This window comes from Cinclus cinclus, chromosome 6 (assembly GCF_963662255.1).
Source record: "Cinclus cinclus chromosome 6, bCinCin1.1, whole genome shotgun sequence".
NCBI lineage: Eukaryota > Metazoa > Chordata > Aves > Passeriformes > Cinclidae > Cinclus > Cinclus cinclus.
In genome coordinates, this window is record NC_085051.1 from 58586013 (window position 1) to 58656982 (window position 70970).

General features: G+C 42.2%; 2 protein-coding genes across 8 annotated transcripts; one reads left to right on the forward strand and one right to left on the reverse strand.

Moving 5' to 3' along the window:
• Window positions 1–1043: 1043 nt before the first annotated feature.
• On the reverse strand, window positions 1044–10552 carry AP5M1 (adaptor related protein complex 5 subunit mu 1). Of its 6 annotated transcripts, none has more exons than XM_062495779.1 (8): window positions 10395–10552; window positions 5758–6403; window positions 4179–4406; window positions 3605–3744; window positions 2801–2886; window positions 2590–2699; window positions 2243–2339; window positions 1044–1214 (listed from the first exon to the last, which is right to left on the reverse strand). In XM_062495779.1, exons 1-8 carry the CDS (start codon window positions 10460–10462, stop codon window positions 1132–1134), a joined length of 1458 nt encoding a protein of 485 aa, XP_062351763.1. In that variant the 5' UTR covers window positions 10463–10552; the 3' UTR covers window positions 1044–1131. The 6 variants fall into 6 exon arrangements, with proteins under 6 accessions (XP_062351763.1, XP_062351762.1, XP_062351764.1 ...); XM_062495778.1 differs by having other exon boundaries at window positions 2584–2699; XM_062495780.1 differs by having other exon boundaries at window positions 2584–2699; window positions 5758–6494; window positions 10395–10509.
• Window positions 10553–10730: 178 nt separating this feature from the next.
• Window positions 10731–36566, forward strand: EXOC5 (exocyst complex component 5). Of its 2 annotated transcripts, XM_062495785.1 has the most exons (18): window positions 10731–10791; window positions 15161–15252; window positions 17527–17674; window positions 18050–18244; window positions 22452–22516; window positions 22965–22993; window positions 23141–23250; window positions 23744–23788; window positions 23898–24038; window positions 25122–25204; window positions 25652–25861; window positions 27014–27161; window positions 29213–29321; window positions 30008–30128; window positions 30540–30626; window positions 32893–33001; window positions 33953–34168; window positions 34306–36566. In XM_062495785.1, exons 1-18 carry the CDS (start codon window positions 10765–10767, stop codon window positions 34492–34494), a joined length of 2124 nt encoding a protein of 707 aa, XP_062351769.1. In that variant the 5' UTR covers window positions 10731–10764; the 3' UTR covers window positions 34495–36566. The 2 variants fall into 2 exon arrangements, with proteins under 2 accessions (XP_062351769.1, XP_062351768.1); XM_062495784.1 differs by lacking the exon at window positions 10731–10791 and having other exon boundaries at window positions 14259–15252.
• The last annotated feature ends 34404 nt before the right edge of the window (window positions 36567–70970 follow it).

Genomic DNA, 70970 nt, shown 5'->3' on the forward strand with positions numbered 1-70970 from the left:
TGTGTGAAACAGGGCACGGAGCACAGCTCTGTTTTCTAAGTTTGCACAGCAGTTTCAGCTCAACGGTGTTTCACAAGAATGACTCCACCCTCCAAAACATTTAACCAACCCATCAGATTACTCTATCAATCTAAGTATTTTTCAGATTACAGTTTAAAATTTCCCTCCTTGCACAATCCCTGATCTGATTTACCCCACAGAACACAGTGAAACATGAGGCAGGGCAGGAGCAGCTGTGTTAGGACACAGCATCTTCTGCTTTTGTGTTGCTCTCCAGGTCCTGGCACCTCCTCACCAGCCCTTCAGAATCTGCACATTTCCTGCTAACTCTCCTGAAGTCCAGTTCCTGTGCTCCTGCAGATCTCAAAATCAGGTTGGAATCTGTAAACTGAGACTTCTCCCACCTTCTTTTCCAGGAAAAACAGCTCAGTGATGGTTTCTGGAACCTGCAGCAGACTTAGCTGATTTTGCCTCCTCAGAACCAGTCTTGTGAGCTGAAAACCCCAGTTCACACCTCTGCTCTCAGAGCAGTTCACAGGCATGTGTGCAAGGGAACTCACCACTTCTGCAGGCAGAGGCAATAAAGATTCCATAACTAAAATTGCCTCCACTTTCACAAGTGCTGCTCATGCCATATTCCTCCTCTTGACAATCCTTGTAAATTATTCACTGGTGTGTATTCTGTACACATCTTGTAAAAATAACAGAACTTCTGCTTTGAACTATCCTCTGAATCTGGAGCTTGAGGAGATTACTGTGACTTCAGGACAGGAATAGGATGCTGAAACCTTTCCCATCCTGCCATGGGAAACCAGTGAAGTAACTGGGAATAACTGGGAATCTCAATGCTACACCTGGGACATATTTTGTACCAGTTAAAGTTAGAAGGGAAAGTAAAACCAGCCACAGCAAGTACATTTCAAATTGCCCTCTCTAGGCTGTCAGCCATGACTCAACACTTCAAAACCAACTCATGTTTTCAAGAGAAGTGACCTCTTGTTTTCCACCAACAGAAATTTTTAGGAACACATAAAAAGCAAAAGTGCTGAAGAATATTTATTTTGCTGTATCATGACATAAATCTCATTAACACTGTGCTTTGTTTAGATATAAAAATTATTCTCAAGTACATTAGTCAGGCAAGGGCTTGTACATCATAGGTGCTGGTGCTTTGGAATTCCAGATGTAGTAATCGGAAGAAATCAGTTCCCGGGCTAAAGGGAAAAAACAGGCAAGAAAAATAAGCATTACAGGGTGCCTTAAAATCAGACATTCCTTCATCCAAGTTAAGTGACTACTAATCCATCCTTACCAGTTTACAGAAAAGGTATAATGGCCTCTTTAAACTGTAAGACTCTTACTATTATTTGAAAATCGTTTCTGATAATGAGACATTTAAAGTCTCAGCTTCAATTACCTTTACTAATGTATCAGTCATGAGCTTAAAATTCAAACAGAGGTTAAGTCAAAAGCAGGTGGATGGCTTGGATTTTGTTCAATGAATATAAATTGCATGCTCGATATAAAACATGAAAATGCTGCTTTTTTGTGTTACAATTCAGGGCTGAGTGTGACCTGTCACAAAATTAACAGTGGAGACCATGCTATTCAAAAGGCATTCACAGAGTTCTGTACTATGAATGGCAGAAGTTCCAACAGAGAGACAGCTACAAATAAAAACTCTTCCATAAGGCAGAGCTGCTCAGATTTAATGAGTGCTTTCTGTGGGCCATTTAGGGTACTTTTGGTGTAGGCTTGGCAGTGCTCACGTGCTAGCAAATAGCAAATTTGGGTTCTGCTTCATGCATTCAGTGCAGAGCCACATCCACCCAGGGGTACTGGTGTGGTGACACTGACAGCAGCAGTGTCACCTTCCATGCAGGAGCTGAGGTCTGTACCTGGGTACTGCCATCCACCCAAAATGACTCTGACAAAGGTGCCCTGAACAAAGGTGTCCTAAACAAGAGGGCCAACCTATGGAGGATCATCCCCTGTGCCCCCATAAAGTTCTGCCATTGTGGAGAGTACAGGAACCAAGGCAGAGGGGAGAGAGCCCCAGAGAGAGGCTGACTTTATAAGAGCTCTCATCTCAAAGGCAGAGACCAGTCCCTACTCCAGGCATGCTTTAAATACCACAAAAAACCCCTCAATTCAAAAGCAGAGAACAAAAGCCCAACTTCAGTTACAAAATTTTAGTCATTGATACACAGTTCATAATTTCAATTCGATTTTAACAACTCACATGCAGTAATTTTGGGCTTCCCTGGAACAAAGATCTGAACAGAATGCTGGTCCACGTAACATCCAGTAAGTGTAAAGTCTGGGATCCTAAAATACAGCTATAAAAAGAGAGGGAAAACGCCATCAGATGCACATTGTCACCTGTGCTGTGCAAATCCTGGCAATCTGTGTCACATGCTCTGGGTGTGCAAGGGTACTCCAAAGTGACAGGATGTCCAATCCTCTAGGCAGGAGAACAAAAGTCCACGCTGAGAATATGAGATTTTAAATCAATGTATCTTCAACTGAAGATTTTTTAAAAAGTGACTAGTAAGGCCTCTTTTCCCAGAGCCTGTGACTTACTCTTACATATGCAGTGTTCCCAGTGCACACATAATCAGTCGGGTGCTCTTTGCCTGCAGTGCCGAAGGACAGAGTTCCAGTCAGGGAAACTTCCAAAGATTTGGGGAACTTCTGTCCTAAGGGCAGAGACAGCATCTATTAGATGTCACACAGCTGTGCCCAGGCTGCAGAGAAGGGGCTAGGGGAGGAAGGGCAGTCCCAGGGGTGAGGTCCTTACCAATGACCCAAACCAGGAGGCTCTTTTCCCGGGACAAATCCAGTTGGCCATAACTAACTTTGTACTCTAACTGAGCAATAGGGCCCCTACATGTGAGAGAAGAGAAATAAAACCACTGGAATTACTGTCATTCAGCATTTTTTAATGCCTGTTTTTTACAGAAAGCCAGGAAATGCTGACAGACATTATTTATGTGCACACAGACAAATCACACCTATCTGAGCACACTGCTAATTTATGAGAAGAAATTACAGAGCAGGAGGAAATCACTGCGCTCTCAGCCCAGTAATCACAAAGGAGCTGTTGATGTTTTAGTTCACTGATAGTGTTTTACTAACACTATGATCACCCTCAGCAACTCTGTATCATTCCATCTTTGAATTTTCATAATAATTACCTGGCAGCATGGTCATGACAGCAGTTCAGAGAGGCTTAGATGAAAACTATTGTTTTAATTTGAAATAACTATATTTTTGATAAGCTGATCTGTAGCTAGGATTAGCAGTCTTAAGGAACAGGTAACCCTGGGTTGGAAGTGATCTCCAGCTTAATCCACCTGGGGGATTGTGGCAGTGTTTCACTTGAGAAAATACCACAGGAAACAGGATGAGCAACAGAAGTGTTTGGAATGTTACCAAATATTCTGGTATAATTCTGTATTCTGGAAATTAAAGGAATGTCAAGGTTGGTGTTCATTAGTAGCACCCTGATGGAGCATAATCTGTTATATTGACTCCTGAAAGTTCATTTTGGGAAGATAACAGAGAAATGGAAGAAATTTATTTAGGCTTTCTTTATTCTTACCTGTTGAAGAAAGGTATATGAGCTTCACAGTACTCAAAAGAATTCTTTATGCTTTCATGGAGCTTTAAATTAACTGTTATTTTTATCTGTGATCCCTCTTCAACGAGTTGGTAACATCCCAAAATTGGTGGGACAGGAACCTGGAAAAAACTATATTCATTCTCAAGATATATTAACACTATCATCACAAGATCAGTTATATACTATTTTCATTGCTAAAGTACTTTTAAAAGACTCCAAAAATACATCAATTACTGACTGTGCTGCATTATTCAGGCTGCTTGTGATAACAGACTTGGGGGGCACCTACTTGACATCTCAGCCTGGGTACAATTTGCCTAATTCAAGCATTTAAGTGGCTCATTTAAAGTAAGAGCAGCGTTGCCAAGCAAAGGCACCAGTAACTCCTGAACATGACTCAGACAACTCAAGTCCTTAAGTGCCTTCCAAGCAGTTTATTACATAAAACCCATTTCATATAATGTTTTATTATGTATATTGGACTCAGCTCACACAGGTGTTTTTATTTCCATTTGAACTCTGGAAAACAGCACGGGCTGGCAGGTGTTGTTACCTGGGAAGTGTAGTAACACAGGTTGAAGGAATCTGAAGGAGGAATGAAAGGGAATTTGTAAGGTCCATTGTAGACAGAATCATGCAGAGGCTCAGCACTGGTGGACATCAGCATGGCAGGGTCCACAGAAGTCACACAGTGATGGACCACGATGTCCTGGAGCGGGGGCGCGTTGGTGGGGAGGGTCAGGCTGAGGGTGACGTTTGGTGCAGACCCCTCTATGTCACACTGGGGAAAAGGAAGTCAAGACATTGTTCTAAAATACCTGGATAGAGTCACAATGAGATGTTCAAAAATAAAGCACATTTTTAGTAATAAAAATAAATCAAGAAAATCCCTACCAATTTTCAGTTGGCATCGATCACTAGTACTAACCACCAGTACCAAGACTTCAGTCTCACAAGCTTGCTGACAGTTGAATTAATTAGGCTGCTTTTACAACATCCACTTAATGGATTTCCAGCATGCTCTGGATGGCCTCTGTGGTCCCATGCCAGCTCTGTCACAGCGAGTGTCCCTTGTCCCATCCCTCCCTGTGCCAGTTCAGCAGGCCATGATCACACCTGGGCTTTCTTCCAGTGTAAGGCCATCCCACCCTGGAAAATGACCTGGGAATTGTCCCTCTGAGAGCAGGAATCTGCTCACTCACACAATCCCTACCAGCATGGCAGCTGGGAAATGACCCAGGCTTTGGAAGGGCAGCATTTAGGTCAGCCTCCTTTAGAGATGAGTATCCCACTTCATGCAAATAATTAAATTACCACTTCATTAGCAGGTCTCCCTCCTTGTAAAACACTGGCAGTTACAAATACAGTGTGCCAAAATAATATTGTGTGCTTCCTAAGCATAATTCAGAGCAAAGAATGAATTATACTACAAATTACTCTCACAAATTTTAATATATTTCATAACTATTATGGATGTATTTAGCAAATAGTCCCCCGTTTGCAATATTAAACAAAGAGGTATTTTAATATTAAATAATGCCCAGGGAAGCCCATCCCTGGAACTGTTCAAGGCCTGGCTGGACAGGGCTTGGAGCAACCTGGTCTAGTGGAAGGTGTCCCTGCCCATGGCAGGGGGTTGGAATGGGATGGTCTCTAAGGCCACCTCCAACCCAAAACATTCTGGGATTCTACAATGAAAACCACTGTCACATACAAACCATCCAAAGTAATTACACAACCAGTTTCTTTCATCAGGTTCTTTATCAACTTATCAGGTTCTTATGTCGTGAAACACCAGCATTTGTGGGATCAAAGCATTGCTGTGGTAGAACAAGGAAGGACAAAAGATTAAACTTCCATTTGGCAGGAAAAAGAATTAAAAATGCTCATGTAAAGACACTTGTAGAAGACATTTAGACATCTCAGCCTGGATATATTTTGTCTAATTCAGTGAACCATTTCAGTGGTTCATTTAGAGTAAAGGCAGTGTGGCCAAGCAGCCAAAGGTACCAATAACTCCTCAGTGTGACTCAGGCAACAAAATCAGGAAAATCTCCACCTCAATATATTATTTTACATCAAATGAACCTTTATTTTGCACAAGAAGTACTTTGCACATCAGACGCTCTCACCTTGCAGTTCACAGCTCCATAAACTTGCCACGTGTCCACCACATCCCTCTGGTCATACTGCATACACTTGACCTTCTCAGCAATGCAGACATTCACCTGAGGTTTGCCCTTGTAGGTGCTGGATCTCCAGGCTGGCTGATCCTTATCCGCAGGCATCTCCTGGATGTCCTCGAAGGAGCTGTTCAGGCTGCGGATGTTGGTGTTCAGGGGGGTGCCCAGGGGACAGGCCTGGATCAGCAGATTTCGGAGCTGCCCGATCTTTGCGTTCAGCTCAGCCTCGTTTTTCCTGCTGGGAGAGACGTAGTCCATGATGCCCAAGAGCAGAGCCAGTCCCTGTGAGAGCCCGCAGATGGTCAGCAGGGGTGGCCGTGGCTCCAGGGGCCCCTCCACCAGCGGGACACAGGCGTAGATGAGGCCGCTCTTGGGGAAGGCCAGCACTGGCCAGAGCTCCCCGGCGGCGGTGGACACGGAATGCACGGAGGAGTGGCTGATCCGGGTGCAGGTGTCCCTCTGCTCCACGAACACGTGTTCGTCCACCAGCCTCAGCTCGAAGAGCAGGGCCCTGAGGAAGGAGCTGTCCGAGGGGATCGGGACGTGCGTGGAGCCGTTGAAGGTCTCGGCGCGCAGCTCAACCGTGGGGTAGCGCCTAGGGGAGGGAATCGGAGAGCTCAGTGCCACCCAAAATGTCATCCCAAAACACAGCTTCCAGGGCCAGAGCCACCCAGGCCCTCTTCTGGCTGCAAAAGTGCAATGGAAAGATTTGGATTATTGATATTGGGTTTCTCTTCATTAATCAAACAACTCCCTCACACCCACCGGGCCTAAAAATAACCTTGTGTACACAGAAGCCTGCAGCAACTTGACAGAAGCAGTGGTGGGGTCAGAACATAAATCATTGTCAATAAAACCATTCCATGAATAGTTAGGATTCTTTCTAGCAAGTCTAAACTTTGAGTGAATACATTCTCATGAGTAAATACCTACATTTTAAAATAAAACATGAATCTGCCCATCTCCGCTGGCTGCCGCACAAAGGTACAGGATGTTTATATGACACTAAGGAATGACTCCCACCAGTGCAGAACTCTGAAATATTTCTAAGAGGTGAGACTGCACTGAAGACAAGTTCTCAGATGTTTAAGAAAATGGATGTTCTATGTAATAAAATGCAACTACGACAGCTTTTTCCCTAGACAGAGTATACTGGTGCTACAGCTTTGCTGCTATAACAACAACAATAACAATTCCACACTGCACATGCAATATATGTGACTTAAAGCTTTTATGACTTTTTTCATAATTTAATTTTATCAAGTATTTAAGATGTAATGATTAAGTCATGGGCAGAAATTCTGCACAATTTAGAATTGCTAGGTAGTACCAATACATATATTTAATTTCAAATTTTCTAGAGGCAATACTTGAGGAATATCATATTAACTGTTTAAAACTATATCTGGGATTTTTTTGTCCTGCAGCAGTATTGTTTTTTAAAGGGGAATGGGGTGAATTTCTTTTCAAGGTAATCTAAATCCATCAAGAGGAACTGAGGAGTTGTCTTTTAATAAATACCTGAGAAAAGAAAAAAAAATATTATTTCCATTAATGCGGTGGTTTTGCCCTGGTTTGGAGCTGCAGACTCTCCTGAATGCCTCTTACATGAAGTTTGCTGACAGCCTGGCTTTCCTACATTCTGTTTTGTGTATTCCCTCAGTAGTTATCCACAGACCCTCACCGTGTCTATCACAGGTCACACAGACAAAGTTAAATCACTTTACGGATCATCTTGAAGCATCTTAGTGTTCTTAGATGTTTGTTTGCACTCAGAGCTATGCTTGCATGCCAATGTAGAAGAAAAAAAAACCTGCACAGATACATAAATACCATCATTTGGTGTCCTTTTTATACCTTTTCTAAGGACACATTGACAGTCTGCTTCTTAAATTGCCATGGAACTTGCAACGTGGGACTTAGTTATATCTATGACTTCCATCTGTAGCACTTCCATGGATCTTATCCTGCTGCCTCCAAGTCCCACCTACATCATCGTTTCTGAACTGAGTAGCTGGAGGCAGCTATACTTCCTCAGGCTTATTTTCAGTGACTGTGCTTTTTTTCTTTGGTTCTTAATAAGGCATCAAGGGCGGTTTTTTTTGGTTTTTTTTTTTTTTGTAAGGGAAAAGCAAACACAGAGCTACAAAATTCGTAAACAGGATGCAGATAGCAGCAAAACACCTCCCTGTGGTCTCACATTTTATTCTGAAGAACAAAGAAACAAAGTGGGTTTACAGGTCTAAAATTTATGAGGCTTTGCAGAGCCAGGGTGCTGATAAGAGGCTACGTGTAACCTTGGGGAGCAGCTCTTATTTTTGGCCAACATTTCCAAAACAAGGGAAGAGGAGATATTTCAGTCTGGTTTTGTCTTAGACAAGTCCCAGTCTCTCTGCTCCATTTGCTGAAGCTGTCCCTACACCAGAGCAGCCTCCTCCTCTTCCCCCCACTGAATTTTACCAGCTGAGTCATTAGATCATTAGTTAGCCCTTCAGATGCCAGTTTTTCAGTATTCTCTTCTAGAAAGTGATGCAAACTTAAAAAAAAAAAAAATTAAAGTTTCCAAGGATGAATGAACTTCGGTGACTCAAGAGAGACCCCATCCTTGTTGCCTGAATTAAGTTATGATCAGCTAAAAAAAAAGGGGGGGGGGGGGGGGGGAATGCTTTGATGTTCCCAATGTCTTTTCTGAGGTTAAAGATCAGGGCTCACGTATCTCCAGCTGAGTGCCTAAGTCCTGAAACCAACAGTTTCCATGTGATCCAGGCATTCTTTATATTGTCTGCATGCTTTGTTGAATTTAAGGTCAGTTAGGAGGATAAACTTGGGGCTTCCACAGCCCTATTATTTCCTCTGGGAACTTGAAAGATCTAAGTCTGGAAATCACTTGAAGCATCGAGGATAGTTTGCCCTTTTCAAAGGAGTGCTACTCCTTGTCTGTGCCGCTCACTGTGTGACAAGTCACTTCAGGCATCCCTGTCACCAGCCCCCCCTGCTCCAGGGTGATTACACTCTCCGAGGTTTTGGGGACAAGGCTTTCTCTTTATCTGTGTTTGTAGAGGGGAGGCCTCATCTCTAGTCCTGTAGGTAATACAAGGACCATAATACTAATCCCAAAACAATCAGAGGAGTGTCCAATGGAGAGATCTGTCTGCACCTGAAGATAGAAGATAGTCTACTTACTGCTTTTGCTGGGGTTTTTTTTGGTTTTTTTTTAACTCCGAAGTTGTTTCTTTTTGATTTTAGTGAATTCAGACTAGGACTGTAGATCACTTTATCCAGGATTTTTTTTTTCTTTTTCCCCACAAACTTTCCCTAGCCCCAGTTATTTTTCTTCTAATTGTCTGGATTTCTCTGAAGTCACAGAATAATAATAAAAAAAAGGGTAACAACAAAAGTAACCTGCCTAGCCCAAAGTCTTACTTTATACCTGCAAGAATTCTGAATAAAACCTCTTCCACTGGAGCACTCTTTAGTTTGGAATAATTTAGAAGTTCTCCAGTAACTTTTTTAAAAAAATGCATTTATGTGCAAAAATTAGCATCAAATGGAAAGCTAAATTTCTGCTTGAAAGTACTCTTTTGTATAGCTACAGAGCAACATGGAGAGAATATAAGTAAAATACAAGCAATAATATATACCTTCTACTTTGTCCATTTTGTTAATCTGCCAGTATTTCACAATCACCACCTTATCCTCTTCCATGTTAGGATGGAGAAGAGCTGGGCAAAATGTTTACAGTACCGAAGAAGAAAGAGGAACAGAGCAAGGAAACTCATGTGCAAAATGCAGCAGCTGTGAAAAAGCTCTCATATTTAGTTAAAAGCACACTACTGTGAACCTAATTCTGAAGTTTTGGAAATCAGGGTCAGAAACGCACAGCATCCAGCAGTGCTGGGACGAGACCAGGGAATTATTCAGTATCAGATGGTTTTGGTGTTTTTGCATCTGTTTTGGGGGCCGAACCCCAGCCTCATAGGGCAGCAATGTCCCCCACAACACCCAGACCCCCAAAGCACCCGATTCCCCCAGGGCACCAGAATTTCCTCCAGGGCATCCAGATCCCCAGAGCACCAGAATTTCCTTCAGGCCACCTAGAAACCCCCAGGGCACCAAGATTTCCTCCAGGCCATCCAGACCCCAAGAGCACCCGATTCCCCCAGGGCACCAGGATTTCCTTCAGGCTATCCAGACTCCCAGAACACCAGGATTTCCTTCAGGCTATCCAGACTCCCAGAACACCAGGATTTCCTTCAGGCTATCCAGACTCCCAGAACACCAGGATTTCCTTCAAGCTATCCAGACTCCCAGAACACCAGGATTTCCTTCAGGCTATCCAGACTCCCAGAACACCCGGGGCCCCTCAGGACCATCCGCCCCCACTGAGGGCAGCCGCCCTCCCCAGGGCTCCTGGTTCCCACCCAAGCTCCCGGACCCAAAAAAAGCATCCGCTCCCCCCAGGGCACTCGGATCCCTCAGAGCACCTAGATCCCTTCTAGATCAGCCGAAACCCCAGGGCACCCAGCCCGACCCTCGGACCTGCCCAGTCCGCCGCGCCCTCGCCCCCTCTCCGGTACCGTCGCTACCTGGAGAAGAGCACGGCACCGCCGGCCGCGGGGTCGTGCCTGAGGAGCCACAGCGCCCGGAGGGCCATGGTGATGGCGCCGATGGTGTCGGCGGTGTCGGTGGTGTCGGTAGTGCCGGTGGTGTCGGCGGTGTCGGTAGTGCCGGCGGTGCCGCCGGTGCCGATGGCGGCCGGGGAGGAGCCGCGGCCGCGCCGTGAGCGCCCGGCGCTGCCCCATTTCCGGCGGGCGGAGGCGGCGCCGCGGCCGCCGTCTGCTGCTGCCGGGGCGGGGGACACAATGGGCGGCAGCGGCGGGGCGGCGGCGGCGAAGGGGCGCTGAGGGACCGCCGCCCTCCTTCCTTCCCTCCCTCCCTCCCTCCCTGCCTGCGGCCATGTCCACCACGGCCGAGCTCTTCGAGGTGGGTGCGGGCCCCGCGGGCCGGGAGGCGCTGGCCGGGCCGGCTCGCTGAGGGGATGCGGCGGCCTCTCCCCGGGGAAGGGCGGGCGGGCTGTGGGGCTGGGGAAGCGGGGGAGCCGCGGTGCCGCCCCGCGGGGTGCGGTGCCCACCGTGCCCCGCTGCAGGGCCTCCCTCCCGGCCGGCTCCCGGGGGCTGGCAGCGGGCGGGGGACGGGTCCAGGCCCGGGCCGGATCCCGGCTCCTTCTGCCAAGGCATCCCCTTGCCTGAGCCCGGCGCCGGCGTGTCAGTGGGGCTGGAACCGAATAAGGAAATGACTTTGCCCTCCCTTTACCCGCGGTGGATGCGAGGCACAGAAGGAGAATAGCTCAGCCAAGGCCCCGCAGGAGCAGGGCAGGAATGGCAGGAGTCGGTCGGATTCTTCCCGTGGAATTACAGCGTGCCCTAAGTTGGAAGAGACGCACCAGGATCATCTCCCTCCTGAAGGGAGCCTGCAAAAAAGATGGGTGGGGGCCTTTTTACAGGAGTATATAATGACAGGACAGGGGGAATGGCTTCAAGATGAAGGAGAGTAGGTTTAGGTGAGATATTAGGAATATTAATATCACCCTCTCGACCACCGTGAGGGTGGGGAGGCCCTGGCACAGGTTGCCCAGAGAAGCTGTGGCTGCTCCTGGATCCCTGGAAGTGTCCAAGGTCAGGTTGGATGGAACTTGGAGCGACCTGGGATAGTGGAAGGTGTCCCTGCCATGGCAGGGGGTTGTAAAGAGGTGATCTTTGAGGTCTCTTCCAACCCAAACCGTTCTGTGATTTTGGGGCTCCAGCTTCTGGCCTGGACCATGAGCTCTCATGATGTGACCTGTGATAAAAAAAAAAGGTGTGGTGTCTCCACTTCCTTTTCACAGGGACGTGGTTTCATCCCCAGGTATCCTGTATTTGCTCTCCAAGTCACTCAAGAGCTGGTTGTTCTTCTGGTGGGTTATCGCTAGGACACACTTTGCCCAGCCTTCAGGAAAGAGTCTTCCTGCTTCTCTGGAAGTTCCTGTATCTGGGTTTTATGTAAATGCATTGTGTGCATTTGAATTTATGAATCACTGTGATGGCACACGAGTGTTATGACTCACATCTTTTTTGTTTGCATAGCTTTAGAAAATAACAGGACTAAAATACTGTGTTCCTGTAGCTGGATGCCAGGTTCTGTACCCTCCCTACACCACTCTAGGAGCCCCTTGATTTCTCAACATGATGACTGTTCTGTTCTTTGTGGGGTGTTGACTGAGAGGTAACTTGAATGTGGAAAGAAAACTGTGTGTTTTGGCTGCTTTGGGTCGTGCAACAACTTTTTCCATTCTGCAATAGCAATAAAGATGAAATTGCAAATTAGGTGAGACTTTTGCTTGTAGAGTGGGGCTAGAAATTATGTTTTCCAGCATGGAATCCAGTATTTCTGCCTTTCCTGCTTTCACTTCTCTTTCACTCCAAAGGCAAGAGAGTTTTTGTTGATGTCCACTAATTTAATGTTGCCTACTAGGTTAGTTTGAAATAGCTGCCTTATATAAGAACATAAAAATGTACTTGTTATGGGAATAGCCCTTAGCTGTCTGCTGAGGGTGGAATTTGATTACCATATTTTCATGAGTGTGTGTTATGAAGTAAATTTCAGTAGAGATATGGGCAATTGTACAGCACGATCTGTGCTGCAAATGGATACAACAAGGATTGAATTATCCCTCACATTACTTAAAGCATAATTTAACAGTGGATACTTCTAAGCTGGTTTTTAATTTGGCTGGGTCCAGTGTTGTTTCATTTGTAAACACCAGATCAAACCAGGTTATCCCCCACTTCAGGCATATCTCTTATTAAATCAGGACTATTGGCTGAATGGATGGGATCACTTAATTCATCTGGAGCCGGAGGGAAGTTCAAAGCTGAAGAAATTGACTGTTGGGGCTCATCTGATAACAGGCAAAGGACTTGCAAATGACATTTTTAACAGCTGATTTTCAGCAATTTCTGCAGAACAGGATAGGAGATTTAAAATAAGAATTAGGCTGTCAGCTATGAGTAGCCCTGTTATCAACATAGCATTTAAAAAAGCAAATGTCTATGGAAAGTATAAACTAAAGTACAAACTTTTGGATCTGCAGTGGAACCTGGAAAATCATGTCTTAGAAAAATGCTGTTGAACTTTACTTATTCCTTATAAATCAAGTAGATTATTTTTAGCACACCCGCTGTGGAAAATTGGAAGAAAAATCTCATTTTATTTCTCTGTTGATCAATATCTTGCACATAATATCCACTGCCATTAATAATTCTTAAATAATACAGAACAGGATTTATATGGTTAAAAAACTGAAGGGCAGGTTGAAGTGTTGAAGTGTTCTTGGAAAACTGTTGAAGTGTTCTTGGAAAAACAGGTATTTTCCAGGAAGAGAGCTGCAGGTGGTCTGTGTGGACTTGCACTCAAGGGATATTTAGAGGTGTGTAAAGGCATGATGGATGGAGAAAGATTGTCATTATAATATTTTTTGGGGTTCTGAGGCATGTACATCAGATTTCCCTAGGAGAAGAGGCTTGCAGAGAAACTTTTAAATGTTGTTTTACAAAAACAAAAAAAAAAAAAAAAAAAATCAAAGCCATTATATGTGAGTCCTGCAAAGAGCCCTAAGGTAATTGTGAAGCTGGAGGCCTCCCCCGAAGGGAATGTTACTGCACTTAATAACTCATTTCACCTATAATTAAATTGCAAAAGTATTCCCAAACTTTTAGATATCAAGATGGCATAGGGAAGGAATTTATACTTGGCATGAAAACGTGGCACTGGTTTTTGATGGAAAGGATTCTTGTAGAGGAAATTTCACCTTGTGTATCTGGAAGGACTTGGTTAAAGAGATGAGTGACTTGTAGGGAAATTGTTTTTATGTGGTATCAACCAGTTATTTTTGAAGTTTAGCCAAGGAGGCTGAGCACAACACAGTTACTTGAGTCAGTCTGTGGATGAGGAGTTACCGAGGGATGAAACTTCTGCCCTGTCTATCAGGATTCAGCGTGTAACAAAGGATATTTAAAAACCTTTTATCTTCCTGGTTAGTAGCTGGGCCTGACTGGATAGGGTCTAATTTGTGAGGAAGCAGACATTGAACTGGCAATATTTGCTTTTCAACCCTTGGTTTTACTTATGAAATTAACTCCATAATGCTGCTTTTTCCCCTCCTTATTCCTCCTGACAAAGTTTCAGACATATTGATACAGTGACCAGTGTAATACCTGTTGAGATCTGTTTCTCTTTTACTATTTTCATTTCTTTTCAACCAATTCTTATCAAAAGCAGTGGTGGCATATTTGTCAGATACCCCTATTAGTCAGAGCCACTCCCAGCTCTATTTTGGGTTGTTTCAGCTTAAAATTCCTGTGGGAATACTTTTCTTCCTGGTCTTAGAAGTGTTGATCCTAGTACCTAATCACTGCTGTTGAAGTGATAAATACTATTTTTATTAATGGTAGAACTTGCACTGTATTTAGAGTAATTTAGTATTAATTATGTGATGAAGTCTTTGAGCTGGTGTAAGTATTAGGACATAAATGAGGCCTCTGCCTTCAGAAAACGTTGTTGGGTAGAGAAATAATCTGAACTCTCTACCCTTGAGTGGTGTTTTTACGAAGCACGGAAAGAACTTGTGTGACCTTGAGTTTCAGTATCACTCAGGTCCTTTTTTTTCTGCTTATGGAATTCAAATTTATCGTCTGTTTTTATGCCTTTTTTCCTCATTTTTATCTGCTCTGTTTCTGCAGTAGCAGTTTGATGTTGGGTTGCATCCAATGGCATCTCATGGTGGGATTTTTTGTGCTGTTTTTTTGGGGTTTTTTTTTTTGTTTTTTTTTTTTTTTTTTTTTTTGGTCAGTTCTGTGCGTGATGCCATGGTGTGACAGAGAGTTGAACGACTGTAAAACCCCCTTATTTTGCCACGTAATTTTTGTAGGCAGATGAATTCTCTGACGTGTTTTGCTGTGCAGCTGATGGCTGGCTGGGGTGGTGTAACCTCTCAAATCAGCTGCAGGGTTCAGACACTTTGGAATGACAAACCACAAGCTCAGCTGCAAATAATGTCATTTAGAGCCAGCTTTTCACAGACCTGCAGCACATTCTTTGCAAGCAGTCTGATAACATCTAAACTTGCTGTTCCAACTCACCATATTAAAAGCAGTGTTCTCAATAATAAAATATGTAAGCCCAAGAGGTGATAGAGTAATTGTCAACACTGTACTTGAGAGTAAAGCTTCTAAACACTTTCAAAATGAGGTATGAGCACCTGCTGAAAGAACAACCTGCTGTGGCACATTGTAAAGGGTTTTTCTTTTGTGGCCAGGAGCCTTTTGTGGCAGATGAATACATTGAACGCCTGGCATGGAGAACACCTGGGGGAGGTTCCAGAGGTGGAGAAGCTTTCGATCCGAAAAGGTAAAAATCAAATTGCACAATGGTCAAAATGGCTTTATCTCTAACTGTACTGTTTTATCCCGCATAAAATAACAAGCCTGTGTGTGGTGGTCCTGTGTGTCCAAGGAGATTTTCACATGGGAGAATTGCTAATGTTTGTGACCATGAGCCAATTATTCAGAACTAATCATTCAGTAACAGGAGTAGGGAAAGTCACTTTCTGATTGAGACCTCTTGAATGAAGGAGAATTGATATTGTTTGTGCTTGTCAGACAGTTGCTGGATTCAAGCATAATATGAGGCTTCACTGCTATGATATTTAAGCCAATTTAATTAATTTCTTACTTTAGTTTCCTGAGCTGCCTTGTTTTAAGACACAATAGTTTGCAAATAAAAGGCACAAAAAGGTAGAACAGCAAGAGAGGCAGCTCTGGGGATGAGATCTCATGACAAACTAATCTGACTTACTAAAATACCAGAAAATTAACCTGACACAGTCAAAGGACATTTCTTCTGGAGCACTCTGGCTCCTTGGAGGCATCTGAGAAGAGAAAGGATATTGTTGAATTTCTAGCAAGATGCTGAACTCTTGACATTAAGTCTGAGGCCAGTATCCTATGCAGAGCTTTACATGTGATTTAAGCAGGAAGAAGCATGGAAATACACATCATTGTTCTCTGGAGCCTTTTCTCCACACTTGTGCCCAGTGTATACTTCAATGTAGTTCATTTTGCACAAATACTGACTCAGTTTAACAGTTCTGCATTTCTGCTGGTTTGCTTGTGTGCACTTCTGGGAGGCACTTCCATATTTTTCAGGATAAGCAGGCAAAACCTGCAACAGTAAATATTTTTCTTGTGGCATCTTCTAGTATTGAGCACGGTGCCTAAATCAGTATAAAAAAAGAAACAGATCTTTTGGTGTCTATTTTTTCTTTTCTGTTTTTAGAAGATACTGGCTTTTGTTTGCTAGAAAGAGTATTGGAGTCTTTATTTCTCATCTGAAAACCTAACTAGCAGCTGCCTCTTCTGCTTTTTTCCTTTCTCAATATATTGAGCAGTGTTGTTGTTGAATAAGTGCTCAGTTGACACAAGGCCTGTTTAAAAGATAAACCCCAGCCTGAATCAATTTGTTAAAATTAATAGACACTGCCTGCATTTCTCTAGGCTTTTGTTTGAAAGAATGCTTTGTGTCACTGTTGTTTAAATTTGATTTTCAATGTACTGTAAACTTAGATGTGTTCCTTGTGGTTTTCTGTGGAATCTGCTGCAGTGTGATTGCTCTTGGGCTTCTGGCAAGCAGGGAGTCAAGGAGAGGAGTCACCAACATCTGCCTCAGTCCAGTTTTCTTTAAGAAGTTGTGCCTTCAAGTAACTGACTGGGCTAAAAGACTCTTCTGACTTGAAACCTGGACAGCAAAGTTCTGAAATGTTTCAGATGTTTTCAGTTCTTAGCATGAGTTTTATGGCTATGGAGAATCTGGGACTAATCCATTCCTTGACCAGTGACTGGGATATTTAGAAAAAACAAAAGCTGAAAATAAGACTGAAATGAGACAGAATGGACAAAAACAGGAACGAGAAAGAGAGAGATGTTGAGAATAGAATGAAAAGAGCAGAGGGAATTCAAGAATTGCATTCAGCTATCCTGGGATTGGGAGGAGTAAAATGTGAGTCTGAAAGAAAAGTTAATGATGGGAAAGGGTAGAAAAAGCCCTCTAAAATGGTTATAGGAAGAAGTGAAGTCAGCCAGAAGAACATTATGAAATGATGGCTGTATCAGTTACTTATTAACAATTACTTACTGTAATGCTGATTTCCAACTTTACAGTAACATGTACTGTAGAGAATATTTTTCTGTTGTATCCCTTACACTGAAGGGATGTACTGGCCTAAGCTTTCTTTTCCCATGAGATTTATTTAGGGTAGATGGGGATGTAGGGATTTCTGTATCTGTGGCAGAGCATGTTCTTGAGTGATTGATATTTTGGTGTTCCTCTCTCCTTTGGCCCACCATACACAGAGTTTTTATGTTGATACACAACCAGGGTGATGTAGTTTAAAACAAAATTTTAGAAACAGATTTCTTCTAAAATATTTTATGTTATATATAATGTTATTTCCTAAAATATTTAAATGTATTTATTTATTTAAAGCTGTCATCTAGAAACATTTCTGAGTCGGACATGGTTAGGTCAGCCTTGTATGCAAGTTGCTTTTTTTTTTTTTTGGTGTTTTAAACTCTTCAGAAGTCTTTCAAACTAATGTCTGTTTTCATGTATTTTATTCTAAATCAGATTATTGGAAGAATTTGTAAATCATATCCAAGAATTACAGGTAATGGATGAAAGGATTCAGAGGAAGGTGGAGAAACTAGAACAACAGTGCCAGAAGGAAGCAAAGGAATTTGCCAAGAAAGTACAAGAGCTGCAGAAAAGCAACCAGGTAAATCCGAAGGGTAGAGTCAGTGGGAAGCTGTGCAAGTTTTCAAAGCACCCTGTGCTCCTTTGACAGGGCATTGCTGTTTGAGATAAGAATAAAGAGGGTGTGATGACAATTTCTCCTGTGGAAGGAGGCTTGAAGATAACTTCACGTTCCATTAATGAGCGTTAGCAGTGCTGAAAGTGGGGACTCTTCACAATAATTTAAAGGAAGACACTAAACTTTATGTGGGTTGTGTGTAATTAATTAATTAGCAGTTCTGAGTAGCTCTTTGATTCTGAGATGCAGCATCTGCATTCACTGGGCTTCACAAGGAAACCTTGTGTTTCCTGAAGTGCGTGAAATGGAAATCTTGAGTTTAGTGTCTGTGTTCTCCAGGTTGCCTTCCAACATTTCCAAGAACTGGATGAGCACATCAGCTATGTAGCAACTAAGGTCTGTCACCTTGGCGACCAGCTGGAGGGGGTAAACACGCCACGGCAACGGGCTGTGGAGGCTCAGAAGCTGATGAAATACTTTAATGAGTTTCTGGATGGAGAGCTGAAGTCTGATGTTTTTACAAACTCTGAAAAGGTAAGAGCTGTCAGCGGGATGAAAGCAGTTCAAAGCAATGAGCTGGACTGCCCTAATTACAAGCTGCTACCATGACTTACCGTGGTCAGACTTCAAACCACTGAGTGACTGACTTGTTAAAGTTTCATTGTTCTGAAATGTAAATTAACGACGCTGGGCTGCAGATTGCTGATAAAGCATTTGTATTCAGTGATGCTTAATGTGGCAATGTTGGCATTTTTTCATTTTATGAAATTATCGGAGATTTGGGAAACGCTGGGAGGGCAACTTTGGAGTGCAATACAATATCTGCCTCTTTCCTTTGAACCCCTTGCCTCAGATCCATCCTGTAAAGCAGAACGTTTCTGAATGCAACTTCTTTGTGCAACTTTGCTCTGTTAGGTCAGTCCACTGGCCTTGGATACCTTTTTGTCACAGCATGCCTTTGGACTTTGTGTAGTCCTGTGGTTATGTCTCCACCCTTGGAATTTAGAGGAACCAGGCAGGAAGACTTCAAAGAAATGTTCAAGCATTTTGTTTTTCTTGTGCTTCAAGAGTATGTTCATGAAGCAAATATAATCTGAGTGGTGTGACAAACAGAAATAAACTGAAAGGAAATAATACAGCTCAAAGCAAAAGGACACATTGGATTTCCCAAGGCAGTTTAAGTAAAGGTGTTGGTTTGGGTTTGTTGGGGCATTTTTTTTTTGTGTGGTGCATTCTGAAGAATCTTCCTTCCCTCTTTAAATTCGGTGCAGTGGTATGGTTGTAGTCAGGAAAAAAAAAATTATAATATGTGGAAACAGCAAAAACTTGATTTGCACATTCAGCAAAAAAATATGTGCTTGAGCTGCAGCTCATGGAAGACCTGAGAACAGGTTAATAGTCACCCCCTCCCCTCTGAGCTGGAGGTATCTCTCAGGGAAATGAAAAGCTAATCATTTTATATAATTGTATTCCCAAGGAGTCACTTGCACGGTGACTTTTGATTCATGGTCTGTGGATATATGGTAATTACCAGTTGATAGCTTGCCTAATTCAAGAGGGAGCAGAGAGAAACTTCCCTGATTTCCAAGGGAAACAGAAAGGTTTCAGCACACAGGAAGTTCTTCTGTGGATAGCCTTTCCCAGAGCTGCAAAATTTTTCTTTTCCTTTTTTTCTAAGGGGTAATAAAACATGCATATTTTTTTTTCAAGTATTTAATGGCAGCATGGTGAATAACAAAACGTAAGTTAGAGGATGATATGCTGTCTGCTCAAGAGGCTCAAAGAATTAAACTTTCACTATATTTGTAAATGAAAATTTCATGATACATCCTGATGGAGGACCAGAAAATTTTGGTAGATAAATAGATTAAACCTGGAAATTTGTAAAGAAATTAAATCTCTTTACACCTCAAAGAATAGTAAGATACTCATCAAATCTGGAGGAATACAAATGTAAAGGCCTAAGTTTTGTGCCAGTCCTGCAGGGGTAGGGTGTAGGAGCACAAACAAGAATTTCTGGATACAAGTTATCTTACTGAGGCTAACTTCAGCCAGGTGGATTCTTGAACTTTTTGCCTCCTCGTTTAAACAATAACTTGAAGCAGTGTTTGTACAAGAGCCTACCCAGATGGGAGCTGTTACATCTTAATGGATCTTTGTACTAAAAATACTTCTGAAGTATGAGATGGTAACAAATGTTCTTAAATGTGACACCTTAGTGCTTTGTCAGTGTCTTCTGATCTTCAAACTGAGGAGGGTTTTAGATAATGTCATGGAGGATGCTAGGATTTTTTTTGTGCTCTGCCAGCCCTCACAAGTGTGGACTTTTCTTTGAGATATTGAGAGGATGCTGGGAAAGGAGAGGCACAAAAAGAATGTAATACAGTTGTGTTCTAATTGACAGTTTCCTCAACAGTGTCTGTTCTTAAAATCTGTTGGATTCTTTTCTTTTCCTACACTCCATTTGTTGCTTCCCACTTTCTCCCAGCCATGCTGAGCAATTTCTGACTTACCTCTGTGAAGGTTTTCCTTGCTGGCTTGTCCTTTTCTGTGCATTGTGTCTTCATCCTCTGTATCCTTGTAATTTCCCTTGTGCTGCTAGCTAACCAATCTTCCTTCTGTACTGAAGATTCTTGAAGTGAGCAAATCACACCATTCAAGACAATTAAACTATCAAAATCATCAGCAGCTCACTTGTTTATCATGCAATAACATTGTTCTGCTTAATATGTTTGCTATTATTCTTATGTCCTTTTCTGTGTTTATGTTCTATACTTAATATTATTTCATTAGACCTTTTCACTTGTGCATGTTTTTTGTTAAAATTCTATCTTGCCAGTATTTCTCCATGATTTTTCAGCTGTTTTTTCCCAAATACATTATAACCTTTAAGATGTATTTTACAAGATAAATATTTATTTTGGTTTTAATCATTTACAGAAGCCTGATTCAATTAAAAATTAAAGGTGTCCAGATTTAAGCAGAAATTGTGGAGAATTGATTTGTCATGGCTTCTCTTGTGCTTAGAAAAAGTCCTGAATTCAATGAAATCTAAGTTAGTTAACAGCTGCTGTGGGAAGAGGAAACAAAGAAAATGTTGTGTTTGTGGGATTTCTTAGTTGTTTTTTTTTTCTGTTTGTTTTGATTTTGTGGCTTTGGTGAATAACTGCTAATATACAGACAATTCTGTAGATCCCAGTTGTTAGGTATTAATGCTGCTGCAAGCTAATAGAAATAACTGCTCTTTCATTGGATTTATTTGAGAAGTGTAGCAGCTTCTGCCTTAAGAGGCTATTGTAAGCTGACAGTTCAAAACATAAGCTGCTCTTAATAGTCAGAATGGATACACTTTGAGTGTCCCTATTTTTGCTGAACAACCAGCCTGGTGTGATGCCTGTGCTCTCTATTCTTACCTGTGTGTCTGCTTCTATTCTTGAAAAGTTTTAATCCAGCCTGCTCTAAGTGGTGGCAGAATAGGATTTCATTGCTTCCTTCCCTCTCACTTCAGTTCCCTGGATCATCACTAATTGGAAGAGCAAGATAAACTGCATATTCTCCATGTTCTCCATTGTGTCAGATTATAAAGCTTTTAGTCATCAAATAATTCAGGTTGCAAAAACTCTCTGAGACCTTCAAGGCCCACCATTCCCCCAGCACTGCCAAGGCCACCACTGACCCATGTCCCAAAGTGCCACATCCACATGGCTTTGAAATCCCTCCAGGGATGGGGATCCACCCCTGCCTTGGGCAGCTGTGCCAGTGACAACCCTTTCCATGAAGATTCTTTTCCTAACATGAATCTGACCCTCCCCTGGCACAACTTGAGGCTGTTCCCTCTCCTCCTGTCCCTGTTCCCCAGGAGCAGATCCCAAATCCCCCCCAGGCTGTCCCCTCCTGTCAGGGAGTTGTGCAGAGCCACAAGGTCCCCCCTGAGCCTCCTTTTCTCCAGGCTGAGCCCCTTTCCAGCTCCCTCAGCTGCTCCTCAGCAGATGTGCTCCAGCTGTGTCAGGTTTGGCCCAGCCAGCACTGCTTTAAATCCACTCAAGTTCAGTTGTGACTAGCTGCCTTCCCCACACTTTGAAATTTGGGTTTTCCATCATTTTATTCAGCCTAATGAAGCAGTCACTAAGCACAGCTTAGATGCACTTCCTGTGCTGACTGATGGTGGAAGAATAATTGATAAAAGGTCCTGCTACCCAGAACAGAGCACAGATTTGCATGCTGTGTTACCTATTTATTAACTTCTGTATTCATGCAGCTACTCTTAATTTGCCACTGTGTAATTACCTGACTTCCATTCTTGATTCTTGCTTTGGACCTCAGAGTTAATAATTTCTAGTACATCTTGTATTTCTCCTTCTTTGGGAGAATGCTCTGCTTTGATCCTCTTTTCCCCCTTTCTCCCTTCTCTATGCCAGGCACGGTCATGGCTTTTTTTTTGGTATGAGGTCTTTGTCCAGACAGCTCACACACCTCCACAGACATCCCCAATGGGAACATAGAATGTGACTTTCCATTCTATTTTGACCTAAATTACTTTATGTTAAGGAAAAATACCTTAAGCATCTTAGAAGTTACATATGAGAACTTGAAGGGGTTGATCTCTTCCACGGGTATGTCAACTCAACCAGCTTTAGAGATAGGAACTTTGTGTATGAAAATTGGACAGTGCAGGGGGAGGAAAGGAACAGCCCCAAATCAGACTTTCTTTAATGACTCTGTCATGTTTTCCTCTCACCAGATTAAAGAGGCAGCTGATATTATTCAGAAACTGCATTTGATTGCACAGGAATTGCCTTTTGACAGGTAAAAATCTATCTGAACATCTTTTTAAGAAATTAAATCTTCACACAGCTATGATTTTTCTGATGCTTCCCTTGTCTCCCCTTTCGGTGCTGTGCTTAGTGATTCATGGAGCTTTTGAGCTGGATTGTGTGCTTATTTCTCTCTCCTCTATTCTCAAATTTGTGTTCACGCACTCATGTTGTAGGATCATCTTTACATACACATCCTAAACTGCTTAACAGACTTTTAATGGGATAATTTTGCTTTGCTGACTTAATGCTAGATTTGAATTAGATGCTTGTAGGTTTTTAGGGATATAAAGCAGGGAACTTTTCTGTCGTCTTTGTGCTGCATGTTTTCATTTTTAAGCAGAATGCCTGCTGTTCATGATCCAGGATGCCTGTGATTTCTCATGTGATGTGGATTTGAATTTAATCACGCTGTATTTTTTTTTTGTTGTTGTTAACAGGTTTTCTGAAGTAAAATCAAAGATAGCAAGTAAGTTATCTATCCAGTTCAATCCATATTGCTGTATTTGAATTGTTAAAAGATGATTAAAGAAGTAAGCAATACTGTCAGTATTACAGTTTTTGCCTGAATTACGTAGCCTGATGGGTTTTTGTTGTTATCCCCTTTCCTCTCCAGGTAAATACCATGATTTAGAGTGCCAGTTAATTCAAGAGTTTACCAATGCTCAGCGCAGAGGAGAAATCTCCAGAATGAGAGAAGTAGCAGCAGTTTTGCTTCACTTTAAGGTAAAAACTGAGGGGTTTAATTTAAATACATGAATAAAACCGATTCATGGTACAATAAGTGCCTGTTTTGAGTGAATGTATTTGCGTGGGCACAACCCTCATGTCAGATCATGTGTAACTTCAGGACTGAGGTGTTCAATCTGAAGTCAAGTGCAGGGGGATAAAGGAGGCAGATGAGGGGGATTGGGGGCAGCATCAGTGGAGAACTTTCTAAGATAATCTCTTCTTGCATGGGTGTGACCTGAATTTCATGCTTGAGAAAGAGTTTTGAAGCTTGAGATATAGATCCACACAGAGTGGTAGTAAGTGGAGTTATGTTAGATATGTAACAAAAATGGGTTTGGAAAGGTCTGTGCTTTGAATGAATTCTGGTTTTGTTGGTTGTTTTTTTTTAAAGTAACTTTTTCACAGGCATTGTATTTGGTTGATTTTGTTTTGTACTGAAAGTATCAACAACCTTTTCTAACATGGAGTTGTTTTGCTCCTTCCACAGGGCTATTCCCACTGTGTTGATGTGTACATAAAACAGTGTCAAGAGGTAATGGACTTTTTTTAACGTAATTTATTTATTTATATCACATTATTGATTTATTTAATCCTATAGGTTGTTGTAAATACATTCTAAAAATGTGCTTCTCAATCCCTAGGGTGCGTTCCTGAGGAATGATGTCTTTGAAGATGCAGCCATTCTTTGCCAGAGAGTGAATAAGCAAGTTGGAGAAATCTTTAGTAATCCAGAGACCGTGCTAGCCAAACTCATTCAAAATATCTTTGAAGTTAAACTTCAGGTATTTCAAATTTTAACATGTTGAATTTCATTGAGGAACCTCTTAATAAAAAAAATATTTTATCTAGTAATAGCAATTAATGAGCATTTACAGTATTTGTAATCTTCGTATAAGGGTGTAGAATCAACTTATTGCTCTGTAACAATTCTGACAGATAATCAAGCCCATATGAAAAAAATCTGCTTGTGCACTGAATACAGGGTGACTACAAGTACTCAAACTCAATATGTAAAATTAATAGGGAATTTCTGTGTTCACTGGGTAATTCATGCAATGTCATACACGAGTTGATTTCTTCTCTATGCCCCCTACCAAGAATATGTCAGGAAAAGAACTTCCACATTTAATATCTTTTAATTTTCCCATTCTTGGATTTGGGTATCATGTGTGAGGTTAGCATTGAGTAAGTGGAAATAATTGATGTTGTGAATACTGTCTTGCAGCTAATACAATATTTATGAAAATCTAGAATAGTTGAAAATACTAAGTTTTTATTCTGCAAGTACATTCACTTAAGTTCTTAAAGTCAGCAGCATGACTTTCCTTGCAAAAATCAATTTCCCTGTAGATGTTGTTCTTATAGTAGATATTGAGCTTGTGCTTCAACCCCAATTTTGTGTGTCAGTTTTGAATGAGTATTTTATGGTAAATAATACTTTTGTCCAAATATTCAGTGATAAGAAGGCTCTAAGCTTGTATCTGCTTTGTGTGTGTATTATGATAAGCAAATATGTAACCATCTCCTTTGCCTACTGTCATCTGCAGAAATGCTCTGAGGCCTCTGGTGCTTTTGGTTGTTAAAGTGAGAGGGTTTTCTGTTAGTTGGTCAGACATATTTTCAAAGCCATCTGTCTTCTGTGTTTGCTTCACACATTACTGGTTTGTATTATTAAATCACTTCTGCAAGTGTGTTTAACCTTCTCTGTGGATAATGCAGGAAATGTAAATTAGAGATTTAAAAACAAAGGAGAGATGAATTTCCTTCAAGTAAGAGCTACACTTTGCAGGAAATTCCATATAATCTAGGAAGTAGTGAGTATAACTTGACAGTTGATCTTCTAACAGATGTACCAAATTTTGCAGAGTTATGTGAAGGACCAGCTGGAAGAACACAGGAAATCAGATGCAGAACAGTATCTTAAGAATCTCTATGATCTATATACAAGGTATTTATATACCAATGATGAAATTATTGGATTGCAGCTATTGGAAAATAAACAGATTTATTGTCAAGGAAAAGAAGCCCAAAAATGTAAACTTCTCATAAAAGCTGAAAATTTTTATGACTATTAACCTTTACAGAGATGGGTTTCCTAAGGAAAATTTTAAATGGCCATTATTATTTTCAATGGGTATTATTGTGATCTTCAAGAGTAATTTTAAAGCTGTGCAAAAGCCAGTCCTCCCCATCTCACTGGCAACTTGATTGCAGTGGTGCTGTGTGTAATTAAACATGAATTATGTGAAATTCTTTATTTAAATGAGAAACTGCTCCAGGTCTTAATCACCATCAGGGTTCTGTTGTGCTGTGTACTTTACAAATGTGTAATGCTGTAATTCATCCACATTCAACCTTTTCCTCCCCTTCCTTTCTTTGTTTCTTTTGCATAAAGAACCACTAATCTGTCAAGCAAATTGATGGAATTTAACTTGGGTACTGATAAGCAGACTTTCTTGTCTAAGCTTATCAAGGCCATTTTCATTTCCTACTTGGAGAATTACATTGAGGTGGAAATTGGCTATTTGAAAAGTAGGAGTGCTATGATTCTGCAGCGCTATTATGATTCCAAAAACCACCAGAAGAGGTCCATTGGCACTGGAGGGTAAGTTCCTTTTGGGAAGTTTTGTAATTTTGAAGTGGAAGGGAGGTGGTGAGGGGAGGAAGGCTGTATTTGCCATGTCAGATGCACAGTGATGAACTGCTGAAGACCTACAGCTTTTTATCATTTGCTTTCACTTTATGTTCTGCTCAAAAGTGTGTTGCTCTCAGTACATGTGAAATGTACTCAGTGCATGGTATTTGTACGTACTGGAAATGAAAAATACCAGTTAAACCTATGTTTCAACTTAGGATCCAGATCCACAAAAGGACTGAAGCAAAACTAAGGTACCTAAAGCATGTATATATGTGTGTATCTAAAAGCATACATTTTTTTTCACCTGCCCAGGTCTTGTGGTCCCCTCCCAAGACCTAGGAAGGGGAAAAGACCATAGCAATGTCAGTGAGAAAGCTCTTAGTGAGCCCAGAAGATGCAATGGACTTAGAGAAAGGTAAAACAAGACTTCATTATCCTCAGGGTAGAAAAACTAATGAAGGAGTAGTGAGAAATGGCATCGGAAGTACTCAAACTTGGGTGAAGCAGAGGTGCTAAGGCTACTGCACCTCTCAAAGAGCTGCTGTGTTCAGTGTGTCAGGAATTATATGGAAAAAGCAGCAGTGAAGTAATTTAAAAAAAAAAGATGAAAATTTAATTTTCTTGGGGAAAATTAAATTTATTGTAGTGTGTAACTGTATGGGTTGTTTTATGCATGGAAATGTGTCGAAGCATGCTTGACTAAATAAAGAACTGCTGACATAGTGGATGAGGATGAGAGGATTTGTGGGTGTGGATGAGATAGGAAGTGTTTGGAAAGTGCTTGTGTCAGAGTGGATGGAGGCTAAATTTGTCCACAGAGCAGAAATGCTGTAGGATTCCAGTGAAATCACTCATCCCACAAGGGGAGTAGCTGCTCCCATGTGAGAATGTGCCATTCCAGAGCACAGTTGACCATGGAATCAGAGGTGGTAGTTTTGCATTTACTGGCAATTTTTGTTTTGAAAGCTCGTAAGACTTGTCTTAATGCTTGCACTTCCTAAACTGTGACTTGGGTCCTGTTTTTTTGAGTTAACAACTAAAAGATCCTAAATTATGGTTGAGTTTGAGTACCAGAATTTCCACCCTGTGAAATCTTCTTGGGGTCCATCTTTGTTCCAGTATTCAAGACCTCAAAGAGAGACTAAGGCAACGAACAAACTTACCCCTGGGGCCAAGCATTGACACACATGGGGAAACTTTCCTGTCACAAGAAGTGGTGGTTAACCTTTTGCAAGAAACCAAACAAGCTTTTGAAAGATGTCACAGGGTAAGTTTGCTTCTTGTGATCTCCCTTAGTGGTGTAATTTTGTGAGATTAAGTTTAAGGTGTGATAGGAAGAGGAAAGGACATTGTCAGATTGTGTCGTGTGTTTTTCATGGAAATGGAGCCACAGTAGAGGCTGAGGGTTTGTTTTTCCATGTGGATTTAGTTGAAATTTGTGAGTATTAGTGCTGGCTGTTTTTGTAAGAAGTGGGGATGGTTAAACCTACTGGCTGCATTGCTTTTCTTACTAAATTATACCCAAAACCTGAGAAACCTTTAGTGTGGTTTTCTTTTCCTGCTTTAAAAATACACTGAATAGTTCAGCAGTCGTTTTCCTGCCTTCAGGTGTAATTTCTTCTTATGTTAGTGAGTGATCACCAATAAAATGCTGAGAGGAATAGTCTTAAACATTATTTACCTTGGTAACCCTCTACAGCTCTTTAAATGCTTAAGTCTAACATGAAAAAGGTATTTTCCTTCTGATTAAATTGCTGGTTTTACTGCCTGTCAGTCATATTTGTCTGGTACTTGGTGTAAATGAAAACCCTTGAAATTTAATTGCAGACTTAAATGTGATTTTTTAACATAGCTAAACACACTGATTTCTAGGAAATTTTAATTCCTTCAACATTGTCAATGAGCTTAGGGCAGAAGAACTTCAGATATTTAGGCATTTTAATATTTTAAACTTAGTGGTGCCAAAGACAGAGCAGGGTGCAGGCATAGGACTGTTATGTGCACACCCTTGGGGTCACCACCTTCCTCAGGGTGAGAATCAGTGACTTTAAGGCAAACAGGTAGATCATTATTTTTCTCAATATCATAGTTGCTAGAAGCAGTTGTTAAATTCATGATACACACTGGTTTTTCCACATGTGCACAACCTTTTGTTTCTGCCTTTCTATTGGGATCAGATTTAATATAAATTATTTTAAAATAATTGTATTTGAGTGGAAACCCCAGTGGATCTTGGCATGTAAGGAGATTTCCAGAATTAGGGTTTTAGAATTTAGGGGTTTGTGGTCAAAACAACTCACCGTGCAAAAGATAAGTTAGTCCCTGGCCAACTAATTGTGGTATTTATGTCACAGAGCAGATGTGTGCAGGTTTCTACCAGCTGTGACTGCTTTAGGAAAAATAAATTGGTAATTTTCTTGTAGCCATATATTGAAACATTTCACTGTTTGGGAGTCTCTGTTGTTGTTTTTTTGAGTTTTTTGGGGGGAAATACAGCAGAAATATTTGTGAGTGTTGTATAAATTACCTGGAGTTGCAGTAGTAATCTTTCTTCCTCGAAGCTTTATGAAAGTCTTCACCTAATTCCCTAAGAACCAAAGCTGTTTTTCCTAGGTACAAAAGCCCTGTCACATTTTTCTTTAGAAAAGGGATTTGCTGACAGGTTGCTGTCCAAAATCCCATGTTGCTTACAGCTCATCAAAGTCCAGATGCTGAGTGTAAATGTGGGCATTGCTGCACTTAATAAAAGTGTTCATGCTCCATTGACTCCAGCTGAACTGTGCTAAATGTAGCCCAGGTTCAGCTGCATTATTTTTGCTCCAGTGATAAAAGAACACAAACTGGAGGTCCAGCTAACCCAGTGTCCTGCTTCTCACTGTGGCCAGTGCCAGGAGAGTATTAAAAGAACAAAAATACAGGATATGCATAGAGTAATCTCTTCTGCATGCATTTTCCCAGCATCTAGTGGCAGGCAGGTTAGGTGGTTCTTGAGACTGCATCTGGAAAACTCTTGTCAGGACTATTAATTAATATCTTCTTTTATTATTACTCTTACTATTATTATTAGAAACTGTTAATGCTTTTGCTTATTGTAGCATCCTGTGGCAGCTTCAGTTTACTTGTAAATGCTGAAGGGTTTGTTGATATTAAAGGCTGTTCCTGAATAAATCTGTGCATGGATACTTTTCATTTGGAGTAAAATTCCAATTATTCTGGAATACTTGTTACATTTTAAGCTTATCCCCTATGCAATATCCAATAAACTTTCAAATCTATGTAGAACTGACCTTTAGGATATTTTTTTCTTTTTCTTTAAAGCTCTCTGATCCCTCTGACTTACCCAAGAATGCTTTCAGAATTTTTTCTATGCTTGTAGAGTTCTTATGTACTGAACACATCGATTATGCATTAGAAACAGGCCTTGCTGGTGAGTACAGTATTTCCTGAGCATTTCATCTCCTTGGCCTTTCTGTGCACATGATCTTTGCTGTGCCTTATTGATTTGCCTTGTTCAGGATGTGTTGGTTAAATTAAATCTGTTTTGTATGTTTGGGGGTTGACATTTAATGGCTTCTAAAGTGGAACTTTCTTTTGGGGAATTAATGCAGAGATGCAAACGTGCTCCTGTCTTTAGAAATATTTTTATCACAGAAATTGGGACTTAAGCATTCCCTGCCTCTGTATTCCGTGTCATAACAGGAGAATATTTTTATATTAAATCTTAACATTTACAGGAATTCCATGCTTGTTTATATATTTGTGTGCTTAGAGTGACAGTAAATAAGAAAACTGCTTGTTTAAAAAAATTTAAATCTTGACAGTGAGAACCTGTCTGTCTTGTAAGACAGCATCAAACTCACATTCTGAAGGAGTTTTAAAATTGGCTGCTCTGTTTTGCTTTCAGAAATGTTACCAGTGAGGTATTTTTATGCTTATGCTTGTTACCAATATAGCTATGAGAAGAATTCTATATATGGCACCGTGGTAAATTTTTCAAACTTTAAGCCTGTGATTTAAGCATTCATGGAAAAAATCTGCATATTTAAAAAGTCATCATGCTAATTATAAGAACTGCGTATCATTACACTTCTAATGAAACCTTCTTTGCTTTAGGCATTCCCTCTTCTGATTCAAAGAATGCAAATCTTTATTTCTTGGATGTTGTCCACCAAGCCAATACTATTTTCCATTTATTTGACAAGCAGTTCAATGATCATCTGATGCCATTGATCAGGTACCTTTGTTTTGATGAACATTTCCTCTGGTCTTTTTTTTTTTGGTGAAGAAAGCAATATTTTCTCATCTCTATTAAGAGGAGTTCATGCTTGGACTAGTTCAACCTGATATTGTGGAAGATAGATAAAGTATTATTGTGGGAGGAGGAAGAAGGGAAGTTTAAACAAATTGGTTCCTTTTCAAACAAATGGGAGAGGGTGAGCTCCAGGAATATTGACAGGAAGGAAAGACATGTTGCTCCTTGGAGATTTTGCTGCTGCATTCAGGTGGGCCTCAGAGGGGTTTGTGGCTGTGCCCTTTTCCTGCTGGGGTGGGAAATCTTCACTAGGTCCTGTTGGAAGCAGCAAACCCAGCAGACAAATTTGTTTTGATATTTTAACACTGTCATGTATCTTCTATACTGGTGCAGCTCTTCTCCTAAATTATCTGAATGCCTTCAGAAGAAAAAGGATATCATAGAACAAATGGAAGTGAAGCTGGATATGGGCATTGATAGGTAAGTAGAGATTAAAACTTTCCCTTAATCTTTTATACCATACCTTTGTGATAGATATTGACTGGCCTTCCAAGCATGAATTATTCCTGTACTCAAAATTGGTATTTTAATTTCTTTTTTTAAACAGATAAACATACATTGTTGTGCATAGGAAATTTAGATTTTCTGTGGTTAGAGGATCATGTTTTCCATGGCAGATTTCTGACCCGTAAATGGTTCTGGAAAGATGTTAAAGGATTTTGCTTTTGTTGAAAGAGTGCAAAAATTCACTGTTACCTTATTGTCTCAAACTGGTGCTTTTCTACTTTGAAAGAGGGAGAAATGATGATTGAAATAGGTTAAACACTTGCAGGATTTCCATTAGGAGCAAGGTTTGACAAAAATAGGTTAAATGATTTGCTGGGATCTGTGCAGTGCTATGGATTAGACCGAGTTGTGGAAGTCTGGAGACCTGGAATAATTTTGATTCTGACATTGACTTGCTTTGAGGTTGTGACTCATTTAATCTTTTTTCTGTTTCTCAGAATAAGAATGAGGGGATAGCTGTAAAAATTGCAAATTAAAATCACAGCTGTTTTTGCAGCAGAGGAAAATAATAAACTAATGAGCTTAATATTAGGAAATGGAGCTGTTGTGTGATGCCCTACTTTTGGTTTGGTGTATTATTTTCTGCAAGTGCAAAGAGAAAGTTGGAAATAGGGGATGTAAGGTGGCAATTGAGATTTTAGCTGCTCCTGCTGCAGGTGACCTTAATGGTTTAAACACAAAGTTGGAAATACTTGAAGCACTGATACCATAAGCTTAGAACTAGACAGATACAGGTGAATCATCAGTATTACAGTGCTTTGTATCTGTTTGTGTTAAATAATTAATCTCTTAAAGACTTAGGAGAAGAAGTTCTTGCCAGAAGACAGTACATTCAGAGCTTTATGGATGAGGAATTCAAAAAGACAAGTTTCAGCACATAAAAAAAGAGATTAGTTTTGAGATGAACATTGCATGTAAAATGTGTTTGTGGGGCTGTTTCATGCTGCTTTGTGGTGCCACTGATGCTGTTGAGAATTGATTGTCTTGCTTAAAGGCATGAGTGTAAAAAATAAAGCAAATTTTCAAAACATTGATGGTTTCAGCTTTATCCAGTCTGGAAAAGTCCAAGTGCAGCTTCTTGAAAACCATTCACATCTACATCAGTAAAATTGATTCATTAGCCAAACAGAATTAGTTAAAATGGTTTTCTCTCAGTATGTATTTTGTATAAACAGCATTCTGGGAATATTTATTCCAAATGGAAATTGAGGAGAATGCAGGATATTATTTCTTTACATTTCTGTTGGTATGTGGACTTGGAATGAAGTAAATCTGAAATACAAGTCTGAGTTCTATGCATAGGAAAAAAAAAAGAGGTTTTTCCCTCTCTGAATTACATGTGTTCTTCTCCACCCCACCCCAGCTTGAATCCTTCAAAGCCTGGAGTGTCCTTGATAGTTTTCTTTGGGAAGGCTTTGGGGATGAGGGGGGTGAAGGAAAGGGAGGGGGAGGAGAAGAGAGCCAGAGGGATGTTCCTGGCCAAGGTGGGTACTGGGAGAGGTTTGCAGCCTCTGTCACCTGCCTTGCTGTTTGATCTTTGCTTTGGACTCAAAGGAAAGCAGGGCCTTGACCTTAGAAAATGTTCTGAGCAGATAAATCCTATAAAGGAGAAATAATTGATGCTGTAAAACTCCATTAGTTTTCTGGGAACAAGAGAAATACCAGGCTCTGGCAAAGGAAGAGGTTTTTTTCTTTCCCCTCACCCTTCCTTTATTTTCCAAGTGTTTTCTAATACTTGCTTCTGACTAATATGCAATGTGATCTAATTCTGCTAAACTCCTTGGAATGCTTCCTTTGGATTCTCTCTGCATTGACGGATGCTGTCCAATTTCTCTGAAGGGCTGCATTTGAATGGATTACCTCACAACTAATGTGTCCCTTTAAAAGCAGCAAGCCAGCAGGCTGCATGCTCTGCTCCAAGACACTGAACTTGGAGGAAAGAGTTTTTTAGGTTTTTTTTTTTTTCTTTTTTTTTTTTTTTTGGCTGATGCTCCTTTTCCTAACTGCTTACATAAAATCAAGCAGATCTCTATAGAAAAATGCTAGCTACTGGTTGGTTTTTTTTCTCTTGTTGCTTTATGCTGCTTAGTTTTGTCCAGAATCATGTCAGTATATATAAATATAAGTCAAGGAAATGAAAAAGTTCCCTTCAAAACCCAATCTTTATTTGTAACTTAAGGACACTGAATTGTATGATTGGACAAATGAAGCACATCTTGGCTGCAGAGCAAAAGAAGACAGATTTCAAACCAGAAGATGAAAACAATGTTCTGATTCAATATACAAATGTAAGTAACCAAAGTCCCAGCTCCTGAGTGTTATCAGGTACAAGATGCTCCTTACCAAACTCACATTAGACAACATGGGTATTTGCTTCATTTCCTTCCATTTTGCATCAAGCACCTCCAAACTCTGTTGTGGCCTATTTTCTCAAGCTGAAAAGGAACACGAGAAGTTTTTATCTAATGTCAGGCACAAGCCAGTGGGTGCTGGAGGAACTGGAACATTCTTTCCCCTCCCAAGAGGCCCAAATTTGGAACAAGGCTTTTAGCTGGTAATTAGCTTTAAGCTATCAGTTTCAGAAGGTCAATTATCAGGTACTCTCTAGTTGCTGGGTGCTTTTTCCTCTCAGAATGGCAGGAACATGGCAAAGCATCACAGGTACAGCATGCACACCTTGCTGCACAGTGCTGTCTCTCCAGGGAGTATGTGTGAATCCCAGCCTAGGGGCTGCTGGGGTGGCTCACACTAGGGAAAAGGGCAGGGAGGAGTAGGGGACAAACTCGATGGGAAGAAGTGAGAGCATTCCCCAAATGCCTGCAGCCAGGTGGGAATGGCAGAAGTGCAGCAGTAGGATGTAGAGTGTGGTATTCTGTGGGAAGGGTGAAAATCCCTGCGTGGCTGTTAATTTGGATTTGTAATTGTGACTCACAGGAGGTTTTTAATCATGTACCCCTTTAGTGGATCACTAAATTAAAAATCCAAATTATAATGTTCTATTCTGAACTGATATGAACTATAACTTAATTGAATATTTTCTTGCATCCATCCTTCTGCTTGCATTTTTGCATCTTTGTGTGGCAAATAAAAAGAAATGTGGAAAATTATTAATTGGAGAATAAACTTTTGCAGCACATCATTGAGATTAATCAAAGTTAGTAACTGAAGTTCTACATATGATGTGGAATAAAGTAGATTACCTAATTCTTATTTACTTCTTTTTATTTTTATTAATCCAGGCTTGTGTTAAAGTGTGTGGCTATGTTAGAAAACAGGTGGAAAAGATCAGGAATTCCATGGATGGTAAGAATGTGGACACAGTTTTGATGGAGTTTGGGGTTCGTTTCCATCGCCTCATCTATGAACACCTACAGCAATATTCCTACAGCTGCATGGGAGGAATGCTGGCCATTTGTGATGTGGCTGAGTACAGGAAGTGTGCCAAAGACTTCAAGGTGAGCCTGTCCATGAAGAGGGAAGTGATGGTTGTAAATCCTCTCTGGGGAGGAAGGGTTTTGAAGATGTAGATGGATATTCTGTTAAAAGACTTCAAGCAACTCTAATTATTTCTTTTGTTTCCCCTTGCCCACAGATTGCGCTGGTGTTACAGCTCTTTGATACCCTGCATGCACTTTGCAACCTTCTGGTTGTAGCCCCAGATAATTTGAAGCAGGTTTGCTCAGGAGAACAACTTGCTAACCTGGACAAGAACATCCTTCACTCCTTTGTCCAGCTGCGTGTCGACTACAGGTCTGCTCGTCTGGCTCGCCACTTCAGCTGAGAGCGTGGCAGGAAATCTTGCACCTTTGGGCAGCCTCAGTTGTTAGAAAGCACAGGGAATTATTTCTTACCAGCCATGGGTGTAACTTCTGTGGGACAGTGACTGTTCAGGCTAAAGTAGCAGCCATATTTAAACCTGATCTTGTAGAAGGCGAGCAGGTAAAAATCTGGATGATGTTTCATGTTAGCTCAAGTTCTCCCAGTGAAGAATTTCACAAATCTACTTGCTACTGATTTTTTTTTTTTTAATTGGAAAAATGTTGGTGTAGGAGAGCAAATGGTGCATTAAAAGTATTTTAGTCTTCAATATTGAATTATCAGATACCATTTGTTGGACTTGAACTACAGAGCATAGCGTAGGTAATGGATTACATAGAATAGACCAGTGTAAAAACATTCTTCATCAATTTTAATGACTTAGACTTCAGCACAGCTAATCATAATCAAATTATCTTTGATTGGTGTTTCTAAGTCATTTCTTTCATTTAAAACCTTATCCTGCTCAATGTAATTTCTTGCTCTAATTAATTAGCTTGGAATTTCTTTGAGATGTAGGAGTAAAACACTATCCCAAAAAGATGTAATTTATTCATTGTGTGGAATTCTAAACAGAACTAAAGTGGTGAAAAGTTTTGGTGGTTTTTTTTTATTTTTGGTTCTTTGGCATTGATTTTGGTTTTTTTTAATGTAATAGTCAAGGGCCCACTGGAATGTACTGGCATTGTATGATCTGACATTATTGTTTCTGTTTGTTACCAGCACACTGAATTTTATATGTGCTCCTAAATAAAATGCAGCTGCCTTGACTAAGGCGTCCTTATTGCAAATGAAGGTGCCCATTGTTGGGTTACTATAAAAGAAGTTTTTTCCTCTCTTACTTTGTATATAAATAAATTCAAATTGTAATGAAGTGAAAGGATAAAATGTAGCCCACTTTTTCCTATGTGGCAGGAATGGCTCCAGCAAAAACCTAGAGTAGTAAATTCTTGTGCTGAAGAGAATTGATCCTCAGTGCCTGAGCAATATAAAATGTTCAAGTGTGTGAAAGCTTCTCTTCCACTGATCTTCCACTTCGATATTGGACAGAGACTGTCTGTGTCTGTTGTGCTCCAGGGTTTATTTGGGAGCTCCTGGCATGGACCCACAGTGTGCATACAGTGAACTGAAGCAACAGCAGTGTTTGAGACATCTGGGGTAGCTTTTCCACAAGCAGCTGGAAATTGTTGTAAACAGACCTTTTTTTTCCAGAGTGGGCTCTTGTGGAAGCCAGGTTGGAACTGCAGTGGAGCAAATCCTTTCTAACACGTTCCTTCTACTGTGGGCTCAGCACCTTACAGAAACTTCTTTTTCTCTCTTCTGCAGAGCAGCATTTCTATCCATTCACTTTATGAGTTTGTCAAAGAATTTTGGTTTTCTCTTCTGTTAATGAATTCCCAGGTGAGGTCAGTATTGACAAGACTTGTTGGAATTTCTCTTGCTTGGCTGGGGTTCTCCTGCTTCATTTTGGATTTAGGGGAGCATTCTGTTGGTAAACAAGGGAATGGATGCCAGCCTGGCTCACAGCATCCAGGGTATCTGGCTGCTCTGCTGGGCTGCTCTGCTCTGTTCCTTGGCCATGCCAAAGCCACAAAGGGGTTTGGACACTGGAGGAGGCACCTGCTTGTACTGCTGCCATTTTTGTTCCAAAAGCTCTGATGTGAATTCAGATGATACCTCTCTGTTACCTCTGTAACTGAAAGCCAACAATTTTAAGGCTGTGGTTTTATGAACCAATACAAAATCTTTCTACAAAAAAGAAAAAAAAAAATAAAAGTGTCAATTTGCTAACACTTCAGAACAGTGAACATCATCTTGAGATTGCAGATCACAGAAGTGCTTCAGAATTTGTTGTATGACTGAATTTTTTTAAGGTTGTATGAAATGTATTTACCATATTATTTGCTTTATTAGCTGTGTTCTCCATGCATATGCTCAGTGCAATATTTCCATTATGCCTGTTAACAGGAAGCAGCAAAAAGTAGGTGAACACTTAGGTATGTAAACTCTTCCTCAATAAAAAGAATTCCTTACAGATACTTTTTTCATTTCATTCCCATGTTCCTCAAAGATATTTATACTCAATTGTATAAGCCCTTCTATTTAAAAGAAAAAAAAAAAAGAATAAAAGTAATTTTACTGACCAAATTTATCACTGGTGTGAGCTTTCTCCTTCCTTTTAAAAACCTCCCCATGCACACACTGGAAGTTTCTATTTCTGGAGAAGGCTGTATTGTCAGTAAGTTTATTTTATAAGGCAAGTTGGATTGGGATGGGGTGGAGGAACTGTAATTTTCACACATTTTTAAGTTTAGACCTCTTATAACGTATAATTTAGAAAAATATTTCCAGTGGCTTATGAATGCAATAAAATAGTATCTAAAATACAAATATGCCTTTTAATGTTCATATAATGAGTTAAAGTATTGCCTGTCTAATGTTCCCTCCTACAACATAGGCATTTATTTATCAGGCTGGCAGCCAAACCTGGGAGGGGGAGAGTGTGTGTGTGTAATTATGTTGTCTACAATTGGTGAAAATGGCTTTGCAGTAGACTGTTGTAGGCTGGAAAAGAAGCTGTGTATTTTCCAAGTCCTGTAATTTATTAAGGTCATTTGGTATTTTTTTTCTGTTTGCGTGTGTACAGAGGGCAGGAAGGAATTCTGTAATAATCCTTCACAAATAATGCAAAAAATGGAGAAACAACAGTGCTGGGAAATATAGAGGGTAGGAAGTGAGGAAGACTTGAACAAACAAAGGATGTGGAGAAGGAGCAGTTTTAAATGAAGAAGCACATGGAGGAGGAGGTTCAAATAGGAGTGATGGAAACCTGACACACACATCAACGTGGGACAAAAAGCAGGATTGGCATTGAAGCTTCACAGCTACGTCCCATCCTGAAATGAAATCAGCCTCCAGAGGAGGGAGACTGGCTAAAATACTTGGCTGTGGAGCTGTTCATTCATCTGGAGCCTTGCCTTCAACAGGAGGAGAATCCAAACCCAGTGTGTGCCTGCTGGGAAGGACAGGTAGTGATGTGTGAGTCTGCAAGGACTGGAAATGCATCAGCAAGGCACAACCTTGGTAGAGGAAAGCAGATTTGCCAGAGCTGAGCTTATTTGTGATTCTCTTTGAAGACCACAGTGAGCTGGAGGAAGGTGAGTGACTGCTGGATTTGAGGGTGGTGTGATGGCAGAGGGAGAGTCAGGCTATCCTGGCTGTGGTAAGAGGACTTGGGTTGGATTTGGGGTTTGGTTTTATTTTCTTCCTCACAAAGTCATTTTAATTCATTGGTGGTGTGATGGAGCGTTCCCTGGATTGACTGCTCTGTTTCTGTAGGAGGTTCTATGTCTTGCAAAGTGCCTTGGTGTGAGGGTGAGGCCCTTGAGTCCCTTCCTGGGCTGGGTACACCTTGTCCTGTCCTTCAAAACGAAGGTTCCAGGTTTCTCAATCCAGCATGTGCACGGTAGGAAACATTCTCAGTTCTGGATGTCATGACAAACTCCAGAGTAGGAGGTGGCTCTTTGGATTAAGTCTTCATGGCAATAACTGTTTTAATTCAGATTAGCACTTGAGTTGAACCATTCATGAGCTGGGAAACCAGTTTGAGGCTATGATTTTTTTTTCTGTACATAAGAAGCAGATATCTAAATGATTGCTTGTCTAATTTTAAATGCAGGTAGCAGCCCTTACCCCTTGCCCTTCTTGTCCCAGGAGCAGCAGGGAGGACAAGCCAGCCACCAGCTCTCTTCTAGAGGATAACAGAAAGGTAGGAGCACCTTTTTTGTCCTCAGGTTCTGCTGGATTTTCGTTTCTGGGCATTGTTTCCTCCCCACCATGTCCTCTGAGGTAGCTGTAAATGTTTTCCTTCTGCATCAAGGCTGGCATGTTTTAGACTTTTTTTTTTTTGTTTGTTTCTTTCCTGGAGTTTCTACACCTGTTTTAAGGAGGGGAGAGAGGCAGATGATCTGCCCAGCTACATTCACTTGCTTTGCTTGTCTTTTTTTCCCCTCCATTCTAATTTATTTTGGTGATAGGAGATTTCTCTACCACATCTTCTGCTTATCTTGGAGTGGGGAAGCAGCTGTGTTTGTGTGTTGTCTTTTCTCTTGTGTGGGGCACAGCCCTGTGTCAATACAGCCCTCTGTGTGTGTGGAAACCTTGGTTTCTGCTTTTATTCTGTAAACTTTATGTCCCTGTGCCCTGTTTTCCTTTCAGATCTCAGGACTGCACTATCCCTTCCCCTCTGTTACCACTTTGCTAGAGAGGGAAAAATCTTTAACTTTGCAGTGTGGCTTCTTGGAGACCCTTTACATATGATCTGGGGCTTCTTCATCCATGTGGAGCCTGGTGGGAGAAGTGTAGCTCCCTTCCTCTTTACCCCTCTACCTTTCCCAAATTCTCTCATCTCTGCAGGTCTTTGTTTCCATCTCCTCTCTCCTGACCTGTAGATTATACTGAAACTTCATGTAAGGAGGCAACCATGGTGGGGAAAAAGTGTCAGACAGCTCAGCTTTAACCTTTAGTTAACATGCCAGGAAAGTAACATGAAATACAAAATTGAGCCACTTCTGAGGAGTATCTTTGAGATCAGCTTAAATCAAAATTACTTGATAGAAGTTTTCTTAGTAATTTATTTATTTGTAACTTCAGTTCATCCTGATATGGGGTGAAACTAAATCTGAGGCAGCAGTCCTAAATCCTGCTCATCTGCAGTGCTGCTTTTCCTCTGTGGAGTGAGAAGACCTTGGAGCTGAGGCTGGAACACAGCTGAGCCAGAGCTGTGGCAATTCCCACCTTTGCCATGCCTTGCCTGTCCTGGTCCCAGCTGAGCAGCTCATTCCTCCTGTGAGGGGCCAGCCCCTATATTCTCTGCCTGTCCTGACCAGCCATTCCTTCAGTGAAAAACCTTTTCCTAACATGCAGTCTCCTTGTGGGGTCAGAGTTGTTCCACCCCACTAATGTGATTTTAGAGCATGGGTGACCATCTCAAGAGAGCCACAGCTGTCACTGCTGCCTTGTTCTGCTCCTGCTGCTGAACATTCTTTGAAAGTCGGCATTTTAAAACTTTTCTTCTGGAAGGGTTAAACCTCCTCTCTCTCACTGAAACCCAGAATGATCTGGAAGGCTGCTGAATCCAGAGCATGAAGGAAGAAGTGCTGGTTCAGGATCCCAGCACTGCAGCAGCAGTCTTTTGTTATTCTCAGACCCAGATTTAGGAAGGATAGAGGAGGGAACAGACCAAGAGGTGCTGGCCCTTTTCATTTGTCCCCTGTGTGTGCACAGTGAGGCTCTCTAAGTTTTGGGGGCTGTTTGCACCACGCTCTTCCCTTGAAATGGACTCACCTTAACCCCATCTGATCTGTTCTCAGGACTGCCCTTGCCCCTCCCAGCCCCATCCCAAGAGTTGATCCTGGCACAAAGGAGCCCTGGCAGTGTCTTGGATGTACAGCTGCTTTTCCATCAGTCTGTTGGGAACAGGAGCTGTGGTGCTGTCAGGGGTTCAGCCTCATCATTTTTGCCTCAAAAGAAAGAGACTGTGGAGAGAAGATGTGTCCAGAACCAATTCCAAGCTCCAGGTGTCAGGATAAACTGTTCAGGTTCATGTTCACCTGGGTTGCAGATGGTCATTGTCAACCCTCCACTGATCTTTAACTGATGTTTGAGCATTGTGGAGAAGCCAGTGATCATGGGCTTGCATTTGAAACATTTTTATAACATCCATTTTACTGTAAACAATTCATTAAAATGACTTGCTAAGTCTTAGGCAAGTGGATTTTTGGAGGTTGCTCATTTTACTTATCCACCCAAAGTCAATTTGAGTATGAATATATAACATTTTACTCATAATAGCAAACAACTTCAGAGAAGAGACATTTATTCTGGAGGCAGAGATTCAAACTAGACAGCAATGATGCATTACAAATATATAATTATTTGCACTAATATTTGAGCAGGTGGAATGGATTAGTACATGGTCAACATTGCACTGCTGATAACATGTATTTTTCTATATTAATATGTACTGTGCAACATGTATTAAAATTGTCAATAATTCATTTTAACAGAGATAGCAATATTTATATTGCTGTGTTCTACAGACAGCAGAGTGAATTGTTAAAATGTGTAAAGCTGGGCTAGATTTAACTTGTTTCCAGCATGTGTGGTTTTAATTTCTCATTAAGAAAATAAAAAAATAACACCTTTCAACCTAGAAAGATTCTTGCTCTTCCATGGAATTTCTTATCCAAATCCTTTAGTTCTCCTTCCAGCCTGTTAGGGAAAAGCTTGAAATAAGATCTCCAAGACCCAGCCCAGCCCCTTGTAATAGGTGGATTCCTTCTGTGGATTTACCTGAATTATATGGAGCTTAGGTGTTTTGTTTGTTTTCTTTTTTTTGTCTTCTATTTTTAAGGCTTATTTTGTCTTCTGCTGTGTTGCTTGTTGTTTTCCCTTCTAAATGCATTTTTTGAAACCTCTGAGGGTGAAGTTAGTCTGTTTAACCAGTGAATGAATCTCCTTCTATAAAGAAGGATCAAGAGGAGACATTCTGGGATAGGCAGGAAATGCTCCATGGGGATGAACCACTAAGTTTTGGTGGAATATCTTAAACTGTCAGAGGGCAGGGCTAGGTTCAGTACTAGGAAGAAATTCACTCCTGTGAGGGTGGTGAGGTCCTGGCAGAGGCTGCTCAGAGAAGCTGTGGCTGCCCCTGCATCCCTGGAAGTGTCCAAGGCCAGGTTGGATGGGGCTTGGAGCAGCCTGGGATAGTGGAAGGTGTCCCTGCCCATGGCAGGGGATGGAATGGGATGATCTTTAATGTCCCATCCAACTGAAATAATTCTGCAGTCTTGAATCATGTTATCTGCCAGTGTTTCTCGACAATTGTTTTGTTCTGACCAGAAGATCTGGGGCTGTATTGGTGGGGGGGGGGAAATGGGTTTTGCTGCTTTTTTTCTCCTGGGGAAATCTGTCTGCAGGGGGGCAACTAAATTGCAAGCAGCAGTTGTTGAAAGCAGCCTGAATCCCTGCATCCATCTGAAGACTTTAAAAGAATGTTCCTGATCAGCCAGATAGAATTTCAGCTAGCCTAGTGAATCTCTCCATTTGTGTACCCCCTTTTTTTTTTTTTTTTTTGGTATATGTGGGGTTTTTTTTTTTTTGTACATATGGTGATATATATTAATCTCAGAAGTGGCTGTGGGGATGGATTGCTCCTTCTTCTTGTCTAGGCAACTCCTTTATTCTGAAATAGTTTCTCTACCTTTGAAAAGCTTCTTTAAATATGGAAACACATCTTTCTTCAGTGTCAGAGCATCTGCCATGAATGTCTGCATGAACTAAGCCCCCAGTCGAGACTAAAGAGCAGAAAAGTCTTGCTTAGCTGTTGAGAGTCAACTTGCTGCTTTTTAGTTTACTTTTTTTTTTTTCCTGCAACAGTGAGGGCCTTAAATAGTAATTTTGAGGCAGAGCTTGAAGTCCAGGTCTTCTGAAGGAGACCAGAAATAGCTGGCTTATGTTTGCTCAACATATAGGGCACGGTGCCAAATTCACTGCTGGCGTGAGCAGCTGTAACTTTGCCAGCTTCAATGGAAATATGGAATTTTTAAAAGTCCATAAGCACGTTAGACACATACCTTTGTCTTCCCACAATTAGTTTTGTTGCCTGCATAGCATGAGGCTTTCTGTAGTACATAATCCAATGCCTAAATATAGTAATTCCAATGCACTTGAGATCAATTAGATTTGTACTTTTAAACTCAGTTTTGTCTATAAAGATAATGTTATGTTGCTGAAGGGATTTGGTATTTAAAGAGTCTGAACAAGTCTAAGTGGCTCTTGGGCATTATAATTTTTATTTAGCTGCTTTTAGCCCAATCACTAATCAAATTAAAACCTACCATGACTGGTGTATAACTCAGAGCAGACAGTGGAGCGTCTTTTAGCTGATAGCACTTAATTTTTTGATGAGAGGGGTGCTAAGGTGGTGCTTTTGTTAGCAAGAAAAGACTCCTCTTTTCTGCAAATTGAAAAATAGGTTAAAGTGTCTTTGGGGCAAAAAAACCCCCACATAGGTTCAATGTTGTAGTAGTCCCTGCAATGATGGGCGAAGATCTCTCTGAAGCCTTTACACCACAAAGGCACTTTGCTTTAAAGGAAATGACTTTATTTGGTCTTTACAAACAACAATCCTGTAAGAATAACGCTGCTGGTTGTGTGAAGGGAGGAGGGGGGGGGGTAAGAAAGAGCTGTCAGCTTCCTTCTAGGACATTATTCCAGAAGAGACCCTCAGATCAGGCCACTGGAGGGACAATTCCTTGTGCTGCAGTGGTATGATCCAAAACGTGCTTTGTTTCTGTCGAGAAAGCTGGAGCCATTCTTTGTACAGTGTGTAATTCTCCCCATGTTGGTGTTCTCCATTCAGACCCACCATGTGAGGTAAGGAACAGGAAGGTGGGCAGGTTTTCTGCTTTGTTTCATGGAAAAATGGTTAATTTAGCAATGTGAGGGGCCGAGCTGAAAAAGAGAAGGCAGGGAATAATGATTCAGCGGTAGCACCGAGTGCTTGACTGTTCAGTCATGTGGCAGGGCAGAAATCAACAGCCATGTCAACTAAAGAAGAGTGTTCATCCTGGGGCTTTATTTCCAGGACTCAGTAAGGTCCTAATCAGGCTCAGGAAATGTCTGCTCTTAGAAATTCCTGAGTGTCTGTCAGCTTGATTTAAAAAAAAAAATGGCACGAGTGTCAATTGTGCTGTCACACACACTCTTACACTTGTATCCAGCTTTGAGTTGGAGTGTACTTGCTTTTAATTGTCAGTGCCAGAAAATTGCTTCATGCCAAAAAAGACCAAGAATAGCTCTCCTTCTTGATCATTCCCAAAACAGACCCGGAAAGAACTAGATGTGCTGAGGAAGCCATGGGAGAGTGACATAACATTTTTAAAGTTTTTATTTTAATTCAGTGGGTAGTTATTTTTTGGATGTTGAACCATGTGGATTCCAAGGGGAAATGGAATGGAGCCAGTTCTGTGGTGGAACAAGACTGCAGAAGACAACACAGCTACTCTGCACTGCCACACAAGACTGAACTAGAGCCAAAAGAAGCAAAAATGGAGCAGTTCCCCAGGCATGGTAACATCATGGGAGACTGATCACCAAATTCCCATTCTGGGAGTATAAATGGCACTGTGCTAGTTGTGCAGGCCCTCTATCATGGACTAAGAGAGAAGGGATCTGTTTCAAAGTCTGATTCATCCTGGCGTGGAACTAAAGTAGGGCAGTTGTTTCCTAGAAGAGTCTCTGTTGCTTCATCACTTCTGAAGATATGCAAGCCACTTATTTAAAACCAGCAAAAATGAGATGCCTGATGAGGACGATAACCTCACATACTTCTAGAGGCCAAGAAAGCCATGGCCACTTGTTAATTTGTAGAGGCCAAGAAAGCCACAGCCACTTGTTAGACCCCTGAAAACCATCTCTAATGAATTCATCCTGTGTGGCTCATTGGGTTTCATCTTCCCTGTTAACAGGAAGAACCTTGAGGTGACTTTGCTTCCCTGCTAAGTCTGGTGAGTCTCTGGAGAGCAGAGAACTTGATAGCAGGCAGATGCTTCCCTTCTGTGTGCAGGAATTGTCTTTAAGAAAACTGCACAGCCCCTCGGGCTGCAGTGGCACTGCTCAGGGGTTTATCTCCCGCGGCAGCGCTGTGTGAAGGAGCGTGTTAGGGTGATGCAGGCATGAAAACTGCTTCCTGAATTGCTTTGATCTTGGTCTCTTTGGTGACAACAAAGCCAAGGGATGAGCCTCTTCTGGAGGAGCCATTCTGTTGTGAGTGATGAAGAGAACAAGCAAATGGAGGAGCAAGAGAAAAGAGGTTAAACTGGACGAAAGGCTTGGACCGAAATCTGAAAAACGCTTCCTTTATTTCTCCTCGCTTTACTCTAAACAAGTCTTTGATTTCTTTAATCTGACACCGGCTAACTTCAAACAAAATGAGTTTTCTTCTAGCTTGGTTCCCTTCTGCTTGGCATCTCTCTCCTTGCACACCTGCTGGTCCTTGGCAGGGCAGAGCAGGCTCCCTGTCCCCGTGCTGCCCCTGGTCCCAGCTCTGCCTGCCTGAGTGGCAGCTGCTGTCTGCTCTGCTCGGGGCTGGGCGCTCGCCTGACGCCCAGCGAGCTGTGCTGCAACTTAGACAATCTACAGATGCCATCCATCTGTTCAGCGCTGCCTTCTGCGAGGAATGGCCTTGCTTCTCTTCTCCTTGCATGTCTCTATCCTCATTCTTTTGTCTACGAACTTCCCTTCGTAGGTGGAGTTTTCAATGCCAGCTCTGTCCTGAGCAGCCTCTCAGGGTTTTTTTGGTATTTCAGAGCTGCTCAGGCAGTGTATTGGGGTGCAGTTCATGTCTGCCTGCTTTGCTGCAGGGCTCAGGGTTTGACCTGCCCTCACTGCTTTCACCCTTTTGTTTTCCAGGATCCATTTCTAGCTAAGGCTTATCAGGCCATAGCAGAAATAATCTTTTGCCCTTCCCAGTGCAGCTGAGGAATTAAGAGATTTTTTTTTTCCCCCTGTGCAGCATGGAAGGTTATTTCCAGCCATCCTATTTGCCCTTGTCTGTGTTGTGAACTGTGAGCCACAAAACATCTTTTTGCTCCATCAAAGGATCACTTGAGCTTCCCATGGTGTTTATTTTTTTTTTTTTAAACCAGTTCCCTGAGTTGGGAGAGTCTCTAAAGCTGAAGGCCAGCACCAACATCAAGGAGAAATTATTTATCTCCTTCTGAAGAAAATCCTGTGTTTGGCTGGACATCCTCCTGGATGCCCATCTCTCCTAGGGTGCTTCCATCTGACCTACCATCCTCTTTCAACTCTGCCTTGGGTCTACCTTACCTGGAGGCAGTTCTGATCTCTCTTCATCCCTCCTCCCAAGCTCCACACACTCCTCAGCCAAGACATTTTTGGCAGGATAGGCAGGAACTATTCCAAGAATAGGATCTTCACCAGTCAAACAGTTGCTTGTCATCTCGTCCCCTCCTGATTCGCAGGTGGCTTTGAGTTTCCCTGTCTGGCAACACAGGAGGCAACAGCCAGCAGAGCCTTGATGATTGAACTCAATGTAACAGCAGAATTTGGGATGACAGCATGAGACATCACCTTTTTGCACTGTGGTACCCTGAAGGCAGGCTTCTTATCCTGAAAAATCCTGGAAATTGTAGTTGACATCAGCCTTGATGGAATGAAATAGGTATCACAACCAGCCCAGGGCTGCCCTGTTGTGTTTAGTGTTTGATTAGTTGGGTTTTGGCATCACTGTCTGCTCCTGTACCTGTTGAGGGTGGGATGTAGATTCGCTGTGTCAGTTTAGAATCTGTGAGTTTAATTTTTGCTCACTTGGATTTTTCTTTAGTGTTGCAGGTGGAAAATTCACCTATGGCTGTACTTTTAGCTGCTTGTGTTCCCAAATGAAGGACAGACACAGGATAATTCAGATTGAAAGGCACCTCAGAAAGTCACCTGGTCCTCCCACCCCCACTTTTAAAACAGGATCAGCAGTGAATTCAGGTCATAAAGAACACTGCTTTCAACAGCCCCAAAAGAGGTGCAGAATCTGATTTACTGTCTGTGTGCATCTAAACCCTGCTTTGTCAGGGAGGGCGTTGATGACTTTTGTTGTGTTGAGCACTGGAGTAAACCAAGCCTGGTTTCCTGGGAGATGATGCCCAACAGGTTCCTCCCTCTGCTCAGTGGTCTCAGAGGTCTTTGCCACCCCAAATGATTCTGTGCTGTCCCAGAGGTGGATGAGTGGCTGTGTGTGCTGTGGATCCTTGTGGGACACATGGCATCTGGCACATCTCCTGTGTGTTAACATATGTTCTAACTGGACACCAGTTCACACATTTCAACTGGTCAACAGATGGGATAAACAAACTGCTCCTGAGCCCACTCTGCAGCCTGCCTTTAGTGATGCACTGATTTGTATTTCTGATCTTTGCATTGAACTTTTTGCATAAAATTTATAGGAGAATTTTTAAATTTTAATTTTTTTTTAATCTATACCTTGGCTACTTTTGGTTAAAAGGGAACTAATGTGCCAACCTGAGAAATTGATAGTACCCTAGGATGGTTTGGGTTGGAAGGGATCTTCAAGACCATCTCATTCCACCCCCCTGCCATGGGCAGGGACACCTTCCATGAACCGAGGTTGCTCCAAGCTGCATAAAACCTGGCTAGGAACTCTTCCAGGGATGGGCAGCCACAATTTCCCTGAGCAACCTGTGCCCGTGTCTCACCACCCTCCCAGTAAATTCAGAGAGAAGAATCAGTTTGGGTGTATGCATAGCAAGATCCTCAGCTTACCTGCTGGGTTCAGTTTAGAAAAAAGCCATAGGTTTAGTCCCTAATTTTGGGAATTGTGAAGTCACCTTCTATTTGCCATCACTGTCATCCCACCTGTTTTAAAGCTCAGCTGAACAATTCTGCTTCTAAGAGAGGTTCAGTCAGACACTATCTGAGATACTTGGGATTTGCTTGGCCTGATGAAACAGACACTGAGCTCCCCATGGAAAGTAATCCAGGGTTATTTCTGTGCAGAAGTCCAAAGGAATGAATCTGAAGTCCCTGGTCCCAAAGCTTGAGGGATTAATCTTTATTACAGTGTCCTGTAGCAGCACAGAGCTCAGGGTGGGTCTGCTATTCAGATTTTTGCCTGAAATTCTTCATGGGAGCCCTCTGCTCTCTGGGTATTCTACCAAATGTTATTTATGTTCCTCTTGTACCAACACAAAATACAAAGAATACTCCCTAAAAGTCCACGGATACTGTGAGGGAGGGGTTCATTTGCTTCATTTCATACCCGTGAAAGACGGTTTTGGAGACCACATCCTGCAGAAAGGGAGGTGTTGTGGAGCTGCAGTGGGGCTTAGCCCTCTGGGAAGGTTCCTGTGGAAGCAGGGCGCTGCTGGGAATGTCTCTTTTCTCCTTTTCCATCCCCAAGTGGAATTCAGTGCTGTGCTTCTCTCCTGCTTTCTGTCCACACGGCGAGTGAGGCTTTTTTGGTCTGTGTTTCTTACATTCAGTTTGTATGGGAATAGAAAAAACAGATTTAAATCATATTTAAAGTAATAAATTCTCATTCCGTGATGGAGACAAGTAATTTTTGAAGCTCCTAAGCAAGGATGGAAAACGTGAAATACTTCCTACTTACATTCTTGAGTCTCCAAGGAAAGCTTTTTCCCCCCATACCTCTGCGAAATTTGTTGGTAATTTTTTTCTCCTGCAATGTGGCTGTCATTTGAGGTCAATACTCAAGGGAGGGAAGGTACCTCACTCACACCCCAAGCAGAGAAACAGTTAAGCATCTTAAGCTGTGTAAGCAAAAAAAAGGAGAAAAAAGTTGCCAGCGTATTTTTGACAAAAGACAGGGAAATGACAGGCTGTTTAGGGTATGCAAAAATTTTTTCCTTTCATATGTATTGACAGCCAGAGGGGGGGTATTATTGAGAATATGGGTAAAGTTAGTGCCAGTTTCTGCTGGTACTCATGTTTAAAAAGAAACTATGGAAACCAGGAGTAGGAATATTAATTAAGTTCAAATTTGGAATGCCTTTGCCAGGAGTGGCTGCATGAATTCAATGAAGCAGCCTGTTGGGTTGCAATTCACTACGTTGTTTGCAATTTAATAGAATGCTGAACTTTTCATAAATTAACATGTTTTTTCGATAATCTGATTAAAAGGTTATATGTTGATAAGATTAGCCTTAGCTGAGTTTTTTCCCCTTCTTGCTTAAAGAACCAGTGTATATTTTCTTTAACCAGTTTGCAGCCATAAACTGTACCTTAGGGGCGAGATCTTTGACTCCTTTAGATTTGGAAGTGAAGTTGGAGTCAGTGAATTTACATTAGTGAGGGTATGACCCTTGTCCCCAGGTTGTGGTGACCATCTCAGTTATAAAGATGTTCCAAATTACTGATTTTGAAAAAAGGCTTTGATTTGAGCTGTTCAAGATGACTTCATCCTATTTTTATGGAACATGATGGGATGTGTATTGTCTCTGGTAGCAGCCAAAGGAATGGAAACACAGAATGCTGGCTGGAAATGCCTTCAAACAGAGCTAAGAGGTCCTTGTTTGTCCATTCCTTGTGTGCTTTCTCTTCTGCTTGGGTCCAGTCCCACAGCTGTTCATCCATGTCCAGCTCTCCAACAGAACCTGCACGTCCAGGTACATCAGCTGGCACCATACCTGGGCAGAAACGACCAAAAGCCCAAAAATTACCTGAATTTTACATCAGATAAGGAAAACCAGAAACCTGGAAAATCAGGTGATCAATTATGAATTGGGGCCCAAACAGCAGCCACTTCTCTTAGCTATTCCCATAAATGATTCGTGGTTTATGTCCCAGTCCTGAGCTCAGCTCACTGAGCTGACATACACATTCAGTGATGTTTGTTGACCAAGTCTGCCTGTCCCATGGTCTATTCTGACAGCCAAGGAGAGACTTTCCAACTCTCCCTTTGCACAGCTCATAGCTCAACCAGGAGAAGGTGGGAAAAGTGGTGGAGGGAGAGGTGGGGGACAGATCTGGAAGGTTGAGTGCTGACTGTCTGGTGGGTTATCCAAGGGGTGCTGATCTGCTTTTAGGAGCACGATGAAATGCATTCCAGGTAATTCCCTTAAAACCCTTCACGAGGAAGTCGGTGGTTCAGGGAGGCTGCCAGCTCTGTGGAAGAACAGAGCAGCTGCTCTGGTTTTTAACTGCCTTACATCTTTGTGGTAAGAGCGGGGACTGTGTTCAGAAAGCATTTATTAAGCCAAAAATAACCCCCCATTCGTCTGTGAAAAGCGAGTTATAAATATAATCACAGTCAGCAGTAGATCTCAAATCTAAATTGCATGCTTTGCTGAGAGGTTTTTTGGGCTTTTTTTTCCCCAAGCAGAGGTGAGGAGATGGCAAAGATGCACTTCCAGGACGTGGCTGAAGGGAGGCAGCCTTGCTTCAAGTAATGCTGGTCCTGGGCGATAATCCAAAATGCACAGTAGGCAGAAGTTAAAAGGAAGTGCTTGCTTTTAGGTTTTTAAACTATATCCCTTAATCCTGGGTGATGATTGACAATCATGATTTAGAGTATGAGGTGCCCCTTTCTAATCCGGCAAGTTTGATGTTATTTGCGTATCTAGTATGGCTTTATTCAACTAAAACTAAATGGGAGCCTGTGCAATTGATGCCACATTTCAGAGATGAGTCCTGGACTGGGAGTCTATTTACAGATTAGTGGATACACAGCTTCCATAGTAGTGGCCTTTCTTAATGCGTGTGTGTGTGTCATTGAAAGACTCCAAAAGGCAAATTTACAATTAAAATGTTTCTTGCTGGGTAAGAATACTGGTGGGAGACTTTTTACATAATTTAATTCACCATGAAGGGAAGCAATATACAAGATTATATTAATCCTAGTTTGATAATTATAGTAAAATAAGAATACATGTTTGTATTTAACAGTGATAAAAAAGCTATTGCTTATTGGCTTTGTGTTTTTATTATAACATATGTGCTTGATCTCAGCTCCAGCAGAAATGCTTTTCCTCTTGCTGAAGTTTGCAGCAGGTGAATGTAAAATGAAGAGGGCAAAACAGGTAATGAGTATTTTTCCAGAGTTTGTTTTTTTAAAGGTGAGCTGACACTTCTTATCTCCTGCAATCAGCAGCTTTTAAATCAATTTTGCTTAAAGAAAAATAATAGTAAATCATGATACATTAGAAATGGCACAGGGAGGAAGCATCTGGGGGGAAAAAAATGGGATATAACTTAAGCATGTAAAGCTTTGCAGCATCTTCTGCATTTTCTAGGGTTTACTGTTGATTTACCAAATGCAGAGCAGCTAAGATGCACACTCTTGCTGATTGAAGCTTTGCATGTATGTTTAGCATTAATCACAAGCAGCTGTGGTGGAAGGAAACCTTCTTTCTAGCCAGACAGATTATATTAGATTAAAATGATCCATATGTAAGGTGTTGCAATACCTACTACTGGGGCAGGAGGGAAATCACATTATACTTGCAACTAGATTAACACAGGGATTGAGCTGACAAATAATTCTCTCCTGCTTTTTATTTTGTCATGTGGGAGAAAAGAAAATGTTGCTAGACCAGTGAACTGCCTCGGCAGGCACAGCTCTGTGATTACTTTGGCCACACTTGCCAAAGCTCCTAGAGTTGTCAGAGGATCCCAGAAGAGCCTGATTCCATGGGAATAATTTATTCATTTAGATTGGAAAAGGCCTTTGAGATCATTGAATCCAACTGTTTACCCAGCACTGCCAAGCCACCACTGGCCCATGTTCCCAAGTGCCACATCTACAAAGCTTTTAAGTCCCTCCAGGGATGGGGACCCCATCACTGCCCTGGGCAGCCTGTCCAGGTCTGGACAACTCTTTTGGTGAAGAAATTTTTTCTGCCATCAAATCGAAACCTCCTCTGCTGCAACGTGAAGCTATTTCTCCTTGTCCTGTCCCATTTCCCTGGGAGCAGATCCCAAATCCCCCCCTGGCTGTCCCCTCCTGTCAGGGAGTTGTGCAGAGCCACAAGGTCCCCCCTGAGCCTCCTTTCCTCCAGGCTGAGCCCCTTCCCAGCTCCCTCAGCCTCTCCTGGGGCTCCCTTCCCTTCCCCAGCTCTGTTCCCTTCTCTGGACACACTACATCCCCTCAGCATCTTTCTTGTTGCGAGAGGCAAAAAAACTGACCCCAGCACTGGAGGTGTGGCCTTGCCAGGGTCCAGCACAGGGAATGGTCACTGCCCTGCTCCTGCTGGACACACTGTTCCTGATCCAGGTCAAGTGCCAGTGGCCTCTTGGCCATTGGGACACACCAGGGCTCATGTCCAGCTGCTGTCACCAGCACTCCCATGTCCTTTCCCTCTGGGTAGTTTTCAGCTGCTCTCCCCCCAGCCTGGAGCACTCCATGGGGTTGTTGTGACCCATGGGCAGGACCCAGCCCTTGGCCTTGTTGAACCTCACACCACTGGGCTCAGCCCATGGATCCAGCCTGTGCAGATCCCTCTCAGAACCTTCCCATGTGAAGTGTCAGAACCCCAGTCACAGAACCTCCTCTGCAGGGAGCACAGCTGCCTGTACACCAGCACGGGCCCATGGCTGGGTGGGGTTGGATGCAAAGTTTTGTCCCTTGGATGCTGAAGAAGCCAACAGGCAGCTGGGAAGGGGATCCCACTGTTGGGACAATGCCTTGGGTAGCACCAGCTGGGCAAACAGGCTGCCCTGGATGGTGACTGGTGTGCCAGAGCTCGTGGGACTGTGGCATCAAGAATGGGGACTAAGCACATGCTGTGTGCTTGCAGACCTCCTCTGTGAGGGCAAGGATATTTTCCTTTGTGGCCCGAGACTGTCAGCAGAGAAAAATACGTGATGTTTTCTGTACTGTCCTGGAGAAACAATGGCTCAATAAAATATTGCATGGAGCTAAGGAGTGGGGAGCAGGGGGGCTGGGCTGGATTTGCATAAGGCCAGTGTAGGAATTTGGCTGCCAGGGGGGCAGGGGGAAGCAGGGGGCTATAGAATTCACTCTCTTGATTGTGAATAGCACCAGGGGCTCCACGCTGAACTACTGGGATGGAGCCATGGTGGGCCTGGGCATGCTTCCAGCACACTCTGTCACAGAGGAAATTCCTCCCTTCAGTAGTTTTGTCTGAGCAAAGAGGACAGGGCTGGGATCCTGATTCTCTGGGACACTTGAGGAACCCATCTATATCATAATCTTTTTATGATTTTTTTGCTGATTTTATTTTTTTTTTTATTTTATTTTAACAGAGCCAATAATAGCATCAGATTAGGGACAGCACAGGGTGCTCTCTGAAACAGGTTATGTTCCAATCATTCTTATGCTAAGATCACCTCCCTGATACTTTCTGCACTAAGTGGGAAGCTCAGAGCAGACTTCTGCACCCTGAAATTATAATCTGGTTACATCCTCCTGCAGTGCTGTGCCCCTGCTGCTCTCCTACCTCATGAGCCAGCTGTTGAACCCCTCATCCAACAGCCACCTGCTTTTCTTTTGCCTCTTTTTGTTTGCTCTGTACCCTTCTCTCATGGTCAATCCACTTCCATCACTCATCTGCTGTTCAGATTTTCTTTTTCTACCTGGCTCCGTGAGATCTAGTGACACAAGGAGTGTGAATCCTGCCACGCTCAAAGAGCTGTCAGAAGAGGTATCATTGTACCTTTCTACCATAATTTGTCACATATTTCAGAGCTATGGTGGGGGTCTGAAGGCTGTTTTTATGCCTGCCGACCTGGTGTGGTCTCAAAACAAATCCTGTGGGTGATAAAGCTTGAAGAGGCATTTATTTTTTTTACCTTTAGTATTCCATACATTAATTGACTTACTTGATGCGTCCAAAATATCTGGGTAGGAGTTTTGATGTTTCAGTTCACTTACAAGTGAAACACACAGGGAATACTTTGGTTTATACCAGGATTTAGATGTCTACAATTTTTTTTTTTCTAGGCAGGCACCCCACTTTTTATGAGATCTTGGGCTGCAGCTGAATGGTACAGCATCACTGTTCTGTTGGAACAATGCTGCAGTTGGAGGCAAAGCAGGGCAGGGACTGTAAATCACTCTCAGTAAGTCAGGAGTGGAGAGATCTGAAAGGTATCAAGGTTTGGACTCCTGATTCCACTCAGGAATCCTCAACAATTGAATCTGTTGAGCTCAGTTAAACCATTTTCTGTTTAATGAGTATTCTGGCATGGAACACGTGCCCATGAACCTCAATAACATATCCCACAGCTTATGGCTTTTTATTATCTTCCTTGTGTCCCAGAGAATGCCAGCAAGCTGTTGTAGCAAGGATCAGATGGACAGCGTTGGGGTAGCAGCACTGTTTAGGTGTGAGATGAGGAAAGCTGTGAAACCTCTGTCCCTGCAGTCACTGTCTCCTGAAGATGTGTATTTCTCAAGCTGAATTGGTGGAGAGGGAAAAAAAAAAAAAAGAAAAAAAAAAAAAAAGAAAAAAAAAAAAAAAGGAAAAGGAAAAATAAAAAGCCTTTCCTGCTTGAATTTGGGCTGGTTTTAGGGATTTGTCTGCCTGTAAAGCCACATGTCCTCATGCCATAGGTGTAATGCCAGGGCATGTTCTAGAGGGTGGAAGTGATAACTACGAGTGTCCAGAGGAACTTTTACAGGTTATGATCTCCCATGTTCAGGAATCTGATCTCTTTGTGTTGGGAAAAACAAACTCTGTGTTGGTGAACTGCTGTTTTCTCCATATGTAGGTCATAACTTGAGCAGGACTTGTCATTACTCTCAGATTAAATGCAGCTACCATTCTTCCAGGATAACTCTGTTTTCCACCCATGTGCAAACCATCTGTTTCTTGTAAATTTGTAGATATAAACCGTGGCTGTTTGGACAATTGATGTCTTTAAAAGATGTCTTGTTCTGTACGTCTCAGTGAGATTTAAAAAATCAATCAAAGCCTGAAAACTATATATTTTCCCAACCCTAATGAATGTGTGTCTCTAAGCGAAATTGCAGCTTGCATTATATTTTGAATTAATTGGCAAACAGTTACATAAAGAGATCATATTAAGGTCTCTGAAGAAGGAAGCTGGGTTAAGAATGAGCTTTCATCTCTAAATCTGCTTTTTCTGACTTTTTAAAAGCTTGATTTGTCAAGATGTAGTTGACTTCTGTTTTGTGTATAGATTTTCTGTCTTTGTTTTTCTTTTAAACAAAACATGTCAAGGGGAAGCCAATATAACATCAAAGCACTAAAATAAAGAGCTTTAAGGGGAGGAAAAGAAAGATATTAAGATTAGGTGAGGGAGGGAAGGCAAAGGTGTGGAGGAGATATAAATCAAGTAAATAAAGACATGGCAGTGAACTGCTCTAATGAGACACAAGACTAATTAAAGAAAAGGAACATATTTAATTATTCTCAGATATTTTACAAGGCACAAGAATGAGGTTAGCTGTAATCTCAGTCCGGCTGCAACTCCAAATTATTTTTCTTTTTTTTTTTTTTTTTTAATCTTCCCTTATGAAGGCTCGGAAAGCTTCCCTGAGTTCTGGACTTGTGAGTAATGTGCTATTTTCCTGCTGTTCCAAGGTGTAGTAATGTTTTCCTGGTCCTGCTTTCCATTTGATATTCAGGGAGTCATATTTGAGACCTGGGTGTTGCACGTGTTCCTCGATGAATCCTATCTTGGAACTCAAATTGTGGGCCGTATCATGAATTCCCATTGATGCAAACTGACCTGAAAATGAAGTGCCAATAGGACAGTGGAGCTGGGGAAGGGGTTGGAGCACCAGGAGCTGCTAAGGGAGCTGGGAAAGGGGTTCAGCCTGGAGAAAAGGAGGCTCAGGGGGGACCTTGTGGCTCTGCACAACTCCCTGGGTGCAGCCAAGGGGACTTGGGCTCTGCTCCGGGGTAACAAGGGCAGGACAAGAGGAAATAGCCTCAAGCTGTGCCAGAGGTTTAGATTGGATAGTAGCAAAATTCTTCACACAAAGGGTTGTCACTGGCACAGCTGTCCAAGGCAGGGGTGGATCCCCATCCTTGGAGGGATTTCAAAGCCATGTGGATGTGGCACTTTGGGACATGGGTCAGTGGTGGCCTTGGCAGTGCTGGGGGAACAGCTGGATTCCGTGATCTTAGGGGGCTTTTCCAACCAAAATTATTTTCTGCTTCTGTCACCTCCCACTGCTAACAGTGTTCCTGTTTTTAAGCAGAAGTTGCAAAAAACTCCTCAGCTGCACTGAGAGGCCTCCAGCTCTCCCTGTCCTCTGAGAAAGGCACCAAGGCATCCACCATGAGCTGGGGGATCCTGGGACCAAGGGCCTGCAAGCTTGACTTTGCAGCCCTTGATTCATCAGTGCCTAAATTGGGTCAAACAGGTGTGTCAGAAGGGACCTAAAGCCTACCCAGTTCCACCCCCTGCCCAGGGCAGGGACACCTTCCACTGTCCCAGGTTGCTCAGAGCCCAGCCTGGAACACTTCCAGGGATCCAGGGGCAGCCACAGCTTCTGTGCCAGGGCCTCACTAGCCTCACAGGGAAGAATTCCTTCCCAATATCCCATCTATCCCTGCCCTCTGGCAGTTTGAAGTTCCCTCTTGTCCTGTCACTCCAAGCCTTTGTCCAAAGACACTCCAAGAAGGGCAAGGCTGCAATAAGGTCACCCCTGAGCCTTCTCCTCTCAAGCAATCTGGAGAGGGGAATCTTGATCTGCCTTACCTGAAAAGGAAGCAATTTTTAAAGATTAAATCAGGCCCATTCCCACCCAAAACTGGGGCACACGTGCACAGGAGCTGCTTCTGCAGAGGATAATGGCAAACCTTCTGTGGTCCAGATATTTGCCGACCTGTTTTATCACCACCAAAAAAGAAAGAACTCTGTGACAGGTTCAGCTTTCAGACACGATGCCTTTCTCCCCTGCCATGTTCCTCACCCCCTCTTCCTCCTCCAACCATTCCCCTCATCCTCAAAAGAAAACTTGTGCTCGCTCGCCTCTCGCGCCGCCTTGGCACCGCATGAGAATCCTTGCAGCAAAAGGAGAGAAAGGGAAAAATCCTGAAAGCCATGCTTCTCCCAGCAGGTTGGCACCACCACTCCGGCTTTCATCCGTGGGAGCAGCGTGCCAATCTCACACCAGCACAAACAGATGTGACTCTAGAGCTTTGAGGGGCCAATGAAAGGGGCACTGCTCGCTCTGTAAGCTGCCAAAATGCACCAGCCTTAGGATTTTCCATTGAGACAGAGGGTTTTCTCAGAGCTCTGCTTCAAGGTGCCTGGATTTGGGGTTGACTTATTTATTTATTTCTGCTTTCCCTTTGTGCCCTGACATTATTCCAGGGTTCAGCACGTGACTCCTGGATCAGAAGTTATCACACCAGGTTAAGTGCATGGCGAGGCCTCTCTATATACACAATGCAGGGAGGGATGGATGGATGGATGGATGGATGGATGGATGGATGGATGGATGGATGGGGTGAAATGCATTCCACGTGCCCTGGGAGCTCAGGTGTATTGAAAACTTGTGCAACAGATAAACTGTATTTTAATTTTCACAAAAGCAGCCTGTTTTCATGCCATTTGAGATACATAAATCGGTGAAATACGTATGATTCCGTAGGCTCCGCTGAATCAGAAAAAGGAGGTGCTTAGTTGGCAAAACCACTTAATCCAGACATCTACAAGGGAAATCATGTAAGTCCAATGATGCTTAGTGGCAATGAGTGCCACTTAATAGGGATTGCAGCTCTGCTTAACTGGGACACCTCCAGATGATTTAGGAGGCTTAGCGGAACGGGGTGAGCAATTTTGCAGGCTGTATTCTTCCAAACACCACATCCCTTTTTCTCACATGCAGAAGGGTTTCCCCCAAATGGCCCGCAATCTTTGGGGTGGTATTTGCTCCTCAGAATTTTGCAAAGGCTTCCTAAAGGCTGCTTCTGGCATGACCTGTGAGGGTGGGCAAGCCCTGTCACAGGGTGCCCAGAGCAGCTGTGGCTGCCCCTGGATCCCTGGAAATGTTCCAGGCTAGGTTGGGTGGGGCTTGGAAAAACCTGGGATAGTGGAAGGTGTCCCTGCCATGACAGGGGATTGGAACAGGATGGTCTTTAAGGTCCTTTCCACACAAAACCATTCTGGGATACTGTGTGTTGAAGCAATAAGAAATCACTGCTTGCTCATGAGTCTGAGCTGAGAATTTTCCACGGTGGATTGGCCAAATTTTTGGGAAACAACAGGATCTACTGTGATCAGCTGTCCTGACACCTGGCTGATTTTAGCCAGAGAATGCAATCCTGAAGTCTCTCCATCAGGCCTATCAATGTTTGGTTGCACACTAGAGTTCAGCTTTTCTCATGGCAATTCTGTGCTGGAACCACAGAATTGTCTCCCCTCCTCAGTGATGCCTTCCTAGTGCTCAAGCTTTATATCAGAGATTAAATCCCTTCAGACCCAGGAGCCTTGTGCCGGGGTGAGAAAAGCATCAGCTCTTAACTGATGAATCCTACTGGGAAGAAATGATGTAGCTGAACTGTGTTCTTCAAGACAGGAACATTTTTGTTTGAAATGTTCTGGAGGGGTTTTTAACTAACCTGGCTTGAAAATCTGGGCACACCATGATCTCCTTTTGGCACTATTACACCAGCTTTCACAATTACTGCTTAAGGGCTCCAATGGCATTGGAATTCCTGCTCCACAAAGAAAATGTATGCTGAGAAGCTATTTCCTAAATAACTTGGGATTTGGATAGACTGAACAGACAACCAAAAGCAAGTGGTATTATCCCCATTCTGTGCAGGGAAAGCTGCACCTTGGAGGGATTAAACAAGTTCTTCAAAACTCAGAAGCAGGATCAGGACTTGAACTCTTGTGACTTTGCTGCCCAGTCCCATCTTAACTGCGAGTCTCATTCCCTCCTGAGATAAGGAATGCTCAAGGTAAGATTAGGCTCAGACTGGGAAGCAAACCCAATGCTGAGGCATCTGACAAGATGTTCTTGTGAATTTTTAATCGTTGGCTGTGTGGACATGTGTGTAAGGCAATAACCTGAGGAATTCTGTCCTACATTTTGGAAACTGTTGTAGCTTTGCAGCTCTTGGAATGAGTCTTGAGTGAAAAATCTGCTCTGCTGCGTGTTCTCTATAGTGTTCCCTCTAGATAAAGCTTTAAATCTATGAACTTAGTGGCTGGTATTCCAGGAATTTTTCCTTGGAATCAGCTGACAGTATCCCTAATGTTTGGCTAGGAAAAAAAATCTTTTCTGGAAAAGATTAAGATGGTGCAATCTGATTTCAAATTGATTGTTGCCTGTTCCCATGTTATACAAATATATATACATACTCTCTGTGATTTCAGTACCAGAAAACAAAGTCAACATTTAGCTAGTCCCTTACAAAATAACTCTGAATATTTAGCAGCTTGAATATAAAAATTACTTTTTTTTTTTTTTTTGTAAATCTGGTTTATAGGTATTAGTTTATTCTTAGAACTACCAGTGTGAGTTTAATTCCAGGGAACAAGAGCTATGCTTAGTTGTTTACAAAAGCACATAAAATGAAAGTGGGAGCAAATTGAGATCTTTTCTCTTAAGAAAAGGCAGGACAGGTGAGAAAAGCTGCAGCTAAAGGCAATTCCTATTTCTCCTATGAAATTGGTCTAGATCCACATTGTATAACCTTTCCTCCTGTTCTTTTATTCACCTCAAACTTGAAATGTTTGTTAAGGTCTGTCCAGTGGGAGGTGAAGTCCATATTTCTAGACAAGGATTTTTACTTTGACTGGTATGTTTTAAGGGCTCTGCTGCTGAAATAGAAGGAAAAGTCAAATTTTTGTGCATTGCAGTCTGTAAATTCTTGCTCTGCAGTCAGCTGCCTTCATAGCTGGCACATACAAAACAAATGCTGATGGTTTCTGTGATTTTACTTTGCCCCTTGGGACAAACCAAGAGCTGGGCCTGGCTACCAATCCTTTAAAATTGTGTCTAATTGTGAAATTGTGGGGCAAAATAACTTGGAAAATGTAGGAGCTGATCTGTTGAAAGTCAGCTACAAAAGAGGAAGCTTTATAAAAAGGAGCAGAATTTTCCATTGACTGTATAAGCTGTAACTGTTGATTTAATCCCTTCTTTTGGAATGGTGTGAGTTGTTTCATCTACCACTCATCATGGAGAACTGAGAGACAGCAAGGTTAGGACCAGGAAAATAAATCATTAAGATTAATAGCACAGAATGGTTTTCACAAGCTCTTTGGCAGGGAGGAAACCTGAATTGGATGTTGGTTCACCAGAAGGACATGGAGACCCCTCATGGGACTGGAGCCACTAAGGGAAGGAATCTCACAGCCCAACTCTCTCCTCTATTTCCAGCCTTTTTGTGACTGGACCAGACAGAGCGAAGTTACTCAACCCCTGTGATGTGAGTCAGCACATCTTGGAGGGGTTCTTGGAGTGTCCTGTGCCAGACCAGGAGTTGGACTTGATGATCCTTGTAGGATCCAACCCAGGGTGTTCTCTGATTCAGTGGTGATGACATAATCCAGCTGCTGTGGACTTTGAAGGGCAGAAATATTCTGCATCCAGTGGCCAACTGCTATGATCCTCGTGGTAAATTGAATGCAAAGAAAGGGGTTGTACATGGGTGGCTCGACTGTCATCGGAAAACTTAGATTTTCTTGACCTTGGGTGGAATTAGTCCTGATTTCCACAAGGAAGGGAAAGACAGAGGTGTTCATGTGTAGAACTCCACACACATGTTCCAATCCTTGTGCAGCACCATGGAGAACGTGTCTTTGTATAACTTCTATTCCACAGCCAATAGTGTAACATGCAATTGTTGTTTGGTTTAATAATGAGAACAGTGTTCTATGCCACGATGGTCCCAATTCCACAGCTGACTGCATCTTCATGGGCAGGGGATCTCTGTAGGAAAACTCTCTTTTCTCTCCCTTTTGCTGATGCTTTAACAATGAGACAAACTGAGCAGTCAGAACACATGAACTTAAAATCACTTAAAAGCCATTATTTGAAAGGATCAAGTTCTTCCCAAGCCATGACAGCAAAAAGTTTCCAAGTTAGTCCTGATAATTTTTTGGGGTGGGTTTGTTTTGTTTGGTTGGGGTTTTTTTTTGGTGTTTTGTTTTGGTTTTTTTTTTTTTTTTTTTTTCTGTCATTTCTGTCCTGTTAATTTGAGCAGAAACTGTAATTAGATGTAAGTGGTCTTGTTCCCACAGAAATGAATGGCAGCATCTGGAGAGAGACAACCGTTCCAAATGCTTTTGGCTACCAGCTCTCCACAAGTCACCAGGACGGAGCAAGGGCCAGAATCCAGACTTCTGTCGGCCTAATTTTGTATCTGTGGAAGCACAACACCAAATCCAATATTCAAATGCCTTGCCGTGGTGGGTGTAGGAGAGAGCACATTCCAGACTTTTATGTTGCCTGCTCCTCCTGGGAAGCCAGCCCCCACTGAGTCTCCGGGTGGGATTGGATGACCAGAGCTCCAAAAAGGAGGGATGCTGGGCAAAGGTTTCTGGTGCCTTTGGATTTTTTTTCCCACTCTTTTCCATTTCATTATCCACGTTGACAGCAACTGGGCTCTGCTTCCCCAGACAGGAGCAGGGCTGTGTTTGTAAACAGAAATTGAGTTAAAAGATGTTTTGTGTCAGAGCTGAGCTCGTTTCTTTCTCTGCTTTCTTTGCAGAAGGGGCAGCTCTGGTTCGAGGTGTGCTGGTCTCTGCCTCGGAGCTGCAGGGCTCTACAAGGTCACACAGCTCCTTATCACCACCAAAATACACCTTCTGTGGGCCTTTATCACAGTCAGCACCAGGGTGCTGCATTTTTATCAAACTCCCTGTCCCCTAAAGGAGAATCACACTCGAAGCTGTGATAGTGCTCTCTGGGAGTAAACATTTCCACCCAGCCTTCCTGGTTAATTGAAATGGGATAAAATTCAGTTTCTTTTTCAGTTTTTTAAACTTCTCTTTCTTGTTATGATCAGGAGAAACTTGCAATCTTTCAGAAGCTTTTTCTGTCTGGCCTTGTCCTGCACGGCATTGCACCTCACTCACTTCATACCGTGTGTGACATCTACAGGTTCAGGACAAACATTTTGGTACTTTTCAGTGCCTTTTATTAAACTTTTATTAAAATTTTATTAAACTTTTTCACCATGCAAAGCCAATTCTCTTGTTTTACCTCACTAACACTGATGAAAACTGAGCCTCCTCTCTACTTGCTGCAGCTCTTCAGAGCTGACTTTTTTCTTTAAAATATTCAAAAGGAGGGGAAAGGAATTTAGACTAAAATTTTTTAGAGCTGCCTGGAAGATTTACAGGAACAGTTCATTGACTCTAATGGGACTTGTGTCTCTAAACCCTTTCAAAACTCTCAAATACCTGACTTCTGCTGTTGTGGAGGCATCAATGATGGCCCAATAAATGAGGGGAATTGAGATTTACAGATGAAGGGTTGTCTCAAACTTACTGCTGCATATAAAAGCAAATACACTGTTTCTTCCTCAAAGCCAGGCTGCTTACCCTGAGTGCAGAATGGAAGTCTGAACTTTTACAAGAAAATCTGTTAGTCAGCATGGGAATTAAATTAAAATATTCATCCTTTAAGAAATTTAGGAATGTCAGGCCCTTCCTTGATAAGTTTAGTAACTTCAGACTTGTGACATGGCTGAGGTCCAGTGACAGTTTTTCTCTGTACATTTGACTTATTTTGCACTCACAAATAATTATATCCTGTGAACAGCACTTCATAATGTTGGATTTAGAGAATAATCACAGAATCACAGAAACATTTGAGTTGGGAAAGACCTCTAAGATCATCAAGCCCAAACTTTGGCCCCAGTCACCATCTTGACAACCAGCCCAGAGCGTGGAGTGCCACATCCAGTCATTCCTTGGACCCCTCTGGGGTGGTGACTCCACCACCTCCCTGGGCAGCCCATTCCAGTGCTTAACAGCTATTAATAATAGTCATCATCATCATCATCATCATCAATCATCATCATCTTTCTATTGCAAAGTAGCTTTTTTCCTGGATTTGCAGCCACTAGAAATTTTTGTTTGCTGTTAGAACTTGCCCTATTTTCTCTTTGTCAAGGGCATGCTGATAGTTCTCAGTTCTTGTGGAACTCCAAATTTTTATGTTTGATTTTATTACTTTGTCTTCTAGTTGTTCACAAGGACAAATGCCTCTAGAGTGGCTACGACAGAAATGCTTAACTAGCCTTTCTTCAGTCCCAATCAGCATTTGCATTCTGCTGCTGCAATTTGGATTTCATTATGCTCACTTTATTTGGCTGTTCCTGTGTTCCAGTTTGCTGCTTTTCTAAGGTCAGTGATGGCAGTCTGAAGATGCCTGGTCTTGATTTAATGATCCACCAGAATCCATGGACACATAAAGGAGGAAGAGTATTCAATGATTTATTGGTTGTTAGGAGACTGAGAATATTCTTTTTGAATTGTTCCCTTGTACAGGTGTCATTGTCTTTGGGATCTGAGCTACTTGAATTGTTACCTTTGGTTAGTGTGAGCTACACAGGCTTAGCCAAACTCTGGCTGTCTCATGCCATTTCTTCTGGCATCCTGTTCTGGTGTAGGCTGGTTGTGAAGTGCAGGAGAAGGTGTTAGGTGATGATAATTTAGACTACAAGAAGAGAGATGGTCTGGGTGACTAAACCTAATTATTGATTTTTACAGTGCTGTGAACCCTGTCCAGCCCAGGACAGCTCTTAGTCCTCTTTAAGTGTCCCCTCATGTTGTGACTGTGACACAGCAGGTGTGAAGGAGGCAGGAGAGCAACAGGAGGCAGAAATATCTCCACTCATTCTCAGCTGGGGACTGTACTCATGGCAAAATCCTTTTCCTTAGTGAGCAGCAGAGCTGGGTAGCAGCAAAGGTGCTGCTGATAACTGAAGAATTGAAGAGACCTCCTGGGTCAGAGCTTTAGGTCACCTCCTGAGCCACACAGCGATGAAATGCCATTCTTAAACAGATCAAGGTCCATTTTATTCCTGGCTGAGGTTTGTTTTCTTGGGAAGATGGAGCCCTGTCCTGCTAGTCCGCTTATCCAGGAAACTCCATGCCCTCTGTGATCTTACACGTTGAGACCTCCCTCTAATTCCCAGTCTAAATTAAGATCAAGGTTTTCTTATGCTCATGTGCATTACTGTCCTTTGGCATCAGTAATTTCTCCCTGTAGGCATTAAATCTCCAGACTGACTTACAGCCCATCTATCCCCTCCCAGCCTTGTTTTGTTCAGGCTGGGGAATTACTGTTTATGTGCTGTCCTGCCCCATCAATCCCTGGTACAAAGCATGATCCCACTTCTCAAAGAGCTGTTGGCTCTCTGAGGCTGCTTTAATAGCAGTCACTCAGCTTTGCTCTCCACCAGCTCGTGCATTATTCCCTGAACAAAGCCACTTTGGTCTGTGGGAGTCCAGAGCTGGGCTCAATGTCAGAGTGACATCCAGTGGAACAGCAGTGGAGCATTCTCCATACCAAACCCACCTGGCAACATCTCGCTTGTCATTGCTTTAAATTCATTTTCTCCTTGCTCCACTGAGCAGGGCAAAAACTTGCCAGGGTCAATGTGTGATGAGTGAAATGGGTTTTGTTGTGATTCCTGCCAGTACTCTTCAGCTTCCTCACAAGAACAGGGTGACTCCTGACGCCTGGGACTTGCACCTGTGCTCCTGAAAGACTCCTGATATCCTGAAATGATGCCCTCAGGAAATCAAGAGTCGATCTGCTGGGAACACTGGGGTCTCAGGGCCAGCTGCTCTGTTCTAAGTATCATCTCCATTGACTGACAGCATCTCTGATGATCCACACTGACTGCCTGTACCTGATAAACCCCCTTTTCTCAGTTATTCTCTGCAAAGAGACCAGTGACTTTGGCTGATCAGGGAACAGAACAAAATGGATTACTATAATAAATCATAACTGGGAGAGGATAGGCCCCTATAATTTGGCCACTTAATGTTTAACTTCAAGTGGGAAGGGGTGGGGGCAAGCAAGAGATGATTTGGGACTTTTTCTGCCCATATTAAATATATGGACAAAATGAACCTTCCTTTCCCACTTCCACGTGGTTCCCATTTTTTCTTCCCATCAGCAGCCATCAGCAACAGTGCCTGGGATTCACTCCTTTCTCTTGCCCTACTTGCAGGGTTTGATCACCAGGACATTTCATCCCATGGGTTTTAATGACTGCTGATGGTGAGCAGGCAGCAGGTGCTGCTTCAATGTCCCACAGCAAGCAGGAGAAATTTCAATTATTGACCCATTAACTGTGATGAGTTTTTATGATCATCATCATAGTTTTGGTTATCCACAGTAGGTGTTGAACTTGTGGGTTCTGGAGGACTTTGGGGATCCTGGGAGAACCTTTGACCAAGAAGGTTTTCCCAGCCTCCTCCAGATGTTTCAGAGGCAAACACAAGAAGAGCTTGGTTCACTGGAGGAAGCACCAAATGTTTAGGGTAATTTGAAATCCTTTATCTGTCAGTGTTCTTGACAGCAATCAAGCACAATAGAAAATAAAGAAATAAATAGAAATCCTGTAGCCATGGAAGCACACTTTAGATCAGATTTCTATTTGCATGCTTCATACATATACATAAAACATATTTAATGTACCAAGTTAAATAATGCACAATGCTTAAACTATTCTTACTTTTTATCCTTTGGTTATTGTAATTACAAGTAATTTTGTGAAGGATTTTCTATTTTTAAGAAATCACACTTTTGTACTTGATCCAGCTAACAGGATTTTCTTACATTACTTCATAAAGAGACCATCTTTAAACTTCTAATGTTATTTCTTATTCATTAGTACATATGCCTGTAGGGTATGTTCATAAATGGGTTAAAGTTACAAAGTTATGCTTATAAAAGCTCATGGTAATTTGGAGTATCAGGAGGATTTATTAATTTTGAAATCTTAAAAGAGCAAAAGCTAAAATGAGATTGGATTAAGTATATTCTTGCATGCAGTTATTCTAAACACCCTTAAGGACCGCAGACTAACTTACAGAGGACATTATGCAAATATGAATATATCTCTAAGTGCCTCATAGGCTTGCTGATGTAATATTTTACATGGTTAGTTAAGTACATCAAGTGAAAGGTTTGACCTTGATATACTGTAAAAGGTACTTATCCCACAACACCCAATTGTTTTCGGTGCCATTGTGAAATGCATCCCTCCAATGTGCAAACAATTTTGTGCACAAATCTCATTAAATGTAGCTCCAGCAGCCAAACAGCTGTCCACAACACCCCATCTCTTTTAGAAGACCAAAGAGCTGCTTTAGAATTTATCTTTATCAAAATGCCATTTGCATTTATCGACAGCACCAGGCTGTACTTATGTAGTGAGAAGACAATTTCTTGGGAGGACAAATAGAGTTTCCAGGCTTTATTGACGGCACCTGTTCCCATTACACAGTTGCAATTTTATTTTTTTGAGGACACATATAGGATGTGGGGGACTACAATGCCCCGAAGTCAAACAACGTTTTGGGGAAGGAAAACAAGCTCCAGGTTCGACTTGAGCTTGGAATTTCTGCAGATTCTTGGCTTTACTTGTCTCTTTGATTATGCAGAAATAAGCTTGACTCTAGGGACTTAAATGTTGTATTTTCCTGTGTCTTCACTCTTCCAGCTCCTACTCCATTCCATGTATATATATATGCGTGTGTGTATATATTTATATACACATATATTTATATTCCATTGAGGTGGTAATGAAACAGAACAGAAAAATGAATTGCTAAATGTTGTGTGTTATCTTTTCTGTGTGTGTATCTGAAGGGAAGATTGGCTGATGTGGCACCTGCAGATTACTTTAGGGTAAATCCTTGTTTGTTCTGTTTAGCATTTCTGTGGTTATCACTGAACTGGAGGGAGAGACTCTGTAGATGGATGGGGTGGGTGTGGATTCCTTACATTAATCAGATGGAAAAAAAAGATATCCAGTCTTGCACACCAAGACACCAGCCCCCTTCTAAAGCCTGCATCCTATCAAGAACTTCCTGTGGGGCTCATGCAGTAAAGTGTATAATCCCTCTCAAGTCCCTCCAGAATGACCAAAGTGCTCAAAAAATATTTCTGGTTTATTATGCTGGACTGTAAATACCCAGTTGGGATTGCCTTTCCCAGGTGGTGCTTTGACAGTGATCAAATAGTTGTGTTTATAACCCAAAAAAAGGAATTAAATGCTGCAATTTCATCAGAGTGGTGTTGATGGTGTGACATATCACACCCCAGGTTGTGTTCTTCCATTAGGTCTGTCTTAGGAGTATGATTAATTAGCTGTAAAATACTACTGAGAATATTTCATTAGAATTTGCCAGCTGCCTGGGAAAACTTGACCTGCTGCATGTGGCACAGAATGAAATTTTATTAAAGAAAAAGCCCCAGAATATCCCTGTGTGAGTACCAGCTATTTCTATGCCTGCCAGCCATGTTGTGTTTTTTCTCAGTGGAAAAAATAAATAAATGAATAAATAAATAATAAATAAATAAATAAATAAATACCCAAGAGAAAACCAGTGGTTTCCACACCAGTTCAATGTCTCTTAGCTCAAGAGAGTGTATTTTGTTGTGAAACTCTTAAATTTATTTGGTTTGGGGCTCTCTTATTTTGGAGTTTGTGTCTTGTGAGATCAGGAGAGCTCGGAAGCAAGATGAAGCTTGAGGAATTTTATTCCTCTCTGAGTCTTATCTGTAAGGAAGCCTGTGATGGATATGTATCATCAAATAAATCATCCTTGTCTGGAATTTCAAACAAACCCAATTCCATTCTACAAAGACACAGGAGCGTGTGTTAGGAGGTTCTCAGCAGAGAATAAATGGAGTAGGATTCCCAAATATAAATATCCTTTTCCTTGCCTCTCTCTCTTCTTCAAACCAATATTTCTGTGTAATTCTGGATATCCATTTCTTCTTTTTGGCTATGTCTAACAGAGCAAGGCTGCTTGCTACAGGATAATTTTTAAAAAACCAAAAAATCAACCCATGGTTTGGTTTCTTTTGCTTAGAAAATATAATTACTACCAAGGGTGATTTTACCAAACACAGAGTTTACCACTGGGATCTGTGAGGATGAGATGCCTCTGAACAGAAGGTTCCATCTCTGCAGGAGTGGATGTTAATAAGGAAAGGGACTGATCTTCAACAAAGTCTGGCACTTGAGGTAATGTACCCCACACGTTGTAATTTAGGACCTGCTCCACAGAAGTGAGGTATTTGGGTAAGCAGTTGGGTGCCTCATGAATTTACAAACACAATTAAACAGATTAGGTGAGGTTGGTAATGTGCTAGAAATATTTGTTGGTTCCCCCTGGCATCTGTCTGCAACTTTGCTCTCTGAGAAACCTGACTATGTCTTAATTCTGTGTGGTGTTCGAAGGAATGGCTCTTCTCAAGATGAGTTAATTAAGGAAGTTCTTAGCCATGCTTTTTTGCTTTTAATCCCAATGTACTTTTTTTTTTTTTTTTTGTATGAGCCCACTACATTTATCCTTTTTATCCACTCAAACCTCATAAACAACCACAGCAACAACAAAGTCCTTAGTACATCCACAGTGCACATGCACAAAACCTGTGTAGGAGCACATGCAGTGCTTCTGAAGCACATGAAGCAGATAGTGCTGTTCCTCCATCCAAATCTGACTCATTTTAAATGCAGATAGGGGGAAAAAATACCACTGGAAAGATAAGTTATCGCTCTACTTAAGATAGCTTTTTTTCCCCTTATGTTTTTTCCCCCACAGTGCTGAGTGTGTGTGCACATGAGCTGTAAAAATCCAACCGGAGCAAAATGTGGATTTCTTACCTTGAGAATAAGCACAGCACAGTTCTTTAGGATCCTATGGATTTGTGTCAGGGGTTTCCACATGCATCCCCTTTCCTCACTTTGAAGGTATTTGGCCAGGGAGAGGTCTTTGTTTTGAACTGAGGTGGAAAACAAGAAAGGCACTGAGGGGCTGGAGAGTGTCCAGAGAAAGGAATGGACATGGGGATGGGTCTGGAGCCCCAGGAAAGGCTGAGGGAGCTGGAAAGGGGCTCAGCCTGGAGAAAAGGAGGTTCAGGGGGGACCTTGTGGCTCTGCACAACTCCCTGACAGGAGGGGACAGCCTGGGGGGGATTTGGGATCTCCTCCCAGGGAACAGGGACAGGATAAGGGGAAACAGCCACAGGTTGCATCAGGACAGGTTTGGATTGGATATCAGGGAAAAAATTCTTCACTGCAAGGAATGCCCAGCCCTGACACCAGCTGCCCAGGAAAGTGTTGGAGTCACCATCCCTCAGAGTGTTCAAAAGACGTGTGGATGTGGCACTTGGGGCCATGATTTGGTGGTGATTTGGCAGAGCTGGAGGAATGGTTGGACTCTGTTTTAGGGGGCTTTTCCAGCTTTAATGGCTCTGTGTTTCTCCATGTCAGAGAGGTCTGGGGCAGATGGACCCCAGCTGGACACAGGCAGTAAGTGAGCACAGCTCCCTGTCTGTGTGTCAGGCAGACATTTACACCTGGGCCAGTCACCTGTGTTGTGCTGGGGAGCCAAGGGCCTTTTAGGGCACCACTTGATTGACTAGATCTTGATAGCTGCTGTAGGAAAAAGTGAATTGCACCTTATGCTCCACTGATTCTCCTGGCTGGATCTTCAGTGACTTGAGAGACAACCCAGAATGATCAGCTTAGATGTACTTGTGCTCACAGGGCAGAAGAAATATAGCTCTGTAATCTAATCTTTGAGCTCTAGCTAGAATATTTCAATGTGGTGTTAATTTTTTTAACTCATATAAATATATTTTTTAATTAGACTTCAAACATATTTTGGAATTGAAGCATTAGTTTCAAACTGAAGAACCACAACATTTAGTTTGCAAAGTATTGTCAAAACATTTTGCATTGCCTGAAATTGCTGTGCAGTTTGTTTGACCACAGTTTGTCTTTCATGAAAGGTGTGTTGTGCACAAACAGCCTCTTCCTCTCCTCATTTCTTCTGTTTCCAAGGTCAATGTCTGCAAATGTTTCTTCCTTTTCTGTTTCTTATTCCCATTTTCCAGTCTCAGGTTCTCTCTTGGCTGTGTCCAAGTTAATAAGCTCTAATGAGAAATGTGTTCTGCACCAAACCTGTCTTAGGCTGCATCCAGCTTGGATCCTTCTACACCAACCTATATCAACATAGAATGTAATTTTATTTTTCTTGAAGCAGCCTCAAAAATTCCTCATGTCTCCTGCCTGTGGTTTTGCTGCAACAGGCAATCTGTTGTGTGCAGGAGTAGGATTGTTGCCTCTTTCTTGGATAAGAGAAAAAAAACCTGGTGGTTGCACAACAGCTCATGTGTGACGTTTGTGCAGGACATCATGAGCTGGTCAGAAGAACTGACAGGTGTAGGAGTGATATGAAGGTGCAGCTGAAATTTAATTTCCTCCAGAACCATTCTCCACAAGCTGTGCAAACTTTCCTTGGCTAAATAAATACACTTAAAGACAAAGATTTACCATTTTTCCTAGAAGTACTCATGGTAACAACTGCCTGTGCTTTCTCTCCTGGAGCCTTAACAAACAGTCTGCACATTTGCATTTTCTCTAATGGTCTCAGCAGTAAACTTCCTTCCAAAAAGAGGGGAAAAAAGGAAATCTTGTGTTCCCTGAATGCAGAAAGAAATTACACATTCTGTCTCTGTCTCTCATACATACAGATAAACAATTTAGTACTTTACATCTTCAAAGCACTTGCTCAAACAGGGACTAAACTGTGTTTGTAAACTCTCGCTTTGGGAGACAAGTTCAAATGGGGCTTTAGTCCCAAATGGAATGTTGATGGTCTCAGTCAAGTTCCTAGTGGACATTTGGCACAAAAGCACAGCACTCTTAGCTTGTATTGATAACAATTAGTATTATTGCTCTGTGATCAGCACAGCCCCCTTCAAAGAGGTTCTGTGCGATGCACTGTGCGTACGCAGAATTAAAAACCTTCCCTGCCTCAAAATGTGAGCAGAAAAAAAAAAAATAGGAGAAATTTTCTGCTTTGCAAAGGAGAATCCAGGGGCTGCAGCCCACAAATACAGTTAAACTGATGGTTACTGCTGTCCCAGTTCAGTACCTATTTTGCTAAATTCAAGGTAAAATGACGAAGTGGCACTGGTGTTAAAGGCAGGGACAGAACCCATCTCTCACCAGCCCTTAGAAATTGTGTTAACTGGAAGGTTACCCTTCCTCTTCAAATGGAGTTTAATGAATATAACACACTTCAATAGGTGTATTCATAAGAAGTTACCCATTATGGATGTAATGCATGAGTTTTTCTCTCTTGGAAATTGGTTACTCTTACTGGCCATTTCCTGGCCAGGTTTTGATGAGTCCCTTTCAGGCACAGTTCCCATTGAAATAGGATTGCCTGAATGAGGACCTAAGGAACAACTGAATAAAGACCTCTATAATTGCTCTATAATGATTAAATGGTTCCCATGAGCAAGGCAGTTCAGAAAGACGTGCTTTCACTTAGCAACATTCGTGCTGCCAAAATGAAATTGCCACATCCACTGCAGGCAGAATTTAATTCATTGCTGCTGCTGTGATTGTGGCAGAGCAGAGACTGGACAGGAGCAGGCCAGGAGAGTGGTAGACCCTGTGCAAACACACTGTACATGGCAGTCCAAGGTCCACGTGCCTCAGGGTTCCAGTCCAGCTTCCCTCTGTGCTGGTGATGTGTCCATTTGGAACAGGTTCATTGCTTTGTCTTAATTTTTCTCCATTTGTTCTGCTCTTGAAATGGTGTTTTGGGTAAGGATGCCAGTGCTGGGGTTTAAGGCAATGTTTCTTCAGAAGGGTTAGGCTGGGGACAAGATATCTGTGTCTATATAGAGAGATATATAGATGTATGTAAACTTTA

Bases quoted from the DNA above. Each gene is read 5' to 3' on its own strand.
- EXOC5 (XM_062495784.1), top strand. From the start codon at position 15,089: ATGAGGTATGAGCACCTGCTGAAAGAACAACCTGCTGTGGCACATTGT. The intron at 17,675-18,049 runs GTAAATCCGAAG...TGTGTTCTCCAG, and splicing joins AGCTGCAGAAAAGCAACCAG to GTTGCCTTCCAACATTTCCA. The intron at 23,251-23,743 runs GTAAAAACTGAG...CTCCTTCCACAG, and splicing joins CAGTTTTGCTTCACTTTAAG to GGCTATTCCCACTGTGTTGA.
- AP5M1 (XM_062495778.1), bottom strand. From the start codon at position 10,462: ATGGCCCTCCGGGCGCTGTGGCTCCTCAGGCACGACCCCGCGGCCGGC. The intron at 3,745-4,178 runs GTAACAACACCT...AGTTTTTTCCAG, and splicing joins TGTGTTACTACACTTCCCAG to GTTCCTGTCCCACCAATTTT. The intron at 2,887-3,604 runs GTAAGAATAAAG...TCTCACATGTAG, and splicing joins CATATACCTTTCTTCAACAG to GGGCCCTATTGCTCAGTTAG.